The sequence below is a fragment of the Spinacia oleracea genome, chromosome 1, assembly GCF_020520425.1.
Source record: "Spinacia oleracea cultivar Varoflay chromosome 1, BTI_SOV_V1, whole genome shotgun sequence".
Lineage (NCBI taxonomy): Eukaryota > Viridiplantae > Streptophyta > Magnoliopsida > Caryophyllales > Amaranthaceae > Spinacia > Spinacia oleracea.
The window spans coordinates 129,537,216-129,598,163 of record NC_079487.1 but is presented as its reverse complement, the minus strand read 5'-3'; the positions used below and the strand labels follow the sequence as shown (position 1 = coordinate 129,598,163).

Here is a 60,948-nt window from a genome sequence, read left to right as displayed (position 1 = left end):
TATTCAAGAAGACACTATGGTGGTAGAACAAGGTCAGGCTGACCTTGATGTCACCAATGTGGAAACAAACACTCAAGAAACTGTGAGAAGATCAGAGAGGGACAGAACAATACCAGCAAAGTTCAAAGATTTTGTCTTTGATATCCCAGGAAAAAGAGCTGCAACACATACAGCTAACTTGATCATAGCAAGGCTCATGGATTCAGAATACTATTCAGAGGAATACTTAGCATCTCTGAATAATGTTTTGAGAGAAAGAGAGCCAATTCACTATGGAGAAGCATCTGAAGATCAAGGGTGGATGGAAGCAATGAAGGAAGAGCTGAATGCTCTTGATAAGAATGAAACATGGGAAATGACAGATTTACCAGAAGGAAAGAAGGCAATAGATTCTAAATGGGTATATAGAATCAAGTTTGACAGAGATGGGAACATAGAGAAACTCAAAGCTAGATTAGTGGCAAGAGGTGATAAACAGATCAAAGGTAAAGATTACAAACATACTTTCTCACCAGTAGCTAAGTTTACTACTGTGAGAACTCTGATAGCCTTGGCAACAGCCATGAATTGAAAGTTGGAACAACTTGATATCAACAATGCCTTCTTGCATGGGTTCCTGGATGAAGAAGTGTACATGAAACCACCAAAAGGTTACACTGGAGGAAAGGAGGGGCAAGTATGTAGGCTGAAAAGAAGCTTATATGGTCTGAAGCAAGCTTCTAGGCAATGGAATCTAGAACTTACCAAGTTCTTCATTGAGCATGGCTATACACAATCCAAAAGAGATTATTCAATGTTCTCTAAAATTGAAAATGGAAAGCAGACAATTGTGCTAGTTTATGTTGATGATCTTCTTGTCACTGGAGATGACACAAATGAGATGAAAAAGCTCAAAACAGAACTTGACAATGCCTTCACTGTGAGGGATCTTGGAGAGATGAGATATTTTCTTGGGATAGAAGTTTCAAGAAGTCCAAAAGGAACCATGTTAAATCAAAGAAAGTTCACTCTTGACATACTGAAATCAACAGGGACTGAGGACTGTAAACCTGCAAAGTTCCCCTTTCCCAAAGGGATCAAATTATCAATTGATCAAGGTGAACTACTAGAAGATCCTGAAATATATAGAAGAATCATTGGAAGGTTGTTGTACTTGAATCTGACAAGACCTGATATTTCCTATAGTGTGCAGCAATTGAGTCAGTTTATGTGTGAGCCAAGAAAACCACACTTGCAGGCTGCTATCCATGTGGTAAAGTACTTGGCTGGTACAATTGATTGGGGTTTATACTACCCTGCTGATTCTGAAGTAAAGCTAAGCTCATTCTGTGATTCAGATTGGGGAAACTGTGCCTTTAGTTCAAGATCTCTCACTGGATACTGTGTTTTCTTAGGAAAATCACTAGTGTCTTGGAAAACAAAGAAGCAAAAGACTGTGTCAAAGTCATCAACAGAAGCAGAATATAGATGTATGTCACAAACAACAAGTGAGATTGTTTGGTTGAATGGGGTACTAGAAGACCTAAGCTTATTGATTTGTTTTGTGACAACAAGTCAGCAATTCATCTTGCACATAACCCTGTTTTCCATGAAAGAACAAAACACTTGAATGTGGATTGTCATTATGTGAGAGATCACATCCTGGATGGGCTGCTAAACGTTCTTCATGTTCGATCCTTTCTCCAGTTAGCTGACTTAATGACTAAGTCTCTCAGTGAGCAACAGCATAATCATCTCTCTTTCAAGTTGGGCATCACTCCCTCAGCTCCAACTTGAGGGGGGTGTATTGAGAATATCATGTTATTTATAGTAAATTCTACACCTAGGATAGTCACATGCATATGTTTTCTGTTTTGTTCTTTTACTCTTCCTAGGTAGCCTGTTTTGTAGTGATCCTAGGTGGATCTTGCCAGCTTTGTTTTGGCCTCTTGTACACATGTAATTTAGGGTTGTGCATAGACCTTTGTATATAAGGTGAAGGCAGGACTTTTGTGCCGTTTTGAGACCTCACAAACACAGAAATACAAAACACAAAAAACACCAGAATTCCTGGTGAAGAAACCACTGCATCATAACAGCAAAACTCTTTGAATCTTTCTTCATTAAGCACACTAAATTGATAATTCAACGAATACTAATTTCCATTTATCAACCTTAGCTTTGGATCGTATGCTGCAAATGCAAGCTAAAACCAGTGGCTAAGCTAGTTTCAATTGATGGAGTTTCATTGTAGGTACGTGGAGAGAGAAGATGGAGAATGAGTATGTACGTGATTGAAGGTGTGGGTTGTAACTCAATTTGAAATTTGTGAAATCGTGAAATATGAGTTTTAATTGATTTTATGTTTTGATTGTTGTAAATTTCTTGTTTAATTGTTCCATTAAGATTTGATGAACTATGGAGCTATGAATGTCTATGGAATATGATGAACACAATAATAACACAATAATAAGGGAGCTCGAGGAGAAAGATTAGGTGGTGTGTGACTACTTGAGGTGTGGATGAAGGTGGGAGAAACAAGATGATCAGGGCCGTTTGAGGGTGTGCGAGGTGAGCGACGGAACAGGGCCCCTAAATGTTCAAAATATAATATAATTAGTTTCCTTAATGCAAGCAAAAACAATGTTGGAGTAGTGGTCAAGGCCTTATTGAGTAATACCCAAGGTCTCGGGTTCAATTCTTATTAAGTTCATTATTTTTATTCTCTTTCCTTTTGTTTTTAATTAAATGAAAGGCCTCATTTAGAAAATCTGCACAGGGTCCCATAGTCATGACATCATTATGGCCCCGGCACTAACGGAAAACTTGACAACATTAGACATAAAGGAAAAATCATGATTTTTTGGAAACTTTAATGGTATATGGTGAATTATTGAAAACACGAGAGTATTTGGTGAATTAAGTTAAACGTCAAGGTTATTTGGTGAAAAAGCCGAATATTTTTTTATAACCAAACAATAACTTATCACCTAAAACTTTGTGTCTGAGAGTGATGGATAATTCAGTTGGTTAGAGCTTCCATCCCGGTTCCAGGTGATCCTGGAATCGATTCTCATGCCAGCCTTGTGGCTCATTCACACCAAAAAAAAAAAAAAAACCTAAAACTTTGTGTCTTAATGAGTGTTAAAGCTAATGTGGGACGGAGGGAGTAATATTTATCAGTAACTAACTAGCTAAAGTTATTTACAGATTTTAAAACATCAATATGAAAATATATCCTCTTCCAACTTTCACGTACTTGTATAAGTTTTTAAAGATTGAATTTTGATAAAAGAAATGTTGTAACTGATTAAAAGCGAAGGATGGATATTCTTAAAACAAGACCTCTGCTCCTGAAATGTTACAATTGATTATAGAATAAAGTCCAATTTGATCTACTCCTCTAATACTCAGTTGCTAGCTTAATTAGCTGATCATATTACTCGTTTAGGAGTATTAACTTACGTTGTATTTTAGTTTGGCATACGATCCTTAAATATTGACGTTGCTGGACCACACAAAAAAAAAAAAAAAAAAAGACAAAAAAAAAGAAAAAGACAAAAAAAGAACAATTTGCAATCAACTACGGTGAACGTACGTAGTACTCCCCACAGCGTAATTAATGACCAAAAGTATCACTATTTTCCATAACTCCATGTGACCACCACGAGTTGCAAAATTAAAGGACCACTATTCATAAAAGTTAGGGATAGTATCCACCCCAAGTAGGCGGGGATGGAGGTAGGTTTCGCGGGTGATGGGGCGGGGATGAGTATAAAAATCGTACCCATAATGGGTGATGGGGCGGGTGTGGATTTTGTGTTGAACCCGCCCACCCCATCCCCACTCGCCCCGCTTCATACCCGCCATGAGTGATGGGTGAGTTTGGATTCATTTACATCTTTAGGTGATAATATGAATTTAGGTGAGACTAATTTTTTTGTTTGAATTTTTTGTTATGACGAGTATTATTTTCGATTATATATGTTAACTTTAGTCATAATGTATTTTTTCAATAGTTAACTTTCATTACTCTGTATATATGACAAATGTTTGCTAAATAAGAAAAATTAGGCGGGTATTAGCGCGGGTATGAAGCGGGGATAAGATGGGGATGGATACCCAATTGGGTGGTGGGGTGGAGATGGATTTTAGCTTACACCCGTTGGGGCGGGGATGGGGAAGAATTTTGTACCCGCCATGGGTGATGGGGCGGGAATGGGGATGAAAATTTTAGGTGGGGATGAGGATGGAGGGACCTACATCCGCATCCGCCCCGCCACATTGACATTCCTAATAAAAGTTACTCCCTCCGTTTTTATTTTTATTTTTTTATTACGTATTCCTTTTAAGATGTTTCATAATAGTTTGTTACGTGGAAGAATCTTTCCTTTTATAAATTTATTATGTTGTCATTTTTTGTGCCAACTTTTAATTTTAATTGATCTAATTTTTCAACTCATTTAATTTCTTTACAATTTTCCAAGTATGTAAGTTAGCAATCTGTGTGCTTTTCTATTATTGGTTCATTTTGATAAATAAAACAATCTTATTGGTTGTTGTAATGATTAGTGGATTGTGATTTTACTTGAGTTTATTTTTTAATATAAATGATGGATTAAAATTAAAAAAGAAAATGTATTTTTATTATACATTAATAAACGTTCAAAAGTCCAAATGTAACAAACAAAAAGAAACTGAGGGAGTACTCCGTTAAACAGAATATCGATAATTCGATAGTGAGTATTTATAAAAACTACTTTGGACCATATCGTGCCATTATCCTATATCATTATCGAATTGAATGCATTTAGTGGTATTTAATTAGTTTATTGGTTATCGAGTAACTTATTCAATAAAAATACTGGTTAGGATAAACATGTATGGAGTAGTTTTTGCCAGAAAGGGTATTGATTCTTGGTTTTGATGATGACAAGCTAACCTTCTACTAATAGTTTGTTTTGGAGAATGTCAGGAACAGGTTAATATTTAAAAGAAGGACAAATGCAACAACCGAAGCAAGCAAGGGAACTTTGAAGTAATTAACACTACAGGAAAATGATACGTATGTAGGCGGAATAATTGTGACGGTGTCACAAAGGGTCGCAAGGCTTTTGGGGGCGTGAATACTTACTTTGCAAATTGCGGCAGTTTAGAGGGTCGCAATATATTACGACACACTAAAGCGTCGCTATTTACCAAAAACAGGCACGTGAAACCCACGTGTTAATATTTCGCCAAAAGATATCCCGCCTGCTCCCACACCCTGCTCCCACGATTTTCTCCCTCAAACAACCGACTCAACCCTCACTCTCAACAATCAACTGCTCTCTCTCTTCTCCCTCCTCTAGATTGATTTCACTCATCGGTCTTTCTAACCCTAGTTCCTGAATTCATTCCGTTTCTTGTTCTTGGCCTCAATTTTGTGTTGATTTTCGTTTATTTTTGTTAATTTTCTTAATTTTTTTGATTCAATTGATCTGAAAGTCTCGGACTTTTTGTTTTTTAGGTTTTAATTAGGCACAATGTCGCGTGTATCGCCGGCCAGCCACAGACCACCGCCGCCAACTAGCCATAGACTCACCACAACAATGGCCTGCACGGTTTCACCCAGCTACCCTGAATTTCTGAAACATCACCACAAAACTCCACGGAGACGCCGACTAGTACGAAGAGAAGTTCCGGAGACTCGCTACCTTACGCGTCGACGCTCATGGGGAAGAAGTTCAGACGTTCAACCTTAGGGGTATATACATTTCTTCCAAATTGAATTTTAATTTCTTATCCATGATTGATTATCTACGTGCTTTGAATCTTTAATTGCTTGTTAATTGATGAATTTCGTGTTTATAAATCATGATTTGGTGATACTGTATGTCTATATTAGCTTGACATTTCTTGTAATTTGATCCGGAGTAATTATGCAAGTGGTTTATGTTGAAGATAATGCTATGTCATACTTTGTGTGGATGAGTTTGAAATTGAGCTGTACAGATACTCGATGAAGTGCTAAATCTGACATAAAAGCATTGGCATATTGAGTTGTCTGAAATATTTACCTGTACAAATGAAAATAAGCTCATGCCACAGGCAACCCAATCAAACAGGATATGACCCATGTATAATGAAGCCTTCTTGCAAGATTATCTAACACTATTTTTACCAATTGCCTTTGAAAATAACCAATTGCAGAAATCAAACAGCTTCAGATTCCACTTAGAAAATTAGGTATTTGCTTGTTTATAGGAACTACTCTAGCACATTGCAAATTCTATTTGGCCTTCTCTGATTCTGACTAGTATAGCTGGAAGATGTAGCTCGAGAGTGTGCAATAACAGTAGCTCCAATAAATAAAAATACAAGGAGAAGATCAAAGATAAGATCTTGAAAAGCAAGTAAAAAACCATAAGATTGAGATCCAAAGGAAGGAGTGTTTTATTGGCTAGGTATAAGGCTAATTTTCTTTTTGTGTACTGTAAAAATCATAGTATTTGTGGCATTTTATAAGGTTAGTTTTGTTCTTTTGTGGAACACTTCTTTACATCCTTAAATTCCTAGGTCTATTAGTACTTTCCAGTCCTACGTCAGATTTCCTAGAGCTTATCTTGATTCCTGATTGAGTTTAGGTTTCATGTTACTTCATTTTACTACAACATTTTTTGTTCTAAAATAATAATTTCTCAGTTTTCAACATTTAAATCGGCTAACCCTAGTTCTGAACGCAGTCTTCTGATGCCTTCAATTTTTCGGTGATTCAATCTATTTTCTTTATCAATTTCTCTCATCTTCAATTTCAATTTTCTGTATTTTCTTGTTGCAGTTTAAGTTGTTTTTTCATGTCATGCTTTCTTAGTCATTTTTAGTACTTCAATTAACATGGAGGTTGTGTCCCTTGCTTCTTTTAGGATTGGGTTATTGGATTGATATCCTTCTTTCGTGATTAAGGAAACTGAGTTGGGGAGGCAGGCTCAGTAATTAGCACAAAGGATTTCCAATCGACTACAGTCAAATTTGTTTAGGTAAAACCAATTTATAATAACTTAAGTTGATACTAGCTTAATTGAATATTATTAGTAGGTGATGGATTATTCATTGGATCAACAACCTGATTATATTGTTATCTAAAGTTGTGATTTATGATGCTTTAATGTCGTATAATTGAATGAGATTAGCCTAGAATTTTGAGTTATTTGATGTTTTATGCATTCCTTGTTGGATTAGGTATCATTTTGTATAAATTGAGGGTTTTTGCTATCAATTGCATAGTATTGGCTAAATGGGCGTAAATTTAAGAATTCTTGCACCCAAATACCCTGTTGGTCTCTGCAGACATTCGCAAGCCCCGTAGAGATATCATTTGCAAAGAGAGGCATCCACAAAAATATTCAAGGACAAAGAGGGGGTGTGTGTTTGTACTTTGTAGCATGAGTCCAGATGGGACTCTACCATTTCATCTGTTGTTGCATTACCTTATGATTTAGAGATTTGACTTGATTTGCAAACTACTTCAAAAAGAAAAGACTTATCTTTAATCTGCATGAGAGAAAATTTGTGCTTCTGTAGACAGTACGGGTAACTTTTCTGTTCTTTTCGTTAGCTAAATTTCCAATTATGTGCACTAAGCTTTGAAAATCGAGTAAAGTTTCTTGTTTTCTTCATAACTTCTGTGTGGCCTTGTGTTTAAGGTATAAGCCAAGAAATACAGGGTCATGCACTCAAGCAGAAGCAACAGAACTATTAAGCTTCTGATATTTTGTTAAAATTTTGAAGCTTTATAGTATAATGAAGCTGCCGGAATATCTTATGTTGGTTATTTTTTAAGAATTAGTTTTTTAGGGCTAATTGCAGTATATTATTGATGGCAAGGAATAAAACATTGGAATTCATTGATCCTTGGATTGCTTCTGTTAGTATCTCACATTTGTTATTACTTAATGATGAATAATTGATACCAGATCCTAAAATGGCAGGGGAACTGTGAGCATTTAGTTCAATCTGACATCTTATTTTTATAGTCTCACCTGATGGAGATTACTGATTTTCTAATTGATTATTTTCTATATTGGTACTATTGAAAATCTGACATCTCGTCCTCTAGATAGCAGTAACACTATTTGATTATTATAATTTGTCCTTCAGCCTTGAGATTTATTCTCTCTTTAGTCTGGGTTGGCTCTGAATCACCCCTTCTAGCAGTAGCAACAGCTTTAATCTGAATTTTCCTGTCTATTAGACTGCTATGCTATAGAACTCTTTCAGCATAATTTCACCTTATACTTAAAATTTCACGTGACATATTGGAGTATAACTGCTCCATACATAGAGAGATTAGTTATTTTGCTTTTGAATGGAGTATTTTTAATCTTCTAATTCTATTGTCAACCTCTTTCCTGTTCTTTCATGGAGTGACAGTGATGTTTTTTTTTTGGATATTACTTCAGATGTCATTGAAGATGCAACAAATGAGAAATGTTGTGTGCAGGTGCTACAGTATCTGATAGCTAAAGCAGATGCGGAAATTCATGATCTTGAAGACGAACTGGCTATGAAGTGGGCTGAATCAGATGAGCAGAAGGATCCCTAAGAAGTCTGTTGTGCCACTTTCCAGCAGAAGATAGATTTGTTGACTAAATCAGTTAACAACGTGAGAAATAGAAATATATTAAACGAGCATGACATCACCACAACAAAAATCCGAGCGCCAGCTGAGAGAATCTATGACATCATTAGTGCTTTAATTGAGCAGAACTTTTCAGCGCCTAATGAACAGGTTGGAGTATTTGTTGTCTTTTTTTCAAATTAAGTCCTTGTTATTTCTAATATGTCTTTCAATTTTTCATGTCCACAATTCTCTTACATTTTTTCGTTGAGTATGACAGTGTTCCACTAGTTGAAGTTTTTTATCAGTAAGATGGAAACATAATTTTTTTGGAAATAAGTCAATGACATGATTAAGCTAGTACAAATGCAATTAACTATTTCTGTGATGAAGCCAATAGAATGAAATAAATCTATGTTAGTGAATAACTATACTTATGAAGCCCAGAGATTGAAGCAAACATAGTCCGGTTGTGTGGATGACATCAGATGCGACTGTTTCCTAAAAACTCGGTCTATAACTCCCAATTTCCATAATTTTGTGACATAAAATCCTACAAACTATAACTTACATTGGTCATTACATTATAATAATGTTCCTCTTGAGCTGAGACAGATACCTTTAACATCTCACTTGGGTGTTTGTGCGGAAGTGTTGGGATGGTTGCTAGATAAGCCACCCTCCCTTATTTTTTGCACTCTTCTGGTCCTTTAAGTATATAGTTGGTCTATTCCACATCAAGTCCGCAGGCTACAGCCATTTTGTCTCTTTGTTTCAGTCGGCCTGAAAGCACACTAACCAGTTTTTTCTTTGTAATGACAGGTGGAAGACATTTTTGATGAAATGAATTTGCTTGTGTATTCTGGCTCAGTAGACATCAGGATGGAGAAAGAAACAACTCCGGAATCATTTGCTGAGTCCAAGGAACTGTTGGAAGACATTGAAAAGCAGAAGGAGCTGTCGGAAGATATTGAAAAGCAGTACAAGGTGCTTTAACTTTCTCTATTTCAACAGAGTGTCTATCACATTGTGCATTTATACATGATCCTGATTCTTGACTGTATGTTGAAATGATTTCTAATTTCTACCCCTATATTCAACAGCTCCAAATTATTTTGATTAAATGCTGATATCTGCATGATTCATTGTTTTCTTTGGATGCAGCCTGCAGCCACTGTTTCTGAAGAATCTTGTTCAGACACTGCCAGATATGTAATAAAGGACTCCATTGAGGTTAGAGATATCGGCAAGACTGATGTTGAAGTGACTGGGAAAAGCAAAGATGATGCTTATATATATATATATATATATATATATATATATATATATATATATATATATATACATATATATATATATATATATATACATGTATATATATATATATATATATATATATATATACATGTATATATATATATATATGTATATATATATATATATATGATGGAAATTGTGACGCTCTATCTATAGATAATTACTCGCCAACTATCCTTTTATCGCCTGTTTTCTCTCCTATGGAATGTATAACTCTCTTGATAATCATTTTCTTAAAACTACAGGCTCAGGATATTACTGATTTAGTCGCTCTGAATCAAGCAGCAAAGATCTTTATTCCAGGTATGGTTCCCCTCATTTTTTTTCAAAACATAATGGGGAATAACTAATAAGGTAGCCAAATCATTTTGTTAATACATGTCAGACATGCAGTTGTTGCTTGATGTTGTTTTGCTAGTTCACAGCTTCCTGATTTGTTTGATGACTTGTTTTAGATTGTTCTTTAGCTTTTGTCGAGGTTGTTAACAAACTATAGTTTCTGTTAGTTAATTTATGATGCTCCTTCTGTAACGCGTAAAGAAAACACAATGTTAAATGTCAATCCAAGACAGCAGCGACTCCGACTTACTCTCCTGATAAAACCTCATTCAAACTATGACCATGAGTGAGAGATAAGTCTGAAATCAACTACTATAAAAAGTTTTAGTTGCGCATAGAAATTGCTCATAGTATAAGCTTGTTTTCTTTTTGATTGACTTCTATAGTCTGTTTCGTTTTTGGTCTGTTCACTCATAGTACTCGTTTTTGGTCTGTTTTTGGTCTGTTCAAAGTGTTTTGGAGGATATTTGAGAAGCTTTTCACAGATTTCCGTTACTGTTTGAAAAATTTCGAGTACTATCACCTGGAGGCGAGCGCTAAGTCCAGATTTCAGCCAGTAGGAAGTGCCTTATTAAACAAAATAGTATATAGAGAAAGTCCTTCAACATAGCTTAAATTGACCCTTCAGAGACAGAGACTTCCCAACATCTCAATGAATAGGGCACAGCTTAACCAATTCCAATTAGCCAACTTTCAAGGACTTACAGAACCACTTGCAATCTGCTTGGCTTTCTAAACCACTGGTGGTGAAGAGAGTTACTCACCTTATATGCTTCAAGTTTGAAGGTTAGGAATCACAATTTCACTCTCCCTTCCTCCATCAGTAAATCATGGTCTGGTCAATGGAGTCTGTTCTGCAATTGTTATATGATGTTTGCATGATGATGATGTTGATTACTCCGTACTTCTTCTTTTTTTCACTCGCAGGTAGCTTGTGCATTGCATGTGATGTTCTGTCAAATATGCTATTAGAATAAAAGCTTTTTGTTCATGAATTGTTGTCTTTTTATGTTCTACTTTACTTTGGTGTAGAAACTTACTTGTCTTGAGATTTTGTGTTCTATGATGGTATGTGGAATATACTAGTCTACAAAACATTTGGTGTTCCTTGTGAAATTTTGAGAATTATCTTTAGGCTGGTAGGATATGACGATATGTACACAAGTAAGTGGCCGTCAGACTCCTATATCAGCTGTCACAAATTACATACAAAGTACTCGTCTTATAGTACTTTTTATTTTGGGGTGCACTTCCTGGTCTTTTCAGATTTAACAAACTCAGTTTGTTCCACATTTTAAGGCACACATTCTTTAGCTATTGTACTTGTAAGCATTGCTTTGCTTCTCTTCACGCCTGAATATAAGAGTAGACATTTTGAAATTTTGAACTTTATTTACATCTCCTTTTCAGCTCTTTGATATGGAAGTAAAACCATCTTTTTGCTAACATGGTATACAGCGTATACCCATATCTGTAATCTGCTTGGCTGAACAAGTTCAAGATGACAATAATTTAATTAATACTATATCAAAGGAAAAAAGAAAGTTCTTGAGGTCTTAATCTAAATCTATAACTGACAAGAGGAACTAAACTCGAAAGATTAAGAATCTACAGCTTTGATAACATGAGAAGTAGCTGAATCTGCTGCTACTGCTGAGTCCTGTTGTTGTAGCTGTTGCTACTGCTGAGTCCTGGTGTTGCATAGTTTTGCAGGTTTGCAATCAGTCAGGCAAACTGTTCTGCTCAGGCTGGCTTGCTGTTGTGCAGTTTCTTTTTCAGCTTGTTGTTGTGCAGTTCTTTTGTGCAAGCGTTGTGCTGTTCAGTCTGGTTCTGGTGTGTAGCTTGTTTGGCTGGTGTCTTGTTATTTTTTTTTTGGTTTTCAAATGGGCAAGCATGCTAATTAAAGAAAGTCACAATTTAAGCAGCAAGTTAATGAACATCAGAGGCTAAGGATAAGAAAGCCATTATGACTAAGGTAAGACTATATACCTTTTTCCTTCCTAACTTGTCGCCTAACCACCCAAAGAAGAGTTGCCCAGCAAAGATACCACACAAGGCCACATTCATGGGTATAAACCCTGGGCTAGTTGGGATTTGGCTCAGTGTAATAGAGACGGCCTAAGATTTTGGTCACCACATATATGGAGAAAAGCTCATAGACATTAGTAAAGAAGCCCATACCAACAATCATGAAAACTTTCAAGTGGTACCATTGTGTCTTTGCTACGTCAAGTACACTTAGCAATTTTAACTTTTGTTTCTTCGCCATTGATTAGGAAGTAGGAACTAACCTTTAATTCATAGAGGGAAAAAACAAGGCAAAAATCAGATGTTAATGTTTACTTATTATAAAAGTATTGCAAATTTGTCAAAAATGACCTTTTATAACTCAAATTTTGCGAATTTGGCTGGTGTCTTTGTAGAATGTTTTAGTGTTTTTTGTTTTTGCTTGGGTGCGGGCTGTGCTCCCTTATCTTTTGTTTCCCTTGTTGTTTTGTGTTGGTTGTTGTTTGGGTTTCTACCTTTGGTAATTAAGTTAACTAATTTATCAATATATATATATATATATTCATTGTTCATGTCTATATTTCTAATAGTCATGCATTTTTCCCTTGATTTATCCCTTGATTAATAGTTGGTATTATTTTGAGAAGACCACTAGTAGTTAGGATCAAGCTGGTTAGGATTACTGTTAATTTTCCCTTGACTTTATGGAATATTCATCATACTTCATATATATTTGACATTAAATTTTCTTTGCAGATTATTGATGATTCAAGTGGTAATAGTAAAATGTAGATCAAGTGATGAACAAGTTATCTTAAAGCTAAGCTAGCATAAGGATAGGTTTACTTGGTAATTAGTTTGTTCGTAGCCAGGAAGTTGTTTTTATTTAGTTTTGGACTATCTTGTAAAAAAATGATAATGCTAGTTAGAAAGTTATTTTTGTTTTAAAAAATCGCTGTTATTTCAGTTTGACTAGACTCTGCAAATTAATTTAATGTATAGATGATTTTTATCACTTTTTCTAAATTAACTACTTAAGTATTAATGAATCATAGCATGACGTTGCTTTAAGATAGTGTACGTACGTAGTAAGTTAATACTTGTATTTGATTATGATTAATTATCTATGGTCGATATATATTTTTATAGATAATTCATGATTTTAGATATATATATGAAAAAAAAATATGATGCAAATTGTGACGCTCCAAAGTGTCAAAATGATTATGTATATATGAAAAGTAATATGATGTAAATTGTGACGCTCCAAAGGGTCTAAATTGTTTTGGAGGGAATGAGGAGAACTCGCACGAAAGTAAACATATAGTGACTCTAATAAGAGTCTATATATTTCGGGTGTCTAAAGCGTCTCTATATGGTTTATAGTGGCGGAGAAATGTGTCTATACGCGTGCAAATAGTGACGCTTTATACAGTCTAAATATTGCGACTCCCTATAGAGTCCCTATATCCCAAATAGCGACGAAGAAATACATCGATATTTTGCAAATTGTGACGCTCTAAAGCGTCGGAAAATAGCGGCAATGAAAATAGCGACCCTCTCCCAAAGCGTCGCTATGTGAAATAGCGACACTCTATACCGTCGCAATTTATCCCAAAAAGCGTCACAATGTGCCGCGTTTTTTTGTAGTGTAAGTTCAAAGTACGTGGCAAGATTAAATCAAGGATCAAGTCAAGCAAATTCTATAAGGGTCGAAAGGTATAAGACCAATGTAATTTAGTACATGTTTAGTATGGGAACAGAGTATTTTGAAGAGTCCTAGTTATATCGTGAAACGAAATAAATCAGTTTTACTTTTACAAAAAGATAAACATCAAATATTTTAAACTGATTTTACAAAACTGTTTGAAGTTATACTCTTGAATTTGAGTTAACATATAACTCTCAAAATACGAAAAGATTGATTTTCCTAAACGCGTTTGAAGTAAGATTTGCGAAAATCTATCTATTAAAAAGAGTCCTAAACTGGGTTGGATTTGAATCTAGGTTAAACACTTGGATTCGTATAAATACAACCTTTGTTCTTTGCGAAACTTTTTATCAGACTTATTTACATCAACCGGAAGCTTTCAGGTATCACCCTTAAAGTTTTAATCTTTGAAGAAGTCTGTTCCTGTTCCCATATAGAGCAGTATTTGTTACTTGGTCTTATATCGTATGTTAAGTAGTTAATTAATTCTTATACGTTTGATTAAAGTGTTGAGTTATTGTAAGTTAAGCCTGAGTCAGGCTTACTTGAGCAAGAGAGAAGATCTCACGAGAGATCAGTGAGTTGGAACAGTTGAGGGACTGTTTCCATAAGGGAAGGAACAAAGAGGGTTGTTCCTAGTCATCTGCAATCAGAGGCGATTGGCAGATTGTGGCCCGAGTAGATTAGGTTTGTAAAGAAACTGAGTTGTTTTGCCTAATTAGTGAAAGTGTTTAAGTCCCCAAAGGGGCCGTGGTTTTTTCCTCTCTATTGGGCCTAGAGAGTTTTCCACGCTAAATCTTGCTTGCATATTTTACTGTTTCTGTTCCTTATAGTTTAATTTTTATAAATACGTAAAATATCAATTCACCCCCCCCCTCTTGTGGAACTCTGTAAAACTAACAATTGGTATCAGAGCCAGAACCCTTTAAACTGCAGGTAACGCTGACGGGAAAAACGATTCTGAAGCTATGAACACTACGGAGAAACTAGAAGAGGGATACTCAACACAACGACCTCCAATGTTTAGCGGCAAATACTATTCTTACTGGAAAAACAGGATGGAGATTTTCATTAAGGCTGAAAACTATCAAGTATGGAGAGTGATTGAAGTTGGAGACTTCCAAGTCACTAAGCTGAACTCCGTTGGAGAAACTGTTCCCAAACCTGTTGATGAATTTGACAAAGCCGACTATGAAAAGCTTGAACTCAATGTCATGGCCGTCAAAATCCTTCATTGTGGACTAGGTCCAAATGAACACAACAGAGTTATGGGCTGCAAGAACGCAAAGCAGATTTGGGATCTGCTCCAGGTTACTCATGAAGGAACAAACGAAGTTAAAAGATCGAAGATTGATCTCTTAATGCACCAATACGAGCTGTTCACCATGAAGACATCTGAAACGATTCAAGACATGATTACTCGCTTCACAAACATTATCAATGAACTAAACTCTCTTGGCAAAATCATAACTCCTGAGGAACAAGTCAGGAAGGTTCTAAGAAGTCTACCACAAGATCCCTGGATGGCTAAAGTCACAGCCCTCCAGGAAACTAAAGACTTCACAAAGTTTAACCTGGAACAACTGGCTGGATCTCTCCTGACTCATGAACTTCAATTAAACGCGCGACCTTCAGAGAACACCAAAAATAGAGCTCTTGCTCTAAAAACCGAAAATGATGAAGACTCTGAAGAAGATGAAGAGACAGCTCTGTTTGCTAGGAGGTTCAGAAGAATGTTTAGGAACTACAAAGATGTGGAACACAGAAGCAAACCAAATAGAAAGTTCCCTAAAACTGACACTGGATGCCATAAGTGTGGAAACTTGGAACATCGCATTAGGGAATGTCCTCTATGGGATCAAGAACGAGGAAAGGGAAAGGAAACAACAAAAGATAGATTCAAAGACAACAGAAACTCCTTTTCCAAAACTGAGGTAAGGAAAGCCATGATTGCTGCATGGGGAGATACTTCTTCTGATGAGGAACAAGAACAACCCAACGAAGAAATTGCTCACCTGTGTCTTGTAGCTGAACATGAAGATGAAGAATCCGACTCAGAATCTGATAAATTCCAGGCAAGTCTTGTTCATATTAAAAGTAGGCTTGAATCCATGTCTAAAGTAGAACTGTTTGACTTACTTTCTTGTCTCACTAGTGATTATGAGGATCTCCTAAAAGAAAAACTAGACTCAGACAGAAAACACCAAGACATTGTCAATAAACTCACAGAGGAGTTGGAATGGACCAGAAACTCAAACTTAGATATTGACAATCGTTTCTTTAAACTCTTTGATCAAAACCTTCATATAAAAGAAATGTGTGAAGCCTTACGCAATGAAAACTCCTGGCTAAAACAAGATATGATTGACCTAAAAATAGCCAAAACCAAGAAACTCTATAAAGAAGAACTAGAAAAAGCTCAGTTAGAACTAGTGAAAATTCACCAAGAAAAGACCCATCTAGAAAGTGAATTGACTAAAAGGACTAGACACAAAATAGAGGGAACACCAAAGTGGATAGAAGAAGCTAGAACCAAACGCACAGAAGGTTTAGGTTTTAACCACAAAAAGCATCATCCTAGAAAAACCAGAGTAGATTTATACAGTGACATAGTATGCACCTTCTGTGGTCAAATCGGTCACTATAGAGTTTCTTGCCCTAAAAACCAAAGGTACTTGGAAAAGAACATCGAATTCACCAAAACTAAATGGGTAAAGAAAAGTGATTTGATTCCAAGTAAGGAACCCAAGCTATGCTGGGTTCCTAAAAACTTTAACTAAAAACTTCATGCAGGTCGAAGTGAGGGGGAACAACACATGGTACCTAGACAGTGGTTGTTCCAAGCACATGACTGGAGACAGAAATAGATTTCTCTCACTCACGACCTACGAAGGTGGAACTGTGACTTTTGGCGACAATAAGAAAGGTAACATCATTGGCATTGGTAAGGTTGGTAAGTCAAAGTCTCATTCCATCGATAATGTGTTTTTGGTTGAAGGACTAGGTCATAGCTTATTAAGTATTTCTCAATTCTGTGACAAAGGCAATTATGCAAAATTCTTCTCAAATAAATGTCTAATCATCAATAGTAACACAGAGACAGTGATCCTAGAGGGACAGAGGAAAGGGAACACATATGTGGTTAACCTCAACTCGGTCCCTCACTCCAATCTAACCTGTCTCAGTGTTATTGAAGATGATCCTTTGTTATGGCACAAAAGATTTGGTCATGCTAGCTTTTCTCTAATGAACAAATTAAAATTGAAAAATTTAGTCACAGGTCTCCCAAATACAAAGTTTGCAAAACAATCAGTCTGTGATGCTTGTATCAAAGGAAAGCAAGTAAGAACGTCCTTTAAATCAAAAGGGGTAATCAGCACTACAAGACCACTGGAGCTGATCCACATGGATCTGTGTGGACCAATGAGGACACAAAGCAGAAGCGGAAAGAAGTACGTACTCGTCATTGTAGACGACTTCTCAAGATACACATGGGTGATCTTCTTATCCAACAAGGAAGAGACGTTTGAAGAATTTCTGTCTTTCGCCACAAAGGTTCAACGACAAAGCAATCATAAGCTGGTCCACATCAGATCAGATCATGGTACAGAATTTCAAAATAAAAGATTTGATGATCTATGTAAAGATTCAGGAATAGATCACAACTTCTCTGCTCCCAGAACACCTCAACAAAACGGTGTTGTAGAAAGAAAGAACCGAACTCTTGAAGACATGACAAGGACTATGTTGATTGCTAGTGGACTTCCAAAAAGTTTCTGGGCCGAAGCTCTAAATACGGCATGCTATGTACTCAATCGAGTGCTAATTAGAGCTATCAAAAACAAAACTCCATATGAACTGTACAAAGGAAGAAAACCCTCTATAACCCATCTTAGAATCTTTGGTTGCAAGTGTTTCGTTCACAACAATGGAAAGGATCAACTGGGAAAATTTGATGCACGAAGTGATGAAGCAATATTCCTAGGATATGCCTCGAACAGCAAAGCGTATAGAGTATTCAACAAAAGGACCATGTGCATGGAAGAAAGTATACATATTATATTTGATGAAACTGACTCCCAAAACTATGTTGCAGGTACAACTTCTGATGGAAACTTCGAACTAGGACTCACTAGAGAAACAGAAGACGAAGAGATAAGGAAAAGTTCCCAAACAGAAGAACAAACCCAAATCGAAGAAACTTCTGAAAATAACATAGTTGAAGAGGAACCAGCACAAGCCGAAGATCAAGCAGAAACAAATGAGCAAGTTGAACAGTCGGTTATGGAAACAAACACACCTTTCCAACCCAGGCCTTGGAAACATCAAAGCTCACATCCCCTTGACCAAATAATCAGTGATCTTGGATGTGGAACCACGACCAGATCCCAACTCAAAAACTTTTGTGCTTTCTATGCTTATTTATCCATGATTGAACCTAAAAATTACAAAGAAGCACTAACTGATTCTGATTGGATCATTGCTATGCAGGAGGAGCTTAATGAATTCGAAAGAAATAAAGTATGGCATCTTGAGCCTATACCATTGAACAATCGAGTAATAGGTCTCAAGTGGGTATTTCGAAATAAACAAGATGAGCATGCTACGATTACCAGGAACAAGGCCAGACTAGTTGTCAAGGGATACAACCAACAAGAGGGAATAGACTTTGAAGAAACTTTTGCTCCAGTTGCCAGAATGGAGGCAATACGCATACTAATAGCATTTGCATCATATATGGGATTCAAACTCTATCAAATGGATGTAAAATGTGCCTTCCTAAACGGAAATCTCAAGGAAGAAGTCTATGTGGAACAACCTCCAGGCTTTGAAGATCCAGAATACCCCGCACATGTCTACAAACTAGATAAGGCACTATATGGACTGAAACAAGCACCAAGAGCCTGGTATGAACGTCTCTCACACTTTTTGCTAGACAATAAGTTCAATCGAGGTAAGGTTGATAGAACTCTGTTCCTTAAGTCAAGAAATACAGACATACTAATTGTTCAAATTTATGTTGATGACATTATATTTGGAGCAACTAACGAAGATCTATGCAAGGAATTCTCTGACCTAATGCAGCAAGAATTTCAAATGAGCATGATGGGAGAACTCAACTTCTTCCTAGGTCTCCAAATCAAGCAAACGGAACAAGGGATCATGATACATCAACATAAATACATAAAAGATCTCATCAAGAAATATGGAATGGAGTCCGCTAAGAGCAACCACACTCCAATGGGAACAACCACGAGACTGGATGAGGATCAAGAAGGTAAGAGTGTAGACCAAACAAGGTACAGAGGTATGATAGGCTCCTTACTTTATCTTACAGCAAGCAGACCAGACATTGCATTCAGTGTAGGTGTCTGTGCCCGCTTCCAATCAAATCCAAAAGAATCTCACCTTACAGCTGTCAAAAGAATTCTAAGATATCTAAAAGGAACAGACGATTTGTGCCTATGGTACCCTAACTACGATCACTTTGATCTCAAAGGATATACAGATGCTGACTATGCAGGTGACCTAGTAAACAGAAAGAGCACATCAGGGATGGTTCAATTCCTAGGAGCATGTGCAGTCTCCTGGGCTTCAAAGAAACAAAACACAGTGGCTTTATCCACAACAGAAGCTGAATATGTAGCTGCGGCTTCATGCTGTTCCCAAATGCTATGGATCAAACAACAACTTAGAGATTTTGGTATGAAATTAAAGTGTGTTCCTATTCTATGCGACAACACAAGTGCAATCTGCATATCAAAAGACCCAGTGCACCACTCAAGGGTCAAACACATTCACATTCGACATCACTTTTTAAAAGATTATGTGGAAAAGGAACTAGTCAAACTTGAGTTCTGTCCCACAGAAGATCAAGTAGCTGACATCTTGACCAAACCACTTAACAGGGACAGACACGACAAGCTCAGGTTAGAACTCGGTATGATACGAATACAATAATACCGGTTGTCCTTAACATTTTCTAACCTCACTGGAAAATATCAAAAAAAAAAAAAAAAATGTTCTTCATTATTTTTTTGTTATGCACCATATTTTCTGAATGGACTAACAACCAGGTTCGGATTGCAAAAACCAGCTGTGCATTACCACAGCCACGTCTGCACATTATTAAGGTAATCGCACTTTTTCCCAATACTTGCATTCAATTCGAGGTCTAAGTGGGAATTCTAAAAATGAATGGAAAGCAATTAATTTGATTCATCGAATCTTACAAAATCTGGTGCATGCATTACTATTCCATATTTACTCACTCAAACACGCTTCCCACACTCCGATTCCCAACACCAAAACTCTTCCCATTCTAATCATTCCGCCTATAAAAATCTCGGAACATCCCCTCCTTCTTATCAAATTCCCAATTTTAAAATTCAAAATTCACTTATCTCTCCTAGTAAATCGCAACAGCCCTGCCTATAAAATCATGACCCTCTACAAACTTCAATTCCCAAACCCTACAAATTCATCTTCTCCTTCTACACCCATCATCACCGTCATACCTCTTCAAGCCATTTATCCGGAAACGATGCCTCCCAAACAACCCACGCCAAAACCACCAGCCACAAAATCAACTACAAAACTCGCCACCAAACGGAAACTGGTCTTGAAGAAGGAAGTTGCTGCTTTGACTCAGGGGGAACCTCATCTTCCAGCTGAGAAGAAGGTAAAACTCGAACCCACAAAATTTTTCTATTTTCCCCCAGATCGTATGCTCCCTGGTCTTAGCATAGATTTTGGTTGGTGTCGGGAAATAGGGTTTGTAGAATTGTTGGAGACGATCGAGTCTCAAGGTTGGACCTATCTTTTTGAGGTTTGTTCTAAAGCTTGCATGTATCCAGAAGCAATGGGGGAATTTTGCTCAAACTTTGTCAATAAAAAGGGAATTTGTAGTTCTGAAGTCAATGGGAAACAATTTAGCTTCGATTGTGAGAAATTAGGGTCTTGGTTCAAAGTCCCAGTGTTAGGGGAGGAGGTCTATCACAAGGGAAAGGGTCCAATTGAGCTCGGGGGTGCAACAATGCAGGAAGTTTACTCATATTTTGGTGGTCAAGGGAAACACCCAAAAGCTCTCAACCAGTCTGTCCTCACTTCTTTTCAAAAGGTCCTTTTTAATGTGGTCCGACGAGGTATTGTTCCGCGTCATGACAAGCGTGCCTTGGCAAGCAGGTTAGATCTGATCTACATCTTTCTCCTCGAATCTCAGCGTCAAATAAATTTTCCTGTCGTTTTTATCTCCCATCTCACTCACTCCATCTCCCAGAACAATATGATTGGGTATGGGTCTCTTCTCACCTTCATTATGAGAAAGGTTGGGGTTGACCTTACTCGTTACTCAGCTGAACCTCTTACTCCTGCCCATATTCTTAACAAAGCTTTCTTGAATGGGATTAGCCTGAGTGTATTGGATGGAGTCGTCTGTGTTGGTAAGACGAATGTGGGAGATACTACACCTCAGGAGGAAGAGGGAGAAGAAGATGTCGATGAGGAGGAGGATGATTTAGAAGGAGCAGAAGAGGAGCTTGATGAGGGAGATGAACTATCAGCTGCGGAAGAGGAGGCACCACTTCCTTGCCATGAGACAGAGGGTCAGACAGAGGGTGTTCCTGTTGACCTATGTCCAAAGGAGGCAAGTCCAATCAAAGTCACCTCCTCTCCCAAGAACATTCCAACCACATCATCTCATCAGCCTATCCGTCGCAGTAGCCGTCTAGCCAGCTCTTCCAAGGGAATTCCTCCGGTCTACAGGGTCGAGGATTCAGAATCAGACAAAGATGGTGAAACCCAATCTGCTGCTCCCTCTCCAGACGGTTCAGTGCAGCTCTTGGTGGCTAAAGTGGATCAACTGCAGCTGGACAATGTGGTTCTGTTGTCAGCTGTTACTTCTTTGCAGGAGCTCATTCACAAGATGCAGCAGGACCAGGCAGAGTTCTTCAATGATATGACAGAACGCCTTGCTGACATGATCGTCGAGGAGGTGACACATGCTGAGGATGCTGCTCCTGGATCTCCCCAAACCTGACCCTGCTACAAAATCCTTGCTTATCCTACCCCCATATAATCTGCTGTCCATCAAACATTTTATTTTGTTTTTGCTGGCTCTTTAAACAATTTTTTTTGGTTTGGTTTTTGGATGCGCCAAGTTTATGACTAATGCTCATTAGTGCGCTTTTCCTACGTTCTGATAGTTGCCCCACTCTGACTTGTAGAATTTTTTCTTGTATTGTGCTATATGTTGCGTTTATCTTGTTCTGCTTGCAGGGGTGCGGTCAAAATCGTTGACCGACTTGAGCTGCATGATGACTATCTGCTTGCTAGGGTAATATGATTCCTATATCCTCCTTCTTCTTCTTCTCCTTTGGTTCCGCGTTTTTCCCTACTCCCTTTTTGATAATTCCAAAGGGGGAAGATATTGAGAGGACAACTTGTGTTCCATTACATTTGTTTTTATACTTGGGTTCACCACCTAAGCGACTCATCTGTTCCTGGTTAAGTTTTTGACTCTGGATTGTCAGGTTACATATCTCATTCCTTAAGTTATTTACTCCTATCAAGTTGTAAGGTTGTCATCATCAAAAAGGGGGAAATTGTTGATTCCTGGTTTTGATGATGACAAGCTAACCTTCTACTAATAGTTTGTTTTGGAGAATGTCAGGAACAGGTTAATATTTAAAAGAAGGACAAATGCAACAACCGAAGCAAGCAAGGGAACTTTGAAGTAATTAAGTTCAAAGTACGTGGCAAGATTAAATCAAGGATCAAGTCAAGCAAATTCTATAAGGGTCGAAAGGTATAAGACCAATGTAATTTAGTACATGCTTAGTATGGGAACAGAGTATTTTGAAGAGTCCTAGTTATATCGTGAAACGAAATAAATCAGTTTTACTTTTACAAAAAGATAAACATCAAATATTTTAAACTGATTTTACAAAACTGTTTGAAGTTATACTCTTGAATTTGAGTTAACATATAACTCTCAAAATACGAAAAGATTGATTTTCCTAAACGCGTTTGAAGTAAGATTTGCGAAAATCTATCTATTAAAAAGAGTCCTAAACTGGGTTGGATTTGAATCTAGGTTAAACACTTGGATTCGTATAAATACAACCTTTGTTCTTTGCGAAACTTTTTATCAGACTTATTTACATCAACCGGAAGCTTTCAGGTATCACCCTTAAAGTTTTAATCTTTGAAGAAGTCTGTTCCTGTTCCCATATAGAGCAGTATTTGTTACTTGGTCTTATATCGTATGTTAAGTAGTTAATTAATTCTTATACGTTTGATTAAAGTGTTGAGTTATTGTAAGTTAAGCCTGAGTCAGGCTTACTTGAGCAAGAGAGAAGATCTCACGAGAGATCAGTGAGTTGGAACAGTTGAGGGACTGTTTCCATAAGGGAAGGAACAAAGAGGGTTGTTCCTAGTCATCTGCAATCAGAGGCGATTGGCAGATTGTGGCCCGAGTAGATTAGGTTTGTAAAGAAACTGAGTTGTTTTGCCTAATTAGTGAAAGTGTTTAAGTCCCCAAAGGGGCCGTGGTTTTTTCCTCTCTATTGGGCCTAGAGAGTTTTCCACGCTAAATCTTGCTTGCATATTTTACTGTTTCTGTTCCTTATAGTTTAATTTTTATAAATACGTAAAATATCAATTCACCCCCCCCCCCTCTTGTGGAACTCTGTAAAACTAACAAAGGGCAAGGACCCCCCAAAACAATTCAATTTGCTATCAACTAATTAATGATCAAGAAATATCACTATATACCAAGAAGTAATATATCCATGAACTAAAAAAGGACCACGTTACATAAAGATTGACCCCAAATTCTTATATGAGACTGTCCTCACCATCAACTGATGGTGAGACCAGTTCATACTTGCGAATTTAGGTATGTTATTTCTATAGTTTAGACATGTTATTTCTTTTTTATAATTTTAGAGGAGGTACTTTTTTTAGTTTAGGTATGTTACTTCTATAGTTTATACATGTTACTTTTTTTATATGGAGTAGTTTTAGGAGAGATACCTTCTTAGTTTAGGTATGTTACTTCTATAATTTAGACATGTTACTTTTTTTTATAATTTTAGACGAAGTACTTTTTTTAGTTTAGGTATGTTACTTCTATAGTTTAGACATGTTATTTTTTTTATATAATTTTAGCGGAGGTACTTTTTTTAGTTTAGGTATGTTACTTCTATAGTTTATACATGTTACTTTTTTTATATGGAGTAGTTTTAGGAGAGATACCTTCTTAGTTTAGGTATGTTACTTCTATAGTTTAGACATGTTACTTTTTTTTATAATTTTAGACGAAGTACTTTTTTTAGTTTAGGTATGTTACTTCTATAGTTTATACATGTTACTTTTTTTTTATACGGAGTAGTTTTAGGGGAGATACCTTCTTAGTTTAGGTATGTTGCTTCTATAGTTTAGACATGCTACTTTTTTTTAATAATTTTAGAGGAGGTATTTTTTTAGTTTAGGTATGTTACTTCTATAGTTTAGACATGTTACTTTTTTTTTATACGGAATAGTTTTAGGGGAGGTACATTTTTAGTTTAGGTATGTTACTTCTATAGTTTAGATCTGTTACTTTTTTTTTTGTATAGTTTTAGGGGAGGTACGCTATTGGTTTCGCGCTCGTCACACCATCAAGTTGATGGTGTGACTGATCTCACAGGAGACGCGTTGGAGATTGACAAGCCTTTCTTTTTTCTTTTCTTTTTTTGTATTAGTACGACTAGTATGCAATACTCCGACTTATTTCTGTATTTGCGGCCATAAAGGGCAAGAAGGACCACTTGAATTATTTGTAATATTTTGTTTTGTAATTATTACTTACGATTCAGATTTTTTTTTAATTAAAATTGAGGGCATGTAAACGATATGTAATACTACGTATAAAATTTGGATTCAAAAAGTTCCCGCATGACATAACCTAATACACGAGCATTCAAGCAAGACAAAAAACTATAAAAATAACCCAAAACTATAATTATATGCATGGCAAGGAAATTTACCTAAAGTTATAAGGAAATAATTAGCAAAAAAAAACCTAGTACTTTTCAATATTTGTGAGGCGGAATATCTTTTATCTTGCACCCACCTTCCATAAGTGATAGATGTGCATTGTTGCTATTAAAGGTTGTGTTAGTCGGACCGCAACAGATAATTTATTGCAACTTGCAAGACGGATTATTAAGTGATGAATTTCCATATAGTACGTATAAAGTAAGGGAAGACAACCATGCATGCATAAGGGTTGGACCACAAAAGACCATGCAATTTGCATGGCGCATTAAAAAGCGGCAAACGCGCGAGGAGAATGAAGGCATTCAAAAGCGCGCAAGTACGTGAACCGGTGAACGTCCGTATTGTTCTACACTTCTACTTAGTTCTACTATCTTATTAATTACTTCATACTATGTTACATTGTCGATTTGAAAGAATTATCTGCACAAAAAATAAAAATAAAACTCGATGGAGTATGTTAACCAGCCTAAACAATATCATATGCATTTATACTTTTGATAACAGTAATATTTACGTGATTTTTTTTAAAAAAAATATACATAAAGCTAGTCGTTAAAGGGCACCGCCATATAAGATCGGGTCCGTCGGACCGCAAAAGATCATTTATTGCAAGACGGATTGTTAAGTGATGAATTTCCATGTGGGACGTATAAAGTAAGGGAAGGCAACCATGCATAAGGGTTGGACCACAAAAGACCAACTTGCATGGCGAAGTGGAGGCATTCAAAAGCGCGCAAGTAGGTGAACGTCGTATTGTTTGCGACGTGACGGCATTCAAAAGCGTGCAAGTACGTGAACGTCGAATTGTTGCGACGTGATGGCATTCAAAACCGCGCAAGTACCACTACAAGAAATTGTACTATTAACGACGGGAAATCCCGTCGCGAAAGGCCAATAATCGTTTATTAACGACGGGATTTCCTGTCGCGAACCCGTCATAAAAGGGGGCCGTCGTTAATAGAAAATCCCCTCGTAAATCCATCGTAAACCCGTCGTAAAAGACATTTGCGACGGTTATTCCCGTCATTGTTTGGTTGTTAGCCCCGTCGCAAAAGGCTTTTACGACGGGATTTTTAACCCGTCGTAATTAGGTTGTCGTTAAAGATACAAATTCTTGTAGTGTACGTGAACGTCAATATTATTCTACTTCTACCTTACTTAGTTACTCCGTACTATGTTGAATTGTCGACCCAAAACAGTTATCTGCATAAAAAATAAAAATAAAACTTGATGGAGTTTTTCACCAGCCTAAACAAGATCATACACATTATGCATATATATACTTTTGATATAACAATAATATTTACGTGAAATAAGAACTGAAAAATTTTGGACAAAATCACATGAGGTGGAATTAACTTCACGAAATTCAGCACACATTCTATATGATTAGTCACATAATTAACTTGATTATGTGACACGTGTGTGCAACTCCCTCGCGCGAAAACGTGTCCAATCCCAAAAAAAAAAAAAAAAAAAACGAAAAAACAACAACGTTAAATTATATTTCTTTTTCAGATTTTCTTTGCATGTCATGGTTTTCAGCCTCTTGGTTTTCATATCAGTTGAATATCCTACATTCCTACTACAGGGGTTCCATTAAGGTTCTGAACAAAGCTCACATTGGCTATGAAACCAGTTCCAAAGCGTGAATTCAATCTAATAGAAGGTCCAATGCATCCAGTCTTCCTGGTATTATGTCCCACACATGCCTCCTGCTAAAAGGATTCGTACATGTTGTCTTCAGTTCAAAAAAGAACTTATAGCATATGTTTTATTCGAATGTATGAATAAAAAAGTATCTGGCCTAAAACTATAAAAGTAACTGACTTAAAACTATAAAAGTAACGCTCTAAAAGTATAAAGGTATCAACTGGCCTAAAACTATATAACCATATTAGTCTAAAATTATAAAAGTATTTAGCCTAAAATCACAAAAGTAATTGATCTAAAACTATATTAACGGAAAACGTCAAATGGTAGTGTTAGTCAAACAAACCAAACTTATAAGGTAGTTAAATTTTAAAAAGTTTTTATAAGGTATCAATTTCCAAAACCACTAAACTTAAAGGTAGTGTTTCACAAAATTTCCTTAATCTAACAACTTAATTGGTCCGTTTTTTAAATATTGCATCATGGTTGATTTTACGGTTTTCATCACATCAATTTGACTCTTAATATCTCGAAATATATATAAGTATAATTAAAAAATCTTGATATTTAGAAAACATATATCGTTAAGAATCTAACAAGATGAATCTCAAAAGACGACCAAATGTTTATCATAGATAGTGTAAAAATTCAAATAGTGTGATATGAGGGATTGGAGGAAGCGTTTTTCTTTGATTCCTTGTAACAAGGAAATTTTGGTATTTACTACCTTAAAAATACACATTTTTGTATTTATTACCTTATAAATTTTTTTTTTAAAATTACTACTTTAACGTTTCAATTTTTTTTTTATTTACTACCACTTTACAATTTTCACATTTAAAAATTAAGATATCTCTTTCGTTTTTTTCTTGACATAAGTTTAAAGAAACAAACTAAGAAAAATTTGTAAAAGACAAAAGTAAAGTAGATGCCGCCGTTGCCAGCTCTTGCGCGCGTTGAATGCGCTCTCGATCCACCTTGTTGATGCTACACCATTTAAAGGTCTTGCCAATCCTCCTAATTTCGTCCAGCGTCCAAAAGAGTTGAATGCCAGTCACGTCAGCTGATCTCAGCAATTCGACCAATCTTTGCAAGTCTGAAAAAAATTGTGATTATTCCAAACCCTGCCTATGACGCTCATCGCAAGCTAAGAAGACATGCAATAACCTCTGTGTGAAGGGCTGAATTCTCTTTCATTTGTTAATCGTTTAAAGTGATTCAAAGTTCTTTATTTTCCCTTTTCCATAGGGATACTGAGAACGACATTTCAAAACAATTCGTTTGATAATTCATAAATATTTTAAAATTTACAAATGATATTTAATTCGTTTTACCTTTTACAAAATTTTAAAATAAAGATCCATGTGGAATTCTTACACATGAATGAGAAGAATGAGTTTTGAATCACTTTAAAAGATTAAGAAGCGAAAGAGATATCTTAATTTAAAATGAGAAAACGGTAAAGTGAGAGTACATAGAAAAAATTGAAATTAGAAATTTAAAATAAAAATTTTATAAGATAGTAAATGCAAAATTAGAGTATTTTTAAGATAAGAAATACCAAAAATATCCTTGTAACAATTATTACATATTTTAATAGCTGGACAAAAAACATATACGAAGTATAGTTATACATTAGCCCATTTAAGAAATGGAATGTAATAAATATACATGAATCTAAACTTGGTTTATATTGTACTAATGAAATTCTTCATTTCTAGAAAAGAGTCCTGAAAACACTTGACTAATAATTCTGGATCAGGGATGATATCTTTAGCTACAACCACCTGTAAGTTTATTTGTCCGCCATAACTCACCATGTGCATCGTAATGGCCTGCTCTAACAAATTAAGAACAAAGTAAGAATGTAAATAGCATAAAACTTTAAAAGTCAAAGTTCTGAAAACGAGGGAGTATTAGAATAACACAAAGTCAAAGTTAATGTATAAATAATCAACAACTTTTGTGTGCCCCCGATTTACGGTATTTTACTGTACATTCAAATATAAAAGTGAATCGGACCAAAGATATAAGTGACCTTATTTGAGGACTAAAGTTACCTTACTCTAGAATAAATGTGACCCTAACGATTGAAAAATGCGACCCTAATCAAAAGTGATATGCTTGTTACAATTTATAACTATGACCAATACAACACCACAAATGAAAATATAGATCAATACTCAAATGTAATATAGGTAGTACTGTAGTAGGCTACGTGGAGCTTGACCCCACACCATTACTTTTAAATAGCAGATTACAATACTTTTAAATAGCAGATTACATTACTTTTAAATAGCAAATAGCAGATTACATTACTTTTATTCTCTAATACTTTTAAATTATACATTGTATAGGAATTTTTATTGTGTAAATATATTTATTGAGATTATTAACAACCCATGCATAAAGGAATATTCTCAATTCCATGATATTATTATCTTCAATTTCTCCATAAATTATTTTAAATCACAATTAAAATAATAAAACTTGTGAAGCGGGTTCAATGAACATTTGTATGTCTCCACCCTGTTTAGACAGGAATATATAAGTAGTGATTTGACGAGTGATGGACATTAATTTATAGAGATAAAACTGTTTCCTCTTGTGATGTGGTGGGTTTGGTTTTGGTTTTGGTTTTGGTTTTGAGTTTTTATCCAACATAATTTCTTTCTTTTATATATACTCCACAAAGTACAATCAATTATTTACTCTCTCCGTATTTATTTAAGAGATACACTTGGTCGGGCACACGTATTAAGAAAAAGAATTTAATGAAATAAAGTAATAAAACAAGTGGGGTTGATTTGATATTTTAATAAGAATAACAAGTGGGGACAATGTTATTTTAGGGAGTGGCGGGTGGGGGTGGGGTGTAGATATATTATTTAATTAGATGGTGTGGTTGATAAGTTACTAAAAATGGCAAGTGTATCTCTTAAATAAATACGGCTGGAAAAGGCAAGTGTATCCCTTAAATAAATACTTTACTAGTTTTATCTAATATGGAGTAAGAAACATCTTGACTTTGCCAATGTTCCTCAACCTTTAAAATATCTTACAATCTAAATATTTTGTGTCAAATATTCTACTCTTGATTACCAAACATTTTAAGTAATTAGTATTATCATAGTAAAACCAAATATTAAAGAGATGTAACATTTAAAATATACGAAATAAAGTACAAACACCTAGGATACTTCATTTTGATAATACATCTATTAATCATTTTATGAATTACTCAAATTGTGGTAATCAATATAATATGAATAAGTGATTAATATGCTAACTAAATAGCACTCTCTGCATTAATTTTTTTTTTCCGGTTAGTGTGGGATTATGGGACAAAACTTTTCCAAAATAAGAATGAACTAGAAGTGTAAATAACAAAAAAGAATGAAAATAAAAAGTGTAACCAACAAATATAACAGAGGGAATACAACAATTCTCATTATATTTAACTTATTTGATTTTTGTACAAATTAGGTATTTGGATTTGTAAACTGTGTATATTGCACGAGTACAAGTGCACATGTCTTACAACAGGCTTATGATTTGATCTAAATGCTCTATGCATGCCTCAAATTTTAAATAACGTGTCTGCCAACTATATTAAAATAGTAAAAAGTAACATCAGTGTACTTATTTAAGTTAGGCACCAAGGTATTTTATTTTGGCGGCATTTGTTATGAAAATAATGTCTACTAATTAGGAACATGCTTGATACTCAAGGACGTATTCTTATAGATTTACCATATTTTTTCAATATATTGTTATCAATATATTTTATTTTTTCACTCATAAAATATATTAAATTCTAATTATATTGTCATTTAAAAAATTTAAAAGTTGTCAAATAAAATATCAAGAAATAGACAAATATGATGAATCATACAAAACAAGTAATTGGAATTTTATTCAATTTCATCATGCATCTTAAGAAAATTCAATATGGTAATTTATCAAATTATAAGAAATTTATGATTAATCTCCTAATGTGGTAGCATAAAGTTTGATGTAAAACTTTGCATAACCAATGATTGTAAATATAGAGTGTAAATTTTTTAAAACTTGTGTTGAATGAGTTGTAAACATCTAAGTTTAATCATCCAAATAAAATTATCATAGTGCATCTTAGAACTATTTTTTCGCACGAAATAATTGGTAAACTTTAGGAGGATATTTTTCCCAAACATTACTATATTCACTACCGGGGATAAACTCCTAGCAGAGTGATCACCTGAGAAAATTAATTAAATATTTATTATTATTTAGTGCATTTAAAATTTTAGGATATTTTCAAACATTATGATTATATTATTGTTTTATTTCCAAAATAATTTACAATATTATTAATCATCTATACCATCACAAAATAAGGAGTATTATTTTTGCCATTTTTGAGCCTTTTCATTGGATAGTACTAGACGTCGTATTGGTTATTTCTATATAGGGAAATTTGGTAATATTAATCCAACCTTTAACCGGTTTTCTTTTATTAAGCCCACCTAAGACATATTTTTTAAAATCCCACCTTTAATACCCAACGAATTTTATTGGGCCCAACAAGTCATAAACATGTTGTAGGCAGTAATATGTCTCTACGTGGCAGTACTCTCTCTCTTTCTCTCTCTCTTCTCCCGCGAAATATCCAGTCATCATCATCAATTCATCACCACTCCGTTGACTTTTTCACTGGTTATCGGTCACTTAAGCCCAATAAAAGTCGTAGGGTAGTAAAAATGGGATTATTAAAAAAAATGTCGTAGGTGAGATTAATAAAAGAAAAACGGTCAAAGGTTGGATTAATATTACCAAATTTTCCTTATATATATGTATATAATTATTAAGCACTTATTTGGAGGGGGTTGTTATTGTATGTTTGTACACTAATTATGAAAGAAAATTAGTTCCAATTCAGAGGTAAAGTTACCTTAAAAATCAAAAAATAATATAGATTGACCATGTGCATATTTTATTTTTAAAAAAATGAGTATGACAAATCCAATCAAAAATATCGTAGTTGATTAACAGTAAATCTATATCATAGATTAAATTTCTTGTAAAAATAGAATTGTACATGTTATGGGGAAGAAAGTAAGTAGAAAGGATGTAGGATATATAGAATCTATATAAAAAGTTTGTTTGGTCAGGTCAGTTTGGTCCCTGCAGTATAACTGCTAACTCATGGATTTTATAGTTGGTGATTTTTGATGTTTGGAATATATACATAATTTACTTTATCAAAGAAAATAATAATAATAAAGGGCTCAACTATAAGTTTAGTGTTTTAAAGCATACACCAATAATAAAACCATCAAAGAGTATTAAATGAAGATTGAATAATTAGGAAATATGATTGAAATACTAACATATATTTATCATTATTTTTTTAAACCGTGCAATTGCACGGGTATTATACTAGTAATTTAATATTTCAATGTTAATATCAAGTACTTCGTAGGAGTTATTCGTGCATGGTTTGGGAAATACGAAGTATGAAAAATGTATTCACATTTAAGCCTAGCTAGTACTCTGTAGTTTGTACTCTGTAGTTTGTACTCTGTATAAGCTAACTCTTGAGGAACTAGTATCCCTTTATAGATTATCAATTATACTTTTATCGACTTGTCTAATTTTTGAAAATACAAAAAGTTGATAAAACCTCTCCATATATAATTGGAAAAGATAAACTTAAAACAAAAACATCCTTTTATCTACCTTGGTGAATCCTCACACTAAAAATTACACGAACACATGCATCATATGCATAAACAATAGTCTACTCTATTGCAAATGGAGCACACCACCAGGTTTCAGCAACGACCAAGTGCCTTTACATTATTTAATTGTTTCTCGATCTCTCCTATTATTAGTAGGAATCTAAAAATTTCTTTAAAAAATCATCAAATATTCCGGATACGAAAAATCAATAAGAAATGGAGGAAAAAAATATGGATTCAGGGTTAGAATCATACCTGGCTTAAGCTTGAAACATTCACTTTTATGTACGTTACAGGGTTGTCACCAATTACTAATTCTTCTGAAGGACCCCTAATGTTTGAAATGAGCAAGGTTGTATGATCTTCTATTCTGCGACAGACCCAACAACCCACCTACAGTTTTTTGAAATCCATTTTTTGTTAGCAATTAACTATTTACGGAGTTCTTTATTGTTTTTTAGGGAATACTTTATTGCATCTTGTAACTAATCCAATGGGGGTACAAATAGGGCTCTAAAGGGCGAGAAACTTATTGCTAACGATGAGCTCTCTATTGGACGAGTTATAAAAAATGATAACATACCGTTCTCGTGTTTATAACTCTTCGATCTCAAAGGCTTTTATTTGCCTATATAAAGGGAAGTTTGTGGGAAAAAGTTCAAAAAAAAAAAATCCTTAATTAATATATGAAAAAATAATTTTTAAGAGTCTCGTCATTGGATGTTTGGGTCTTAAAAAGGGTTTGAAAAAAAGGGTTCTCCATTGTACTTGTAGAAAAAAAACAATTATGAAAAAGGTCAGTTTTTCACCAATAATGATGCTCTAATATAATACTCCATACTCCTATCCCTCCCACCTGATTACTTCCTCCGTTCCATACTGATATTTCAGTTTCGAATTTTCACGTTGGTCAATACACATTTTATATTATGTTTATCACTAATAACACAATAATGAAAAGTATCACATTTTGATATTATTAAAAAACTTATTTAGAAGAATCAAACAAGACCTTATATGAATTTATTTTTCTTATATAATGGAAATAATTTAAAAGATGCTCGTGAATAGTGTCAAAAATTTAAAGTGAGACGTCATTTTGAAATGGAGGAAGTATATATATCTCACAATGATTGAAAATTAGTATTTTGTTACAGTAAATTTATGTGGTCGTATTATTTAGCTCCCAGTCAACGGTGATTGATAGTATTATTTAGAGTCAATTTTTTGATTTAAAAAAAAAATATTTGAATAAGTATTTAATTACCTCGAACTTTAGGTAACTAATTTTAATCTAACCAGGTTAGGTTCCGTGCAACGCACGAATGAGACTAATTTTTTTTTCTATTCTGGATAATTTACTTTAAATGAAATTTTTAATAAAATAAAATCAAATTTTAGCAACGGTTGGTTGGAAAATCAGAGAAAATTATAATTTATTTGGATTGTAAAGTGATTAGTGCGATTTTAGGAGTTTAGCATTTCGATAAAAAATACTTAAGTTGGGAAAATATAAGAAAAAAACTTAAATTATTATATATCATTTTCTTTTGGAATTGAATAATATCCGTAGCCGTAACCATACTCGTACCCTCGATCTATCCAAATTTTTGGATATGGTATTGATTTGATAACCATATCAGTTATAATACCCTATTTCTTAGATTTGGTATATTTTTGTTGGACCCACTTTTAACACTTGTTTCACATAAAATAAAAAATAAATAATTGTTTGTTGTTTGGGTATGGTAGTATAATAACACATTCCAGTGTAATTTGTTTGTTTATTTATTTATTAACTATTGTAGGTTAAGAGTATAATGCATTTTTTTGAAAATTTCATTTGAAAATCAAAAATATATTTTGCTATTTTGCTTTTACGGAGTTTTCATAATAGCTTACTACGTATATTATAGAAACAGTAATATCAAAAAAACTGTGATTTTTTTTCCATTCCTAACATATATGTATATTTTTATCCATGTCGTAATACATGAAATCATAATGTATTTTTTCATATATACTTTTATTATATTAAATAGAAAGAAAGAATAAGAAAAACAAAATCAGTAAATTAGATATTTTAAAAGATTCTAAAATAATAATAAAAAATACTAAGGACTCAATGGGACGTGACACGTGTCATTCCTGGTGTGTCTTTTAGTATATAGTAATAAATAGATAGATAAATAGATAGATAATAGATAGATTTGCATAAAATAAATATGTATACTTTTACTTATTACTTTCTTTAAAGATTTATTCTCAAATGATAGTAAAGATCAATCTGAAACCAACTTCAAATATTTTGAGTTTTATTACGTTGTACTGTAAAAAGGAATAAAAGAAAAAACTATATTGGTCAAATAGGAAAAACAATGAGCTAACCTTGAGACCAAAATAGGAAACTATACGGTTGGCTAGTCTACCGATGATTTGAGCCTCAGAAAATTTCTTCTTTTTGTCCATAACTGCCTTAATTGCCTTGACATGTTCCAAAGGATGAACCCCATTACGACGATGAATTGTAAGGAATACAACGGTCGATTTGTTTCCCCATCCAGAAAATTCGGATTTAGATCCGCTCATCATCAAATCCGAAATGTCCTGTTGTTAAACAAATTATGAAATAAATTAATGTCAAAGTAAATTATGTGAATAGTACAAAATATCAAACCGGGTCGAATATTAAGAGACAAAAAGAGTAATAAATAGGAAAAAGGAAAAGAAAATGGAAAGAGAAAAGATAAAAGAGGAAGATGGTTAAAGAAATGGAGCCATATGTACATGTAGAAAGAAGTCTTTTCGTAGATTGACTGGAATCATTGCAGTAAATTGAACGGCTTGCTGCAAATCTGAAACAAAAGTGGACAACTGGTCATGATAAATAATCAAACATCATAAATTATCTTTGCATAAATAAATTAATTCATTAATTGATCGGTAAGACATATATATATATATATATATATGACGGGTTAATTAGTTGTTACCATTTGACGATTTGATATTAAGGTACTTAGACAACCCAGACGATATGATCCCTAAGAGCACATCATTAACCGTCTGCGACATGCAATTAATGTTATGATCGATATTAAAGTTAGTATCTAAATGTGTAAAAGTCAAAGCGATGCATCTATTGAGAAACGGAGAAAGTTTAACTTACTGCTTTAGGGACGGCCAGCTTGATAGAGTTGAAGTCCTCTATCAAAAAGTTAGCAGTGACGATTTTCCTTGGCAAAAGCTCAACCCCGTCGCCACCACTTAGCAGACTAACCTTGTCTTTTACCCATAATACCCTTCCTAAGACCCTTAGTGATAACACAGACGCAAACCATACACTCTTGAACCTTAGCTTCATATTATTATTATTATTATTATTATTATTATTATTATTATTATTATTATTATTATTATCAACGACAACTCCGCTGATACCGGTTTCTTTTTTACCAAAACAAGCAGAAAGCATAGACATCAAGGAAACGGCATCACCTACAGAATGATGAACCCTTAAAACCACACAATTCAATTCAATCAATACATGTATTTCCCATAATGGCCTGTTTTCTTTCAATGGTGTTGACACCGATATTTCAGCTAAGAATGAATTGATTGCTGCTTCTTTATTGTCTTCGTCTTCGTCTTCGATCGTGGTTATTTCATCTTCATGTTGATGAACAATGATGTGATCATCAATGTTGACATGAGTTCTTTTCCAGTGTTCTCTACTACCACGATTATCTCTTACCCAGATACTGCAGAATCTTGGGTGTTTCATCATTATAGACTTTGAGATAGCTTTCTTAAGGCTTTCCACATCAATCGGATCCCTTAAACCCATGGTGCAGTGGATTACCGCCTCCGAATTCGGGCTGTGGAGTCTGGAGAATACTTGCCCCACGGGTGATTTTTGGGCCTCATTATCATACGTAATCTCAACCTGATGATCACCCATAGGTGTTTAATTATTATTATCAACTCGATCTATTATATTTGTGATGTCGCTAAATTGTTATGTATACAGGGTACTGAATTCCACTTGGAACTTCTAACCGATTTAGGCATTAAAGCTGTTATCCTTTATTAAAAGAAAACTAGGTTTTGAGCCCGTTCATAGAACGGACGGTTGTATAGTGGTTGTTCAGATGACTTTTGAAGTTTTAATTAGTGAGTGCTTGTGATTTTTGGTAATATATGAATTAAATAGAGGTGTAATTTAAAGGTTGGAAAAATATAAAAATTATATGTTGAATTGGATGTTAAAGGGGCGGAGTGGAAGAGACTAATGAGTATATTAGACTATTAATAACTTGATATTGAATAAGGAAAATGGAGTGGAAGAGGCATTAGAAGTTGTAAATCATAGAAACAATAAAGAAAAAAAAAACAAAATGATGGATGAAAAGAGAGATGACACATGGCTTCTAATAATGAGATGCCACATGGCTTCTAATAATCTATGGTGTTCCTTTTTAAATAATAGGTATAGACTAGGTATAGATGATTGGTCATATATTGTTTTGGTGTATTATTTCCAATTACCTACTTTGGTTTGCCATCATGGGCAATGATCCACATGCAAATATTGAATAGTAAAGAATTGATGGAATTGAAGATAGTTGGTAGGGTGACCATGGGTGGGGTACCTACCTGGTCCATAATATATTACCGATAACCAGTAACGCTAACGTTGATATTCATGAACCTAACTAATAAGTTCCGGTATCCAATTAAGAGCAACTTGAATGGTAATTTAAGGACGTTGATGGAATTGAAGGTAGTTGATGGAATGATCCACAAAGATTGAATAGTAAGCAAGTTGATGGTATTGAAGATAGTTGGTAGGGTGACTATGATATGGGTGGGGTACCTACCTGGTCCATAATATATTATCGATAACCAATAACGCTAACATTGATTTCATGAACCTAACTAATAAGTTCCGGTACCCAATTAAGAGCAACTTGAATAGTAATTTAAGGACGTTGATGGAATTGAAGGTAGTTGATGGAATGATCCACAAAGATTGAATAGTAATTTAAGGACGTTGATGAGATTAAAAAGTTGGTAGGGTGACCATGGGTGGGGTATACCTAGCTGGACTGATAATATATTATTATCGGATAACCAATACCGCTAACATTGATATTCATGAACCTAACTAATAAGTTCCGGTACCCAATTAAGAGCAACCTGAATAGTAATTTAAGGACGTTGATGGAATGATCCACAAAGACTGAATAGTAATTTAAGGACGTTGATGGAATTGAAGGTAGTTGGGGTGACCATGGGTGGGGTACCTAGCTGGACTGATAATATATTATTATCAGATAACCAATACCGCTAACATTGATATCCATGAACCTAACTAATAAGTTCCGGTACCCAATTAAGAGCAACTTGAATAGTAATTTAAGGACGTTGATGGAATGATCCACAAAGACTGAATAGTAATTTAAAGACGTTGATGGAATTGAAGGTAGTTGGTAGGGTGACCATGGGTGGGGTACCTAGCTGGACTGATAATATATTATTATCAGATAACCAATACCGCTAACATTGATATCCATGAACCTAACTAATAAGATCCGGTACCCAATTAAGAGCAACTTGAATAGTAATTTAAGGACGTTGATGGAATTGAAGGTAGTTGATGGAATGATCCACAAAGATTGAATAGTAATTTAAGGACGTTGATGGAATTGAAGGTAGTTGGTGGGGTGACCATAGGTTTGGTACTCGGACCGATAATATTATCGGATAATCAATAACGCTAACATTAATATTCATGAACTTAACTAATAATTTCGGGTACCCAATTAAGAGCTAAATATGATATCCTATTGGAAATACTCGACTTTATAACTAAATTATTGTGATATCATTTAACACTAAGGCCATGTTCTTTTGGACTTTATTTGGCTGAGCTGGACTGAACTGCACTGAACTGAACTGAACTGAACTGAATTGAACTTAATGGAGCTGAACTGAACTGAACTGAATGAAGTAAGTAATAAATAATAAATAATAAATAATAAATAATAAATAATAAATAATAAATAATAAATAATAAATAATAAATAATAAATAATAAATAATAAATAATAAATAATAAATAATAAATAATAAATAATAAATAATAAATAATAAATAGTAAATAATAAATAATAAATAAAATGCAAATAACATTGTTACTGCCTCACTTTTTGACACATAAAATAAAATATAAGAGTACTAAATATTGGGTTTAAAATATTTTAACACCTATAACTACAAGTCACTCTTCCATAAAGGGAAAAAAATAACCATTAACCAATAGATATAAGTGCAAATAACAATGTATCTTACACATCTAAATACTTAGCCAAAAAGGTTTCAGTTCTTTAAAAAAAAATAAAAAAATATTAAAGCTTAACAATCAACCATCACAATCGACGAGAGAAAGAAGTTTATATAATATTTTTGGGTTATGGGTTTTATATGGAGCGTAATATATGATTTTTTTTGTTGCGCATAGTAAATAAAGGTCCAAAAATCACATATTTCACAATAATTTTTATATTACATATGTTTATTTATAAATAAAATCTTAAAACTTTGGACTTAATTAGATTTTTGGACTCAAAAAGGCTGAATACAAGTCTAGTCCTACAATAATTGGACTTGGTAATTTGAGTCCGAGTCCAATCTAAAAAATTTCAAATAGTCCAACAAGTTTGGACTAGACTTGATTGGACTTTGAAATTTTCTCAATCCACTTACACCCCTGTTTGCACCATTTAATGTTTTTGGATTTTTTGTGATTTAACACCTTCAAAATTGTGTTTTACCACCTAAAAGTCTCAAACTTTAATTTTACCACCTAAAAAAAATATAAACATTCTTTTTACCACCTCTTAATAGCAAAGTTAACGGAATCGTTATTAAACCTACTTCAACGTCTAGAATAGCACATCCCTTATAAATTTTCACAATGTTTTAAGCATGTTGTATTAGTATAAGTTTGTAATTTGATTAAATTTGAGATTTGAAATGCAAAAATGGGTGGCGAGAATTTAAGAATAGTAAATAAGAAGGTAAAAATTTGAATGAGATGGAGGAGTAAAAAAGATAATCACATAATTCGGTTAAAGAATTGGGAGAAGCTTTATTTGTGGGCTCCACGAACGGTGTCGTTAACTTTGCCGTTAAAAGGTAATAAAATGAATTTTTATTTATTTTTTTAGGTATTATAATAAAAGTTTGAGAATTTTAAATGGTAAAACACAAATTTGGATTTGTTTTAAGGTTTTAAAACATAAAATTTTCAATATTATTTTGTCAAACTTTTTATTCTCATCCACCTATAATATATTTATAGAATATCAATTTTAAATTATTTATGCATGTAGATTAGAGATGTTTGCATTTTATTTCGTGCTTTAATGATCGTGAAAGTCAAATGGAGGAAAAATGGACGAAGAGAGTACTTTCTAAATTCTAACCAAACGAGCCCTGTGTCACTATTTCTGAAGAAACAGGCAAACAGCTACGGAGTAAACAAGTAAACCCCTCCAAAAACCCTCATTCATCTTCATTTTTCACTCCCCCGATTTTCTCTCTGTCTCTCTCTCTCACTTCAAGGATCAAAGCCATAACAATGGCGTCAAGGCTAACAAGGTATCATTCTTCACTCCAACGACCCACCGATTCTCTCTCTATCTCCTCCTTCAAGCGCCTCTTCTCTTCGTCTCCGTCATCCCCAATTCGCCACTCTCCGCCACTCCGGCGCACAACTCAGCCACGGAGGTATGTGGTGTTTTTTTTTTTGATTGATTTCTTTTAATGGTGATTTTTGTGGACTATTTATGGATTGGGTTTGAATTGGGAACTGATTTGTGCGGAGAAATTGTTAGGGTTTTAACCTCAAGATTGATTTTAATCTTTGGCGTGATCATCTAGCTGATATCTTTCTTTCCTGTTGAATGGAAACCTTTTTTTGTAATGTGTAAATTGAACTATGAACTTCAATTTTAGGTATCTAATTTTGAAACTAATGTCCTAATTGGACTGGTGAGCTTTGCTGGTCTTGTTAATGGGCTATAGTCGTTAACATCTATAGAGCAATCGACAACAAGCATGTTCACATACTATAGGCGGCGGCATTTAGTCAATGATCAATTAGAAGGTCATGAAGTGAATATTGGCAGCTCACCTATTGAGCGTAGTCATTTACACAGGATAATGTGATTGGCAAGATTTATTTTGTATCTTGTGTACTTGCACTTAGAAGAGTTTTGGGACTCCATAAACAAGTATCAACTAATAGATTTGCTGAAGTTGGAAAAAAGAAGAGGTAAAAGTTGTTGAAAGGAATTTATCAATGTGATTTGAGGTTTGAGTAAAGAATAGATATTAAGGTAAGGAGGTGCCTTTTCTTACCAGCCATCCAGGGGTCCTTCCATACTTTATGTGTCGACTTATAGCTGGCCAAAACTTCATAGAGTTCATTCACTTATCTAACCTGCGTTTGGAAGAACCAATTGTGTCTACAACTAGCCTCTCTCTTGATTTTGTTTATAGGATCGTGATTTGGTTTTATTTTGCTTGGGTAATTGGGTGTGTGTTGGGGGATATTAGGTTTGCACTATGGAGTGAGGGTTTGTCATATCTTTTCAATGAAGCCCTTTTCTCGGTCTTTTTCTTATAGCAAGTAAAACTATTTTAGTGCTTACAAAGCTTATGTTAGAATATAGACCGTGGAGTGAAGCACTAGAAATTTTGAACCATTGTCATAAATTTTTACGAGTGTATTTGAGGCTACATTGTGGGGAAGTTTGAAGACATCTAACATTTTTTCTTGTGATAGGTACTTTGGGTTTGGTTCTGCAATGAGTGATGATACTGCAATTAAAATGAAAGGTTTGTGACTATATGGATTACATTTTGGGTAGCTTAGATGTATTTATCTGTATGTTATTGTTTCATAAACTGTAAGGCTCTGTTTGGTTTGGTGTAAAACGTTTTCAGTGCAAAATGATTTTCCAAAGAAACATTTTTCAAGGGAAAATACAATTCCAAACTACTTTTCCTTTGTTTGGTTCCTTAAAAGAAAATGGGAGAAGATGGTGAAGATTTGGGGGAAGAAGTGATAGGGAGGTAAGGAGGAAAGATGGAAAAGTGGTTTTCCCTCCCTTTCAAATGGAAAAAGTTTTTCCACCTTTGAGGAGTTATGGAAAATTATTTTCCTTGCCAAACCAAATAACGTAGAATGATTGAAAAGGGAAAACTCGTTTTTCATGAAAATGTTTTACACCCTACCAAACGGAGCCTAAGAGTGTAAGCTCTTTTATCTTCATGTTCTTAGAAAAAGTAGAATATGATGTTTTCTATTTTTTTTTCTATTTACATCTATGGTAGTTAATGCAATCTTATTATTGCTATTCAACTTAAAGACATGTTTTTGTTATCACTGAAACTTATCATGTCTATACTAAATTGTGCATAGGATATCTTGCTGTAAACTCCATGTTTGATTTATTTGTTGGAATTTGGCTTTACTTTTGTGATCAATATTTAACATTTACAAATGATGTTGCAGATTTTATTTCCTTAATTCTCCTGCTGTCTTAGTTTAGTTTTCCCACTTTCCTACTTCCTATCTTTCTCAGCTTAATTTGCGAACTTCAATTGCTATTGACCCTCTATTTTATTCTCGCCGATTTTATCGTAATGGTTTGAAAAAAAGAGAGCCTACACAAAAGTAAAAGGTACAGAATTCTAATAAATTTATGATTAAGTGGCAAGCTCTAGACATTGTTAAAACCATGAGATATCAATGCGGAATTTTACATTGCAGTTTTGATCAGGTGGATATTCTAGTCATGTTGATTTTTTCCAACTATCTGTTTCCTTTCTCATGCCCAAGAAGGATGGACATGTTCGTGTATGCATCAGTAAGAACAACTCTTTTTTTGTTTTCTTAGGAGTTGGCAATATGCGCATCTTAGGGAGAGTTCATGCTCCATATATTTTAATGCACATTCTGAAGCATATTTGTACTTCAATAAATCAGCATCTCTTTTAGATATGAGCTATCAGATCCTTTTATTTTTTCTATTTTTTTTGTTGTATACAGATTTTTTTTTATGATATAACATTTTGTGTTGAAGCACATGATGTTTTTCTTCACATTCTGCTACCTTCACGCTCTGAAATATTGTGTGATTGTCATAGTGAGAGTTCCAAAATAAGCTATGATGCATGATTTAAGTTATATTGTGAATCTGATCTTGGGATTGAGATAAAATGTTGTTATTCGTTGTCTGAAATTCTACGTTGAAATCTCATGTTAGGTCAGGCATACTCATTGGCTTCATTGAACTCTAGATTCACCAACCAGTTAAGTGAAAACCGCAGAATGTTTCAAGCAACTCAATCCTTCTACAGATCATTTGCATCTGCATCAGAGCAACCTCGGCAGAAACAAACAGAGGTGGGTATCAATATCTTGTTTCTTTTATTATCCTTGATCTTAGGGATTGACAACTTGTTTTTCTTTGTACTGTTGAATGTTCTGTTGCTTGATTATTTTGCACAATTATAACTAATGACTAATTATAACTGTTGAGCGTGGCCGTGTGGGGCTTGAAAATGAATTGAGAAGTTGCTAATGACTAATGTTGAGATTCTATTGGTTTGCTTTGGTAATCAAGAACATTCAAATGTAAGTCTGACCAAAGCCTAAAGGCATGCAAGAGTTCAGTGGTCATTAACTAGGTTGTTTCGAACCTGATGTCACTTTTGTCAGTTGCAGAATTGCAATGTTGACTCCGAGAAAAGAGTTGTGCTTAACTGCCTAATTATTTCTTGAGACTGACTACGAAGTACGTATTAGTTATTCCTCTGTATTTTTAATCCTCTATGCAAATTGATGGTTGAATATCTGCCAAATACCAGGTGTTATATATGTATACACAGGTTCAACCGTTCAACAGTTGATTGTGTCATGATATTTCCTTTGTCCTTTTAACCTTTTTGATAAAAATCCCCCACAATGCCCACTGTCTGATACTGTTTTAAAGTTTTTCGCCCGTAAATTTCTAAACATGGCTCGTTTTTTTTCCCTTTATCAACAGGGGAAGAAAGATATATCCACAGTGGAAGATCCTTTTGATTCCCCTACATATCACATCCCGCCAAAACCTGTCACATTTACAGAGGGTGCATCCTACAGTATCGTGATTTTAGCTGGCCTTGGTATAGCAGCTGCTGCGGCATATGGTGTTTTTAAAGAGCTGATATTTGAACCCAAAGAGTAAGTGCTCTTACATTCCCGCTACTTTGAGTTCAGTATATCTATTTTCAGTCATTTTATGGTCTTATATTTGACGGACCTATGATCTGTTACAGGTACAAAATATTTAGCAAGGCATTAGATAAGATTAAAAATGACGGTCAGGTTAGAGATTACTTTACTCATTATTGTTCTAGTATGCTGTATGCATGTACCTTCCGTTGCAGATTAGTTTTTATTTGTTTGCAATCATCGTCCCCCCCCCCCCCCCCCCCCCCCACACACACACACACAAGGGTACAAATAATAAAGAGGTTTAAAGTAAAATATAGAGATGATGGATGTACAGCCTCTCCAATCATTAATAAATTGTTCCAAAAAAGGTTTTGTGTTTCTTTGTGTCTGGATAGTTAATACGAGCTCTCCAAGAGATGCCTGAAAATATCTTGGCATTGTATTAACTAATTGGTGTGTTATTCTCTGTTCCGAAGCTCCAATTTACAGATTAAGAACATCGCCTTAGTGAAGAGGTTATTTACATTAGTAAATAAGGTTAAAATTTTCCTCTGTTTTCGGTAGATTTAGGATAGAATCACAATCCAACTAGTGACCACAGTAATGTCCAAGCGTTTTGGTTGATGTGTTGGTTGATTTCTTGACTCTTCGTGGCCATCTTAATTAACATTCATTCATATGCACCAATTGAGTTTTTTATCATAATTTTTTTAAATCATTTCATTTACTTGTCTCAGCCTTACAATGATTATGATAACTGCTTATCTTAAATTTTAATGTCAAGTTCTAGAGGTACTTAAACTTTCTAAGATATGCTGAAATAAGTTATAATTGTCTGTTTTAGGTCAGAGTGAGAATTGGATCACCTATTAAAGGATATGGCCAGGAGAGCAGAAATCGTGCTGCTCGCCAAAGGATACCACATAGGGTATGGAATGACGAAGATGGGGTGGAACATATTGAGGTAATTGTTTGTAAAAATTACATTACTGCCTTTTTCTATTGTGTGATTTCTATTCTTGGCAGCCAAGTTTACTTTACCAGCTTCCCTTATTTAGGGGTGAAATGGGGTGGGGGTTGGGGCATTATTTTGCCAAAGATACCATGTGAAGCAGTAAAAAGTCTATACGTCTGCATGTCATGTTGTACACAGAAGAGAGATTGGTAGATGATGTAATTTTGAGCATTTGTTCGCTTCAGTCTCTGTTCCTTTGCTGGCTTCTTGATAATCTGTGAGCTGTCTCAGTGTGTAACACTACAGATCAATTCTATCCTCAATTTGCAGTTTATCCAGTAGAATATTTTTTTTTAACCAAGGAAAATGTAGTTTCAGATATTTAAATTCGGTGAAGAATTCCTCCAGTATGGTGTCCCAGTGGCGGATCCAGGAACTTTTAGATGGTGTGTCACCTTCATGTACGGACCCCACCCTTCAATAAACTATTTCGAAATTCTGTAATTTGTCTCATATAATAAAATAAAAAACAATGCAATACCTTAATTTAATTACAAACAGTAATTACGTTAAATAAATAAAAATATTATTAAAAACCGAGTTCACCCTCAAAATTGTTCACCTTTTAGTTTTTTTCCGCAGCGGCATAAAGCTACGCTCGTTTTATTTCTCGTACTTTTCTAATTAGCAACCCGCCGACCCGACCGCGTACTCCAAAAAGGGAGCGGGAGTGGTCGGTGGGCTTACTAAATGAATAGTAATCACAATGGAGAGGAGTGACGCGAGCGGCATAAGGCAACGCTCGTGTTAGTCCTTGTCTCTCTAAGGGCTGCTATGTAGCCTTGTAGCCTTGTCCCCCCCATGCAATACTGCAAGGGGGCTATGATGATGGCCTTGTCCCCCCCATGCAATACTGCATGGGGACTATGATGCTACGCTGCTACGCAGCCCTTTGTTCCTAGCATGCCAAAGGCATGCTATTGTTCCTTTGTTCCTGGCTGCTGCCATAGTATAGAGTGAGAAGTACCTTCCTTACCCCCACCTCCATCAAAGGAAAAGCGAGTCTGATCATCAGTGACCTGAGTAAACCCCAGATTCATAGAAATAGGTGTTCTAGGATCCCTTTTCCTTCTAGAGACCACTCTCCAGCCATCATCCTCCCCTTGGGTTGTTTTCTCTATTGTATTCACCTCAGTATTTGTTGTACACACAATAGGTTGTTTAGGCCCCTCCTTGTGAATAGGAACAGTTTCTTTCACAGGTTGTGTCTCCTTAGGTTGCCAGACCTGTTCAGTTTTATTCCTTCCTAGCTTGCATTACAGGCTTGGGTCTGGTATTGTTCTGTTGCATCCTTCCACAATCATGTCCAACTGTCTTACACACTTTACAATAAGGGGGGAGCCAGTCATATATCACTTTCTGGTTGATATTAGCTCCTGAAGGGTCTTGAATCACCACAGTTCTAGGCATGTCCTTAGTAACATCCACCTCTATCAAGATTCTGGCAAAGGAAACTCTCATCAGCATATAGAGGAACTCCGATTCGGAACTATTATATGTCCAAGGTCCAATATTGAAATAATTTCAGAGGTTTTTCCTGACTTTGTTCGTGTCAACAAACAATTCGAAATACCTCGACTTTATTAGAACAGGTCTGAGTCAAATAGCAATGATTCGAAGCACTTCTTTTTACACTATTTCGGAAACCCCAAAGACTCAATTGTATGGATATGGAAAATACAGGATTTCCAATCCTAGCAGGAAAACAGGGAGAATCCAACACCAGTAGAAGTAGACCCTGCCTAAAAGTGAGGGTATCTGAGTCAGCATAGCCAATAGCGTAGCCATAAGAACGAGTAACATCATTAGTAGATAGAGTTATTGATCCATGGCCAGTAGCGTGAAAGGCATATCCTGTTACAGATTAAGATCCAGATTGAGTGCTTGAAGGAGATCCAGTTGATTTGGCTTATGTACCGGCACCATCAACGGCTTATCCATCACCCTTTTGCCCAACATTCCTTCCAGGTCGGTAGCCAGTAACTATCTACTTTTTCCAAATCTAGAATCCGGAGAAATATATTCCTCGTTAAAGGCACGGTTTTGATTTTTGATTTTTGTTTTTTTTAATCAACATAAATATAAATAACAAAGAACTAGGAGGATGGGGAAATGTTTAAAAGTTAAAGAAAGAAAAAGTTTTACCAAAAAACTTAAATCAATACATACTGCAAAAAACATGCATGGGACTGCTAATCCATCAAAGACATATGGAGTAAATAAAATAGGGTTGCGTAATGTATGGGGAATTGAATCAACATATAAATAGGGAAGGAGGGCAAAAAATAAAGAGGTTGCAGGTATGAGGTTTCGAATACAGGACATGGGTAAGGATTATAGGCGCAATAACCAGTGAACCAAAGTGACATTGTGTGATTCATTAGACAAGACTTTATTGTAACTACTCCCTCCGTATTTATTTAAGAGATACACTTGGTCGGGCACGGGTATTAAGAAGAAAAGTTGAATGAAATAAAGTAATAAAACAAGTGGGGTTGGGTAGATATTTAATAAGTAAAACAAGTGGGGACCATGTTATTTTAAGGGAGTGGGGGGTGGGGGTGGGGTGTAGATAGATTATTTAATTAGATGGTGGGGTTGATAAGTTACTAAAAATGGCAAGTGTATCTCTTGAATAAATACGGCCGGAAAAGGCAAGTGTATCCCTTAAATAAATACGGAGGGAGTATTTTTTTTGTGGAACATTCTTTTTTTTATATTTGGGAATGGTGTGTCACGTGACGCACTATGCCCAAGGGTGGCTCCGCCACTGGTAGACTCCCTCCCTCCAAAGTAGTCCTCGATTGTTAATGTTTTTTAAAGATTTGGATTGTAAATGTACTCTCAAATGTGTCTAAGTTGGCTTATTATTGTAGCCGTTGTAGGTAAGGGTCCTAAACTTTGCCTTTGTGAGAGTGCCGCAGAAATCACATTTATGGAATTAATGAAATCATGTTTCTCCTTTACAATATTACTCTGTTGGGTGTGAGTCTAATGAGAGGGGCAGGAAGAGAGTATGTTATTGGTTGGTTATTATTAAATTGACCTTTTCAATCTTGGTTTATGCAAATTTTTTCTCTATCTGAGTAAAGTAAAAAATGTGATGGGAGCTTTTGACGACTGTGTGCTGAGTTTCAATACATATACAAGGTAGTTCAAAACTAATAATCTATTATGATGTCTGAACTCTGGAGTATCCTATCTTACAATATTGAAAGGTTGATCTTCCGATTCAATTGTTTGGAATTCTTGAAAACGTAAACCTGAAGTTTGCTCTGACCAAAATAGTACAGTATAATTGACAGCAATGACAAAAAGAAACTGTCCACAAAATTCTACAATCCTACTTTGGTAAAATAGTATTGTACATTTGTAACCCCTCTATTTCTGAATAAGTGAAACACCTTACTTGATTTTTTTTTTAACTAGTAGTAAAAAGAAAATGTATTTGTAATCTGTTATTGGATCTACGATGTATATTTTCATAATATTAATTTTTATAAATTTATTAATAGGCTATGATGATCAAAGTTGTGCATTCAAACTGTTGTACTTATTTAGAAACAGAGGGAGTAGCACTTAAAATAGATTGTAGAAATGTCGAGATATTTTGATACAGTATAATTCAACCTAATGGCTTTGTTTCATTTCTATTTTGTAGTCAGTGGTTTTAACTTTTAACTTCATGTTTTTTATGTTTATTTTGCGGCATCACATATTCTATGCATATGTTTTAATGTAATTGTAAATTGTTGAAAAACATATTTTGGATTAACCCGAGCGTGTCACATCCTCAACCTCTTTTACTCCATTCATGCATCGTCTTTGCATGCATGTTGCTGAAGAAGAGTGGATTTTGACATTAGTGATTCGCTTTGTGACTCTATGTTGGTCATGAATGATGGACATTAGTTACTTCTTGTAACTCTTCACTCATTCTATCCTCTTTACTTCTTTCCGTTCAAAGAAATAACCTGAGAAAGAAACCAAAATAACATGAACCTTTTTTTAAATCAGAAGAAGCATTAATTTGCTTAACATTATTGGTTATGTTGTTGATACAGGTGAACTTTCATATTCGTGGGCCTAATGGGGATGGAAAAGTCTATTGTGAGATGTTCAAAGATCCAACCGACAATCAGTGGAAATACATGTATCTGATCGTCGACATTCTCCACCCTTCTCAAACAAAGTTGATCTTGGAATCATTTCTTCCAGCTTGAAAGTATCATCAGGTATCCTTGGCAAGATCAAGCACACTTTTTTTCAATTTTTGCTTCCGGAACATATTCATGTGAGTCACAGCTTGTCTCCCCCACCCGAAGGTTATAATTTGAGCCCCTCCCGTCCATTGGCTCTGTGTAATTACTGGTCCACAAATTTAGTAGAGCCAGAAGAAAAGTAGAAAGATTTGGCTAACTGCAGCATCTAAGAATTGTTACAATAGCCATGTAGTATCATCAGTGAAGAGAAAAGTTTTTGAAAAAGCAAGATTGATTCTGCTAGGATTGGGGCTTTCATACTTCGACATCTATAAACCTTGAGTTTACTTGACAGAGTACATCATTACTCATTTGTTTTTCGAAACCCTAAACACATCATTTTATTGAATAACGTGTTTCTCCAGGAACCGATTCTTCTCCAATTAATGAGGTAATTTACAGGGCTTTTCGGCTGGTGTGATTGTGTTTTGTCTTGGACATGTTAATCTTCGAGGTATTGATCATTCAGAATATCAGGGAACAACTGTTTTTTTCTTTTCACTAACCATATTAGAAACGACTAATTGTAATCTTCTAGTTGAATGACCGTGTCATTGGATAAATTTGTCAAGTGATTGTATGTTGTTATGCTCAATGCTCTTGCTGTCTAACCTTCCTGTCAAACTATATTAGTCTGCCTCAGAATGATCCCAATGTTTTTTATTTTTTTTGGGCGGTACCTTTAAGGACGGATTTGTGCAAAAGAATTTGGATTTAGACGATGCAAAAGTGCAAAATCTTTTGGGTTTGTGTAGTGTTGTGTCAATTCAATTCATCAAACTTGAAATGTCTTTTAAAAAACGACCAACTAACATAAAGTGACATCGTAAATTTCTAGTGAAGTTAAGGTGCTTGGGCAGACTATTTTTAATATTATTAAAAAGTAAAATACTAGTTGCATTCTTTTTAAGTTTTTTTGAAAAAAGTTTAAGAAGGAATGGTATATTGAAAAGAAAGCATAAGCACATGTAGGATGCTACATGGAACGTCTTTAGGGCTATAATTTAATTCGATAAACTTTTTTAAAAAAAACTAATTATCAACATTTTGTTTCCTAAACTGAAAGAACCTTATTTTATTAATACGAAGTATAATAAAGGGAGTCTAATTTTTGGTCCCCCCATTGGAAGGAGCCGAAAACAGACGGTCTTAGACTTTCACCAAACATTCTTTTTCAGCCGAACTTGATTTAACTTAATAAAACGTCCTAACTACACTACGAAATAAGGACTCTTTCTCTGACTACAAATTGATAGAGCGATTAACTAAATTCAGTTACTTACCCTGTATATATAATGTGAAACTTGTTAGATTTTATATCCAAGTATATTTTCTAATTATATTATATTGTATGTAATAAAATATATTAATGGAAAAATATGAACATTGGACACCGTGAAAAAACACATATAAAGAACTTTATGAATCGCATTAGTTGTCTTTCAACAATAAACTAAATCCTTCCTATTGCTATTTTCTTTGCTCAAAGTTCCCAAGTTTTACGGACCATCCTTGCAAAAATGAACAAAAAATCTAATCATCCCTCTAAATTAAGCAAAAATCCCATAATTTGCTTATCTTATTTAAAGTCAATCCTTTTAGATTGTAATTAATCATATGAAATCAACTAATTTACCTAACATTCTTTTCTTCTATTTAAACCCCTCTCCTACACATTTCCAACTCCCCTTTCCCAAAAACACAAACCTTAATTTTCATTCACAAAATGTCTTCTTCTCTTTACATTCTTTTCTCACTTTCCCTCTTTTCTCTCCTCATCCACCCTACATTCTCCCAATCCACCTGCGAATCCACTAAATTCTCCACCAACAAAACCTTCGAAAATTGCGATGATCTCCCCGCCCTCAGCGCAGTCCTCCACTGGACTTACGACGCCTCAACATCCTCCCTCTCCATGGCCTTCACCGCCTCGCCCCCGACACCCGATGGCTGGGTTGCATGGGCCTTGAACCCAACAGACACCGGTATGGCCGGTGCCCAAGCACTCGTGGCCCACAAGGGAAAACCCCCGGGTCCAATTACCGTGGAAACGTATGACCTCAAGGGCTACCATGAAATCAACAAGGGCCCCATTTCTTACAACGTGAGTTCCATCTCCGGCGAGGAATCCTCCGGTGCGATCACCATATTTGCCACGTGGGTTATACCACATGGTAAGATGGCGGTAAGCCAGGTGTGGCAGGTGGGCCCTATGGTTGCTGGGACTGTAGGAAAGCATGCATTTGATCAAGCTAATTTGGCTGCCAAGAAAAAGCTTAGCTTAACAGGTAGCAGTAGCAGTAGCAGTAACAGTGCTGGATCTCCTGCTGATTCGCCGTCGGGTTCTTCGTCTGCGAAAACCGACACTTCGGCTCCGGCACCGGGGACTGGTGCAGGGGAAAGACTAGTTTCAGGAGTTTTGGCGTTGGGGGCTATTGTAGTTTCCTTGTTTGTTTAAAAATAACGGTTCAATATTTTGTAATCTAATTCCTCATTTATTTTACACATTTTCAATTTGGGTAAAACTATACAATTTTTAGAATGTCGTTTTATTAGGGGATTGGTGATTTTTACTTCTTCCCCCCATTTTAAGGCATTGTGTAACAATTTTTTTGTTTCTCTTCCAAAATTTGATCTCTTTATGCCATATCTGATATGACCCAGGTAATCAAGATAGAGATAATTAGGCAACTATCAAAAGGCGAAATGTTAGTTAAAAAAAAGAAAGGCATAATGTAGCTTATTAGGACGTTTCCCTTGTTTGTTGTCATTGTTGTTGTCCCAATTTCCAAAGGAGGAGAAAGAAAAAGATTGTGGAAGATACACTTACTTCTTCTAACTGTAAATTAAATTGTGATCACAGATTTTTATTTAAATGTGGTGCATGTATAATGAATATCTAAAATCGGAGTAAAAGTTAATTCAGAATGCTTAGAAGTTACTATTTTTTAGTGATAAATTTTTTCACTATATTGTAGATTTAATCCTTTAAAATGTTTATCTACTACGTACGTATTATAAAAGTTTTTTTTATGACAACAAAAATTATAAAAGTTAATCATATCAAAACATGTTAAAAGTTACAAAACAGGGTAAAACCCGTAAAAATCACAAAAACATGGATAAAAGTTATTCAATATACAATAGATTTATTGTAAACCTTGTGTGTGCAAGGAGTTTTGAATTATGATGTTCGATTTGAGATTTTGAATATATGTTAGTCGTAAGATCATAATGAGCTCGAAATTCTATTATTGTATATAATCATAATAATAATAATAATAATAATAATAATAATAATAATAATATAGTGTCTTTGTAATTAAATTAACAAGGAATGATTAGATCTAAAACTATGATTAATAATTGGTGGATGTCTGTAAAGTACGTACATTTTCCGCATTAATTGTTACAACAAGTGCAATGTATTATAAAATCGTTGCAAATTATACGGAGAAAAAGAGACTGTTCCACATGAGAAATCCAAATGCTTCTATTATTGTTCTTCGAGAACACATTGATAGAATACGTATACTAGCTCGTATCAAATTTAACTACTTCTGTTTAGAAATAAATTACAATATTACTCTCATCCGTTTGTAATTACGAGTCTATGGCTGTACACGATTTTAATAATTATGTAGTACTCCGTATTAGGAAAGTAAGCACTCCAAAAGTGAAACATTCTATTTGATTGTTGATATAATAAAATGTCATACGTGGTATTTTTCTTGTATATCCGTAAATTAATACTCCACTTCCTAGAAAATTTTGAATGGGCCAAAAAAAAATAGACATTATTTTTTACAAAAGGTCTTGCGCGCGTAAGGTTTACAATAAATTTATTGTACACCAAGATAACTTTTACCTATTTTTTTGGAACTTTAATCTAGTTTTGATTAACTTTTATATTAGTAAAAAAGTAGTTGATAGAAAACATATTAAAGGTTTTAAATGATTAATTTTATACATTATTAGTGATTTTGAAGAAATAAGTTTTACTAAAATGAAAAAAACTTATCACTAAAAAATTAATAACTTTTACCTATATAAGCTTAACTTTTAAGCATTTTGTGTTAACTTTTACTTAGATGTACAATATTTATTGTACACCCTTTGTAAATAATAATTTGTGTATTTTTTATGACGAGTTATAAAATGGAATTTGTTAAACTTCTCATTTTCATGCGCTAAACAGGGTAGCCTTGTGAACTACGGATTAATTGATAACAGTCAATTTATGGACTCCAACTCCATAACCAATTACATGTTGGTTCAGTGGTGATTGGGGCTGAACTTGGTAGGGAGAACTCGTGTTCGATCCCCCGTAACAATAATTTGGAGGGGATCAGAATCTATCCACCCAGAATTCGCCCCGAATCCTAATTAGACCTAAAGGTGAACCGGGTGCTAACATAGAAAAAAAAAAAAAAAATTTATGGACACCATAAAAACCATTAACTACTTAAAAATGATTAACTAATTAACTTGATAAAAGTCAAGACGTAAGATAAACGAATTATAAGCACATGTGTTTGCATGAAGTGCATATAATTAGAGGAAAGTTTAAGTACGTACTACCTTCGTTTCAAAAAGATCTTTACAGTTACTATTTGCACGGATTCTAATGCAATATTTAACTACTAATATATCCAATTTCATATGTGAAAAAATTATAAAAATTTGATATTCTGAAAATACATCTCGACACCAATCTAACAAGATCTTACATGTAATGTTTTGATGTATATAATGGTGAAAATTTACGGTCAAAGTTTTTATAATTTGGACACATTTTCCAAAGCGTAAAGAACTTTCTGAAACGGAGGAAGTATTATTCATGATTTCAATACCTCGCAACTCACAAGTCATTGGGAAATTAAGTTTATATTTTATTGCGAAATTGACAGGAATGTGGAATTCCACAAGATTGGTGTAGGCGTCTCGCACTAAAAGCTCAAAATATCAATGACACGCAACTACGACTCTACGAGTAATTAATTTTCATCCCTCGTCCGTAAGAGATTGTGTAAAGGTTGTATTTGTATTACGTACAAGTTAAAAGGTTATAACATGTGGTGATTAATAATTGATTTTTTTTCTTCATGAAAACGGATATTTAAAATACCTTTATACATAAGAAATGTCAAACATGATAATAACAATATTGACAATAATTTACTAATGAGATATTGACCTAGTGATTAAAAAATAGTGTTTGTGTACGAGAGGTAACAGTTTAAACTTCCCATATCCAATTAGTATTGTATCAAAAAATGTTGAGAATAGTATAACCCACAAACCGCTCTCAGAGAGTTAGAGTATTGACTTGAGCCGTGTGAGATATTACCTATCAAAAATGTTTGAAAATACGAAAAGTGGTGGAATTTTATGGATAAGTACGGAGTAATATTTTTCACAATACCTTAAGATGACCAATTCCACTTGCATGGACCAGGTCCACGCTACTATTAGTGTGGACCAGGATATTTTAGGTATTTTACAGCTTTTAAAGATGACATGGACAAGCAATGTGAACCAAAAAATTCGCGGCCTATATAGTAACTCTTACGTTTATATAGTTTACTTATATGCAATATAGTTACTCTACTAGTCATACAGTAAATTTTAACAATATAATTATTAATATATGCGACATAGTTACTGCAAAGATCATATAGTAACTGTTAAGTTGATATAGTTGTACTTGTATGTAGTATAATTACTCTAATAGTCATACAATAACTTTTTGATGTCATTTTGATAAGAATTCAATTACTTAATAATGTATACACAAAGATATTGACTGCTTTATATCATATAGTAAATATTTATCGTACAGAAATAGTTACTCTTCTATATCATATAGTAACTCTTTCTATTCTATAGTTACTATTAACTCTTTCAAAAATATAGTAGCACGTCCTCTCCTTCCACGCCCGGGTCCTCTCCTTCCTTTACCACGTCCTTGGTTTTCATTGTTGTCAGAATTTTCTTCTTCTTCTTCGATCCTGCTTTTGTTTTCCTTGCAGAAGTTATTCTTTGCACGAATTCAATTCTAGATGATCATCTTTGTATTTCTGAATTAATAGATATATAAACTAAGTTAATAATTTAACATTTAAGTGTGAAAAAATGACATAGTAACTATGTAAAACATATAGTTTCTATTATGCATCTTACAGTAACTCTTAGAATTAATGATGGTAAGATATTCGCAGAAATGCAAATATAGTTATTGTTGTAGTCATATAGTTACTGTCATAATAATATAGTCACTCTTATTACTAATAACATAGAGACAAAAAAAACATAAAAAGAACAAAATGATAACATAGTAACTATTAAAAATATATAGTTACTATTATACATGATATAGTATCTCTTAATATTAATGATAGTCATATATGAGCAGAGTTGCAGATATAGTTATTGTTATGATCATATAGTTATTGTGAGCATAACATAGTAACTCTTATACTAATAACATAGAGGAAAACAAACAACATAAAAATAACATTATAATATACATAAAAAACTATACCAAACATATAGTTACTATAATACAAGATATAGTACCTATAAATATCATTGATGGTCATTTAGTCACAAAGTTGTAGACATAGGTGGTGTGATAATAATATAGTAACTCGATCCATAATATAGTAACTACGAAGTACATCACTAAAAATGTAGAATAAACATAAAAAACATGCACATAACATAATAAACTGACATAGTACCTATTTCAAACATATAATAACTACATAAATCATACAATAACTATTGAAGAAAATAAACATATGGTAACAAATCATGATAAAATAAACATAATACATATTTCAAACATATAATTACTATATAAATAATATAGTAACTATTGAAGAAAATAAACATATGGTAACAAATCATGATAAAATAAACATAGTACCTATTTCAAATATATAGTAACTATATAAACCATATAGTGACTATTATTATAATATAGTAACTATATATTGTACACATATAGTAACCATTATAATCATATAGTAACTATATCTATGAAGCGGACAAAAACATACTCTAAATAACATAGTACATAATGTAATCGTATAGTAACTTTTATTTATCAAAAAGTCACTATAAACTGTTCATAACATAATAACTATCTTAAACACATAGTTACTGTTTTAAACTTATAATAACTTTCTAAAAAATATAGTAACTATTTTAAACACATATATAGTTATTATTTTAAAGTTATAGTAACTTTTTAAAAAAATATAGTTACTCTAAAAACTACTACTAACATAAACACAACGAACATTCCAGTGACTATTAAAAACACTATTTCGCAACATAAATTAAAGGTGACTATATCATTTATATACTAACTATGTGAAACACTAACCCTAATTTCAACAAAACAACAAACATTTCAAATCACTCAACAAAATAATAACTATTGTACACATATAGTAACTATTTTACACATATAGTAACCATTAAAATAATATAGTAACTATTATACACATATAGTAACCATTAAAATTACATAGTACCTCTTTAATCCATATAGTTATTGTATTACTCATATAGTTACTATTTAAAATCGTGAAGTCACTGATCGAATTCGCGAAGTGAAAACGATATTTCGGTAAACACAAACATTAATTTCTCCAAAACAACAAATATTTTCAATTTTAAATAAAAATAGACTTAAAATTCTGTAAAAAAACAACAAACCGAGATGCGATCTCTAAAAATTCTTGCGAAGATTTGTAGACGAGCGCAAATTCTTCGATTCGATTTCGGCAACGACGAACCTCCTTCTTGATCTACTACTTCCTCCAATTTTTCCTCATCTAATAGATTCAATTATAAGAATTATAAGATAATTACGAAGAAAATCGAACAAAACCTAGAAATTTGGGCTAAATTTTGAAAAGCATAGAGAGAAAATGAAGAGAGATAAATGAAAGAGAAATGAACAGAATGTAGATCTGAAATTTTGAAAAATAAAAAAGTTTAAAACGTATATAAACTAGACTAGCACAAATCGCATTGAAACTCTACAAAACACATAGTAACTCTTTAAAACACATAGTTACTGTAATACGCATATAGTTACTATTTAAAATCACAAAATAACTGTCACATGACAGTTACACATATTGCCCATACAAATTACTTTGTTGCCCTGGTCCACGCTAAGTTAGCGTGGACCAGGTTTATATTAGTGTAAATATAAGATGACTGCCTAAATTTTCTTCCGTAACTTATGGCTAACAAATACTCCCTCTGTATTTATTTAAGGGATACACTTGTCTTTTATGGCTGTATTTATTTAAGAGATACACTTGCCATTTTTAGTAACTTATCAACCCCACCATCTAATTAAATAATCTATCTACACCCCACTCTCAACCCCCCACCTCCTAAAATGACATGGTCCCCACTTATTTTACCTATTAAAATATCTAACCAACCCCACTTGTTTTATTACTTTATTTCATTCAATTCTTCTTCTTAATACCCGTGCCTGATCAAGTGTATCTCTTAAATAAATACGGAGGGAGTATTTCCCTTTACGGTGCTTGCAAATTGCAATGGACCGTCCCCTCGTAGTCTTGTAGTTTAGGTTACAACCATTGTGAGTTTGTGACCAGGAAAGTTCAATTTTTTTTTTTTGAAGGTAAGGAAAGTTCAATTTTGTTTTTCTAAAAGGATAGGAAAAGTCTTTTTTGTTTTTTGGTGGAAAGGAATATTCAATTAGACTTCGTATGCAAATACAAGAATAAATGTGTAACTAAACTCTGTTTGACAAGAAATTTCATTCATTTTAAATGATAAGGCGCTAAAATTTAAGTCACTTCAAATGACTTGAACGGTTTGACAAGCACCTTAAATCTAATTTAAAGTCCTAAAAGTACCATGTAGTCTGCCTTTTTAATTTGTAATTTAAAACAAATATTTGAAAAGAATCAAAACCTTAAAGCAAAACATCTACCTTATCAGTTTTAGTCCACTTAACAAGACCAAATGAGGTTCTACCTTAAAATCATATGGTAATAAGGGAGTAGCCTACTATTAGTTTTGTTAAGTCGAAGGCGAAACCCCTTGATGCCTTTATATTTTCTTTTCCTTTTACTAAAGTGATTAACCCTCTCATCTTTTATCAATGTGAGACTCTTACATGTGATATTTTACGGATCAGATATTAACAAAATACCATCTTTTCAGTTTCATCTGATTTTTCAATTTCATCTTTAGCTATTTCAGATTTTCAGCTAGTGTTCACAGAAAAAAAAAATCTAATTATGGTGTTTATAAGTTAGGATGGCAATAAATAAAAAGCGTAGGTTAGGTAGACTAGAAATCCAGTAAAAATGATCACATGCCTAACTATTCGGGAAAGTATTGTATATTTTTATAATGTGTGAACAATAGGATTGGTCCCCTAATACCACGTTGAAACAATATCAATCAATTGATCAAGGAACATGATACAATCATTTGATACCCGGCCCATCGCCAATTTGTTTTGCACTTAAAAACTTCTTTCGCAATATGCATTTTAATTGATAATGATACTACAAATTCTTACGTACATGCATATGTGTATGGGATAACTGAGGCACTGAGCAATAAATATAAACTAACGTAAGTTGATTTGGTAGAGTCGTTGGGAAATTAACTTTGGAGGTCGAGCTCCATCAACTTTAATATACTTGGGATCAGAGTAGTTCAAACGTTAACCTACATAGACTAACTTTAGATTAAGTTATGATTTATTAAGGTCCTTTTTTTTACCTACTTGAAAAAAAATGTAACGGTCGATTGTGAAACACGTGGACGTAGCACGTACTAGTTTTTTTGTGTACTCAATCTATTTCGAGGAAGTATAAATCCATCTCAGATATGTTTTTACAAAAATATATCACGCTACTAAACGACAAAATAGGCTAAAGACAAATGTTAAATGACAAAATTAAAAATTTTGGAAAATGGCATCCGTTTTTTAAAAAATGGCATATGTTTTCAAAAATGGCATCCATTTTTCCAAAAGGCATCCGTTTTTTTAAAATGTCACCTGTTTTAATGTTTGTATTATCCCTATTTTGTCGTTTAATAGGATGATATATTTTTGTAAAAACATATATGATATAGGACACGCCGCCCTCGTCTATTTCAGATTGATTGAGCATAGTTGGTTATTTGCTCCCCAATTCGAGTAGGTAGTTTAGTAGTTTTGCACTTTTGCGGTGACATAGTCATGGGATAGAGCATGACGTAGGTGATTAGATCAATTGTCCGTGCTCGTTGTATTAATTTATTTGTTTACAAATTAATTAAGGGCATAACGTTATAAAAAGCACATGCTACACCTGAAATATGGGATAAATTAATTAGGCGCCGAATTGTTCGCAAAAGTTTGTGGTGTGGCTTTTGCTTTACTTTGGTGAATAAGCTGACTTTGTAATTGAACAAAGTGACCACAAATGCATTTCAGTGCGACGACTTCAAAATGAATTATACTCCCTCCGTTCCGGAAATATCGCACTATTTTTGTTACACTATTTCCACTATGACTTTGCCCATTTTTTATGATTCGTACGTAATGAAATTTTAGTCATGTGGGATCATGTTAGATTCGTATCGATAAATGTTTTCTAAATATTAATATTTTATTATTTTTACTTGCACACGATTAGAGATATTAAGAGCCAAAGTAATGGTTAAAAGAGTAAAAGTCAACCACGGTGCGATATTTCCGGAACGGAGGAAATATATATTCCTTGTTTTGTTTGTTTTTTGAAATTACTTTAAAATATTCAAAGATTAACCGTATCCAACTGCATAAATACATACAAGATGGAGTAATATACGGAGTAAAAAGTTAGTCATATTTTTTTAAGAAATTTAATATAAATGAGATTGAACGAGCTTTTAAACGAGCTTATAAACGAACACGGACGAGCTTGGAAACCAACATGAACGAGTTGTTCGCGAGCCTAAACGAGCCGAACACTAGGTTGTTCGAGCTAGTATCATTTATTAAACGAACTTAAATTTAACCGAGCTTTGACCGAGCTTGTTCACAAGCTGTTCACGAGCGTATCGTCTCATTGACATCCCTACCTTCTAGTATTTTACGTGAAAAGAAATATAATTCCATTTAAAACACTCAAACTAAGTCATCTTAGCATCCAAAAAATGTTTCTATTGTGCGTTTGATAAAAAGATGTCGAATAAAAACAAAAAATTTAAAGTCTAGTACAATACGCAAGAAAATAATGTGTCAAATTAATTTACTTTTTGTTTTCTAGACAAAAAGTACATAAACTATTTAACAATTGTCCCCTCAAACAAAAACTACTCCGTATTTAACAATTTAATTAACTTATCGGCAGCTTTTGTGTAAGACCTCCTTACCGGAAAAACCACTTTAATTATGCTTAACTAATTAGTTTCAGTGCTTAACTAATTAATTTAATTGTTCAACTTATATGACATCAAGGCGGTCTTTTATGTAAGACCGCCTTATATAAAAGTTTGTATTAACCTATTATCAAGCTGCATTTTTTTTTTTTTTGACATCAAAATATTTTCATTGTTTGTTTTGTTAAGGGTGGAAAACAAAGAAAAGTACTACGTAGTATTTATTTTACACTTTTCTCTCTACTTTCTTTTGTAGTATATTTCATTTTCTCTCTTTCTATCCATCTCTCCTTTTTCATTTCTATTTTCTTTATCTCTATAACTTTACTTGTGAGGTAAAAACAAAAAAAATAAAAACTATTTTTCAATAACATTTTCCTTGAAATGAACGAAGCCTTAATGCATCAAGGAACCAAGGATTTGCAGATAAAAGGAATGGATTATACTCCAAATAGATACTCCGTACTCCGTAATAATCTAATAAAGGGCTGCTAAAACAAACTGTAGAATGGGCCAATATATTTAGATGGGCCCTTGTGCGCGTGCATGCTATGCAGGTTATTGGAATGTTTAAATGTTA

General features: G+C 34.1%; 4 protein-coding genes and 1 long non-coding RNA gene across 9 annotated transcripts; 3 read left to right on the top strand and 2 right to left on the bottom strand.

Annotated features, from left to right (window-relative positions):
* The first annotated feature begins 634 nt into the window (after positions 1 to 634).
* On the top strand, positions 635 to 8,563 carry LOC110802323 (uncharacterized mitochondrial protein AtMg00810-like). The gene is made up of 2 exons (XM_056834534.1): positions 635 to 1,469; positions 8,421 to 8,563. The coding sequence occupies exons 1-2, from the start codon at positions 635 to 637 to the stop codon at positions 8,561 to 8,563; spliced, it is 978 nt and encodes a 325-aa protein (XP_056690512.1).
* Positions 8,564 to 28,175: 19,612 nt separating this feature from the next.
* On the bottom strand, positions 28,176 to 36,519 carry LOC110802349 (wax ester synthase/diacylglycerol acyltransferase 11). 3 transcript variants are annotated; one of them, XM_022007806.2, is made up of 6 exons: positions 35,541 to 36,508; positions 35,365 to 35,437; positions 35,159 to 35,226; positions 34,760 to 34,978; positions 32,627 to 32,764; positions 28,176 to 28,488 (listed from the first exon to the last, which is right to left on the bottom strand). In XM_022007806.2, exons 1-6 carry the CDS (start codon positions 36,330 to 36,332, stop codon positions 28,462 to 28,464), a joined length of 1,317 nt encoding a protein of 438 aa, XP_021863498.2. In that variant the 5' UTR covers positions 36,333 to 36,508; the 3' UTR covers positions 28,176 to 28,461. The 3 variants fall into 3 exon arrangements, with proteins under 3 accessions (XP_021863498.2, XP_021863497.2, XP_021863499.2); XM_022007805.2 differs by having other exon boundaries at positions 28,176 to 28,483; positions 35,541 to 36,502; XM_022007807.2 differs by lacking the exon at positions 32,627 to 32,764 and having other exon boundaries at positions 28,176 to 28,483; positions 35,541 to 36,519.
* Positions 36,520 to 39,791: 3,272 nt separating this feature from the next.
* On the top strand, positions 39,792 to 49,539 carry LOC110802330 (probable mitochondrial import inner membrane translocase subunit TIM21). Of its 3 annotated transcripts, XM_056828122.1 has the most exons (9): positions 39,792 to 40,165; positions 41,226 to 41,278; positions 42,226 to 42,312; positions 42,712 to 42,851; positions 43,495 to 43,673; positions 43,769 to 43,817; positions 44,512 to 44,631; positions 48,747 to 48,917; positions 49,310 to 49,539. In XM_056828122.1, exons 1-8 carry the CDS (start codon positions 40,017 to 40,019, stop codon positions 48,903 to 48,905), a joined length of 936 nt encoding a protein of 311 aa, XP_056684100.1. In that variant the 5' UTR covers positions 39,792 to 40,016; the 3' UTR covers positions 48,906 to 48,917; positions 49,310 to 49,539. The 3 variants fall into 3 exon arrangements, with proteins under 3 accessions (XP_056684100.1, XP_021863470.1, XP_021863471.1); XM_022007778.2 differs by having other exon boundaries at positions 39,797 to 40,165; positions 48,747 to 49,539; XM_022007779.2 differs by lacking the exon at positions 42,226 to 42,312 and having other exon boundaries at positions 39,802 to 40,165; positions 48,747 to 49,539.
* Positions 49,540 to 50,563: 1,024 nt separating this feature from the next.
* Positions 50,564 to 51,573, top strand: LOC110802341 (auxin-induced in root cultures protein 12). Its single transcript, XM_022007797.2, has one exon. It carries the CDS (start codon positions 50,671 to 50,673, stop codon positions 51,400 to 51,402), a length of 732 nt encoding a protein of 243 aa, XP_021863489.2. The 5' UTR covers positions 50,564 to 50,670; the 3' UTR covers positions 51,403 to 51,573.
* A 3,159-nt stretch (positions 51,574 to 54,732) lies between these two features.
* LOC130466216 (uncharacterized) lies at positions 54,733 to 56,791 on the bottom strand. Its single transcript, XR_008926226.1, has 2 exons — positions 56,673 to 56,791; positions 54,733 to 55,024 (listed from the first exon to the last, which is right to left on the bottom strand). It is a non-coding gene; the product is annotated as an uncharacterized lncRNA (long non-coding RNA).
* Between the last annotated feature and the right edge of the window lie 4,157 nt (positions 56,792 to 60,948).

Bases quoted from the DNA above. Each gene is read 5' to 3' on its own strand.
- LOC110802349 (XM_022007805.2), bottom strand. From the start codon at position 36,332: ATGGGTGATCATCAGGTTGAGATTACGTATGATAATGAGGCCCAAAAA. The intron at 34,979-35,158 runs GTACATATGGCT...GTTTAACAACAG, and splicing joins GAAAAGACTTCTTTCTACAT to GACATTTCGGATTTGATGAT. The intron at 32,765-34,759 runs GTTAGCTCATTG...AAAAAACTGTAG, and splicing joins TTTCCTATTTTGGTCTCAAG to GTGGGTTGTTGGGTCTGTCG.
- LOC110802323 (XM_056834534.1), top strand. From the start codon at position 635: ATGAAACCACCAAAAGGTTACACTGGAGGAAAGGAGGGGCAAGTATGT. The intron at 1,470-8,420 runs GTATGTCACAAA...ATATTACTTCAG, and splicing joins AACAGAAGCAGAATATAGAT to ATGTCATTGAAGATGCAACA.
- LOC110802341 (XM_022007797.2), top strand. From the start codon at position 50,671: ATGTCTTCTTCTCTTTACATTCTTTTCTCACTTTCCCTCTTTTCTCTC.
- LOC110802330 (XM_056828122.1), top strand. From the start codon at position 40,017: ATGGCGTCAAGGCTAACAAGGTATCATTCTTCACTCCAACGACCCACC. The intron at 42,852-43,494 runs GTGGGTATCAAT...CTTTATCAACAG, and splicing joins CTCGGCAGAAACAAACAGAG to GGGAAGAAAGATATATCCAC. The intron at 43,674-43,768 runs GTAAGTGCTCTT...GATCTGTTACAG, and splicing joins CTGATATTTGAACCCAAAGA to GTACAAAATATTTAGCAAGG.